The following is a 69,773-nucleotide window of genomic DNA, read 5'->3' on the forward strand; positions in this document are numbered from 1 at the left end:
TGTGAATTCACGAAAAGGCCATTGTAAGGTTATCCATTGTGATTTCGTCCATTTTAAGGTCATCCATTGTGATGTCATTAGAGGCCCATTGTGAGGTCGTCCATTGTGTGGTCATCCATTGTGAGGCCTTCCATTGTGAGGTCACAAGAGTCCAACTGTGAGGTCGTGCATTGTGATGTCGTCCATTGTGAGGTCATCCATTGTGATGTCATTAGAGGCCCATTGTGAGGTCACAAGAGTCCCATTGTGAGGTCATCCATTGTTATGTCGTCCATTGTGAGGTCATCCATTGTGAGGTCTTCCATTGTGAGGTCACAAGAGTCCCATTGTGTGGTCGTCCATTGTGAGGTCATCCATTTTGAAGTCGTCCATTGTGAGGTCGTCCATTGTGAGGTCTTCCACTGTGAGGTCACAAGAGTCCCATTGTGAGGTCATCCATTGTGAGGTCTTCCAATGTGAGGTCACAAGAGTCCCATTGCGAGGTCATGCATTGTGATGTCGTCCATTGTGAGGTCATCCATTGTGAGGTCTTCCATTGTGAGGTCACAAGAGTCCCACTGTGAGGTCGTGCATTGTGATGTTGTCCATTGTGAGGTCATCCATTGTGATGTCATTAGAGGCCCATTGTGACGTCACAAGAGTCCCATTGTGAGGTCATCCATTGTGATGTCGTCCATTGTGAGGTCATCCATTGTGAGGTCTTCCATTGTGAGGTCACAAGAGTCCCATTGCGAGGTCATGCATTGTGATGTCGTCCATTGTGAGGTCATCCATTGTGAGGTCTTCCATTGTGAGGTCACAAGAGTCCCATTGTGAGGTCGTCCATTGTGATGTTGTCCATTGTGAGTTCATCCATTGTAATGTAATTAGAGTCCCATTGTGAGGTCATCCATTGTGATGTCATCCATTGTGAGGTCATGAAAGGCCCATGTTGAGGTCATCCATTGTTAGGTCATCCATTGTGATGTCGTCCATTGTGAGGTCATCCATTGTGATGTCATTAGAGGCCCATTGTCAGGTCATCCATTGTGAGGTCATCCGTTGTGAGGTCTTCCATTCTGAGGTCACAAGAGTCCCATTGTGAGGTCATCCATTGTGATGTCGTCCATTGTGAGGTCATCCATTGTGATGTCATTAGAGGCCCATTGTGAGGTCACAAGAGTCCCATTGTGAGGTCATCCATTGTTATGTCGTCCATTGTGAGGTCATCCATTGTGAGGTCTTCCATTGTGAGGTCACAAGAGTCCCATTGTGTGGTCGTCCATTGTGAGGTCATCCATTTTGAAGTCGTCCATTGTGAGGTCGTCCATTGTGAGGTCTTCCACTGTGAGGTCACAAGAGTCCCATTGTGAGGTCATCCATTGTGAGGTCTTCCAATGTGAGGTCACAAGAGTCCCATTGCGAGGTCATGCATTGTGATGTCGTCCATTGTGAGGTCATCCATTGTGAGGTCTTCCATTGTGAGGTCACAAGAGTCCCACTGTGAGGTCGTGCATTGTGATGTTGTCCATTGTGAGGTCATCCATTGTGATGTCATTAGAGGCCCATTGTGACGTCACAAGAGTCCCATTGTGAGGTCATCCATTGTGATGTCGTCCATTGTGAGGTCATCCATTGTGAGGTCTTCCATTGTGAGGTCACAAGAGTCCCATTGCGAGGTCATGCATTGTGATGTCGTCCATTGTGAGGTCATCCATTGTGAGGTCTTCCATTGTGAGGTCACAAGAGTCCCATTGTGAGGTCGTCCATTGTGATGTTGTCCATTGTGAGTTCATCCATTGTAATGTAATTAGAGTCCCATTGTGAGGTCATCCATTGTGATGTCATCCATTGTGAGGTCATGAAAGGCCCATGTTGAGGTCATCCATTGTTAGGTCATCCATTGTGATGTCGTCCATTGTGAGGTCATCCATTGTGATGTCATTAGAGGCCCATTGTCAGGTCATCCATTGTGAGGTCATCCGTTGTGAGGTCTTCCATTCTGAGGTCACAAGAGTCCCATTGTGAGGTCATCCATTGTGATGTCGTCCATTGTGAGGTCATCCATTGTGATGTCATTAGAGGCCCATTGTGAGGTCGTGCATTGTGAGGTCATCCCTTGTGAGGTCTTCCATTGTGAGGTCACAAGAGTCCCACTGTGGGGTCATGCATTGTAATGTCGTCCATTGTGAGGTCATCCATTGTGATGTCATTAGAGTCCCATTGTGAGGTCACAAGAGTCCCATTGTGAGGTCATCCATTGTGATGTCTTCCATTGTGAGGTCATCCATTGTGAGGTCTTCCATTGTGAGGTCACAAGTGTCCCATTGTGAGGTCATGTATTGTGATGTCGTCCATTGTGAGGTTATCCATTTTGATGTCATTAGAGGCCCATTGTGATGTCGTCCATTGTGAGGTCATCCATTGTGAGGTCTTCCATTGTGAGGTCACAAGAGTCCCATTGCGAGGTCATCCATTGTGATGTCATCCATTGTGAGGTCATCCACTGTGATGTCATTAGAGGCGCATTGTGAACTCGTCCATTGTGAGGTCGTCTATTGTGCGGTTTTCCATTGTGAGGTCACAAGAGTCCCATTGTGAGGTCATCCATTGTGATGTCGTCCATTGTGAGCTCATCCATGGTGATGTCATTAGAGGCCCATTGTGAGGTCATCCATTGTGACGTCACCCATTGTGATGTCATTAGAGGCCCATTGTGATGTCGTCCATTGTTAGGTCATCCATTGTGAGGTCATCCATTGTGAGGGCACGAGAGCCCTATTGTGAGGTCATCCAATGTTAGGTTGTCCATTGTGAGGTCATGAGAGGCCCATTGTGAGGTCATCCATTGTGATGTCGTCCATTGTGAGGTCATCCATTGTGATGTCATTAGAGGCCCATTGTGAGGTCGTCCATTGTGAGGTCATCCATTGTGATGTCGTCCATTGTGAGGTCATCCATTGTGATGTCATTAGAGGCCCATTGTGAGATCGTCCATTGTGACGTCATCCATTGTGAGGTCTTCCATTTTGAGATCACAAGAGTCCCATCGTGAGGTCATCCATTGTGATGTCGTCCATTGTGAGTTCATCCATTGTGAAGTCATTAGAGGCCCTTTGTGAGGTCGTCATTGTGAGGCCATCCATTGTGAGGTCTTCCATTGTGAGTTCACAAGATTCCCATTGTGAGGTCATCCATTGTGATGTCGTCTATTGTGATGTCATCCATTTTGAGGTCTTCCATTGTAAGGTCGCAAGAGTCCCATTGTTGAGGTCATCCATTGTGATGTCATCCATTGTGAGGTCATCCATTTTGATGTTATTAGAGGCCCATTGTGATGTCGTCCATTGTGATGTCATCCATTGTGATGTCATTAGAGGCCCATTGTGAGGTCGTCAACTGTTATGTCATCCATTGTGTGGTCATGAAAGGCCTATTGTGAGGTCATCCATTGTGAGGTCATCCATTGTGAGGTCTTCCATTGTGAGGTCACGAGAGGCCCATTGTGAGGTGGTCTATTGTGAGGTCATCCATTGTGAGGTCGTCCATTGTGAGGTCACAAGAGTCCCATTGTGAGGTCGTCCATTGTCTGGTCGTCCATTGTGAGGTCGTCTATTGTGATGTTGTTCATTGTGTGGTCATTAGAGGCCTCACATTAGAGGCAGCAATCTGGATCTCTGTGTAGCTCTATCAGTTTTTGAGTCAAATCAGAAATTTTGCTTTACTATTAATAAGCTTTTCATGGTGAGGCTTTGTGGGTTTTTTTTTTTTTTTGGACTTTTTTTTAATGCACTTCTATTCTTTTAGGCCAGTTTGATGTGTAGTTATTTATGAGCAACCTGTGCTGCTGGTTCATTGCACTTACCAAAACTTTCATTTTACTAGTTTATACGAGAAGCTCAGAGCACAGCACCAAGTATAATTTATATTCCACGGATCAATGTGTGATGGGAAACGGCGGGCGTTACGTTGAAAACTACCTTTACAACCTTATTAGAGAACATTCCAGCATTTGCTCTGGATTTGTTGCTTGCAACAGCAAACGTATCGTACATGGATCTCCAGGATGTCAACACTTTTCCCAATTCTTCTATTCAGTTTCATTTTATGAATCCTTTAAGTAATACTGTCCTCCCTCAAGCAAATGGATCCTTTTATTATGAGGGCACCCTTCGGAATCATGTAATTTTGCTTAGACACAAAGCAGCGCTGAGAACGTTTGTCTCGGTTGTTTTGTGAGTCAAGGGACTCGCTTCCATTTCAGCAGGAAACCTCAAAGGTGGGAGATGTCATCACTCTGTCAGTGCATCCTGTGCTCGTCCATTCCCTGAGCTTAAATTCTAGAGCTTTTCCTCAAAGAAGATATTTTATTTGCCATCCTGAGCTAAAGAAATCTAGCCTTTGATCACCAGGAAGATAACATTATTATTATTATTATTATTATTATTATTATTATTATTATTATTATCATTATCATTATCATTATCATTATTATTATTCAGATCATTATTAAGCTTAATTTAAAAAATCCTCTTTTTGCCATAGTGATCTTGTACCTGAAATGTCTTTCCTTCTCATGCCATAGATACAGGAGTTGTTTATTGAAGATTATGGAGAAGTTTTTAATATCCCGTTGCCTGCTAAGGAAGAGAGAAGCAACTTTTTTGAGGACTTAATTTTAAGTCAAGCTGCTAAACCTCCTGCATCTAGAAAGAAAGCAGGTGAGCCTATTCTATGGATAAAAATTTGCTAACTGTATGTTAACAGCCTTACAGTATTTGTTTTGGTAGTGGGTTTCCTATCAGTAACTATGTGTGTGCTCCTATTTGAGTGCTGCCGATGGAATAAACTTGTCTGGTTCCCTGAAGCTCGGCAGGCCCTGGAAGTGCTGCCGGTGGCGCCGCCGCCTGAACCTCGGGAATCACCACAGGGAGAAACGCAAGGGGCAGAGGAGCAGGAGGAGGAGGCCCTTGGTGCACTTTAGCGTTTTCTTAAGGGATGTTACTCTCAGACTTGCTACTGACAGACGTTTCAAGGCCTTCACAAACCCTGTTGATGCAGATGAGGTAAACTGCTCTGGGTCTGTAATACTGTACTGTCTGGGTCTATTTTTAACTGCCCAGTGTTGGTGTGCTCTAGCGAAAGGCTTATCTTTAGCACTGCACTAAAAAGCTTTCTTTTTGGAGGAGCAAAAAGTGTTTTGTATTTTATTTTGCTGACTCCCTGAGGCTCTTCAATGTCCTTTTTTTGAGTAGTCACTGAAAGTCCTGGTTTCCTCCTAGAAAGTCAGACCAGCTACTACCAGAGTTTGCCTGGGGAAAGACTTTGATATGTAGGTATGCTACAACTCTGAAATAAACAGTCAGATTTCTTTGGAGCTGTTGGAATAAAGCCTAAAGCTCTTGCCACGTGTTTGTTGGCTGTCAGTGGTTCTTCTGGGAACAGGAGAACAGCAGATGTTTGAAAAAAAATTCAAGATTCCACCTGCCATTTTGTCTCTGGCTCCCCAGTACAGGATCAGCCATAAATGACATGTGGTTTCATCTTTCCCCCAAAACTTCCAAGACCCTCTTTTTCTCATTTAATTTACTGACTGTGCGCCCATCTTAACAGACTTATACTTCAGAGTTAGTTACAATTTTAATACAGCTGTGTATCAGCAAGAGCCCTGTTCCTCTGGGTATCCCTCGTCTTTCCCTTCCAGGCTCTTGACATGTGAATAGTCTAAACAAATAGAGGTGTCCTCACCTAAATTAGCCTTGAGGCTCCTCTCACGCTCCCAGTAAAGACCAAATTAGCTCTGCTCCAGGTATCTCCTCCTAAGGGAGATGCCTAGAGCAGCTGCTTCCAAAGGGCAATTCCGGCAGCGGATTTCCTGCTGCCCAGAGCAGAGCCTGGCTCGGGTGGCTCAATCCAATGTATTTACTGCGATGTTTTGAAGCTGAAGGAAGCAAATCTTGCTCTGCATGTCTGTTCCCTTCGCTGTCCCACACACACTCCCCAGCTTCCTGCTGCCTTTCTTCTCCCTTACAGTGTGCCTCTTCAAAGCCCTTTGAAAGAGCCCTTCCTTTTTCAAGCTGCTAAGTGGTTAATTCCACTATCTGCTCATAATGTCACAAATATTCAGTGTTTTTAAGAAGTCATTTATTTGAATTTATTAAAATAATGTGGGCAGATATTGTGTAAGTCTAATAAAACCTCTGAACCCATCTATTTAATTTGTAGGTACCTGATTATATCACAGTAATTAAACAGCCAATGGACCTTTCAACAATTCTCTCTAAAATTGACTTGCACCAATATATAACTGCAGGAGATTTTCTGAAAGATCTTGATCTAAACTGTAGCAATGCCTTAGAATACAAGCCAGATAGAGAAGCTGGAGGTGAGGATAGCTGTTCTGTGTACGTTGCACCTTGCGCCAGCAGGAGTTTGTGTATCAAGCTGTCAAATCATTATGAAATATAAAATGAAATGAATGGTAAGAAAAACTGCCAGAGAATGAGTATTTGTGCTAACAGACTAATGACAAATCCGTTTTCTTTCCCAATTAGTTCTCCTTAGGGAAATGTGATTTAACTGAGTGTTCAGGGGGTGCCGTGGTGTTTTGGTGCTTTTTTGTTTCTTGGTGCTTTGGTTTCTCGTGTTGAGGGAGGATGAAGCTATTTAGCAAACTCTTAAACTCTTTGCAGTGAGTAAGTGTTTTGACTATTACTGGCGTAGCTGACTGGGTACCTCTATTGGCTAACATGTTTTAGGCCTGGAGCATGTATAGTCCGTAAGGCACAGCAATTTGTGCTGAGGCCACTTCATGCTTCTTGCACTCAGAGACAAAGCCTGAAGCTTCTTTTGTTATAGCTTGTTACGAGAGCCCGTGCCCTGGCTGGAGAGTCAGCGTTTGCATGCAACCCCAGATTCAATTAGCCGTGTACTTCTCATCTTCCAGCTGCTTCTTACAGAGGATTAATATTCTCTCAGAAATCAGAATCCCTTAACTGTATATTACACAATTTGAGAGATGTTGATCCTCATGAAAATGCAGATGTAATGGGCAGCTCGAAATGTAAGAACATTCCTTTAATTTGACTGACTAATCTACCTTGTTTTTTTCCTGTAGTTACTTTACTTGACACTTATTTCTGCATTTTGGGGCTTGTCTAGTTCCAATTTATGCATTTGTTCAACCACAGACCCAGGCAGCAGCTCTTTTCCAGAGGTTTTGATGAACAGCATGGAAGAGTCTCGGTCTGTCCCTTCTTCAGGAAGGTGGTCTTCCTCACGAGAGCAGGAATGGTCACAGGTCTTTCAGCAGCTCTTACATGCCATTTACTCCCAGCCACTATGTTTTTTAATGACTCCTCTGTGTATATATGGTTAAGGGTGGTTATGGAAGTGAATTTGTGAATAACTTGAGAATTGCTGATTAAACTGGATATATTAAGGTTTAGGTCTTTATTTTAAAACAGAAAACAAAAGCAACCAAACAAAAAAGAAAAACACAGAAAGAAAGTCAAGGGTAAGCGGCATCCTGCCAGCTGTAAGAATGAAACTGTGTTTCACTCTCTTCTCTTGAGATCCTGTCACTTCTTAAACGTGATTTAATTTGGCTGTCTGCTGGTCTTCAACTGCAGGAGAAAATGCAAATCCAGAAAGCAGTTTGCAGGAAATAATTTGAGTTTGGAATATTTGAAAATAGTTTGAGTCCTACCCTAGCTGAAGAGTTGTTTAAGTCAGCTGAAGTTGGCTGCTTTTAAACATTATGAGTGTTTGCCTTGTAAAATAAAAAAAAAAGGCAAACTGTATGGAAAACTTACCACATGAAAGAACTGTGGCAGTAAAGAAGGATTTGGCTAACTTTCTACTTCATTTTCTTCCAGTTAATGCTGGGAATGAGGATGCCCCTTATTTCAGCTGCGGGAAGGATGCTGCTGTATCGTCGGAAGGCAGGATGGTGCTGGCTACAAAAAGCTGCTAAGTGAAAGCTGAAGTGGTCCCCTCAAAGCTCCCAAGTAGCAAAAAGCGGCAGGTTTATGGTTTCACCATCTTCCATTGCTCTCTTGGTGGGTCGGTAGTGCCAGTGTAACAGGAATCTCCACCAGCATAGAGGGTTTTTAAGCACAATAAGGAATATCTTCCATTTGAGAATGCCCAAGTAACACTGTGGGGACCCTTCCAGTAAGGGACCATACATGAAATCGCGTGGTCTTTTAAGCCGACTCTAAAGGTGATGTACAAGAGGAAGCGGCCGTGCCTCCGTGCCGTTCCCAGCTCCGCGGCTGAACGAGCTCCGGCGGGAATTCTGTCGCCCGGCTCGGTGCGGCGACGGCTCCGCCGCCGTTCCCTGCGCGCAGGCTGCATTCCCGGCCGGAGAGCGGATTAGACTCTCCTTCCCAGATGAGCGATGGATTTAACATTCAGCTGCTTCAGGAGTTAGCGAAATGTTCCACCTTCTACACTGGCTTTAAAACTGGACTAAGAGTAGTGATTCTTAGTGTCCTGTCCGTGTTTGCACTTGGAGAGTCTTTACAGCCCGAGCAAAGGGTTGAGGGATTTTCTGTGTTTCCTGTGGATGTCCCTGTTGTTTCAAGCAGGTTTGTTAGGGATGGACTGAATTTCTCTCCATTCAGTTACAAGGGGAGTCAAGCTCTGTTGGAGGAAAGGCACATTATTTCTGCATAGTGGCATACGTGTGAAGAGCTTGCTGCTTTTTTTGTGTTGCACTGTCTGTGTTAAATTATTAATTGCTGAATTATTAATTCACCTAAACTTTTCAGAGATAGGGTTAGTAAATAAACCCTAATTACTCCTGATGTTGCAGGTGCATAAAGCATTCAGATTCCCTTGTTGTTCGTTTTTGCTGGTAGCACGATTAAATGTGCAATCCTGAAGGCTGTTATCAGATAAAAGGAAGATAAAATTAACTTTGGAATGAGATTTCCAGGCTTAGAAGGGCCTGCAGGGAGGTAGCAAATCAGGCAAGAGCGTAGGAAGAAGGCTGAGCAAATTTAAAGTGTGCATGCAGTTAGCACTGAAAGTTGCTTTGGGATTGGAAGTTATGATGGGATTAGTTAAGCAAAGGGTAAACATATGTAAGCAATGAATTTCTCGCTTGTGCCTCTCCTTTTTTAAAGCTTAAAAAGGCCTGTATGAAGCTTTTGACACTGGCGTTGTTTTCTGAAACAATCACAGGCAGTGGCCAGTTCTTCCCTGAGCTAAATGCAGTTTTTTCCTGGGTTAAAGGCTCAAAAATAACTGCCCTTGATAAATTACAGCTTTCTTGCTGTCAGATTTCAAGAGCTCTACCTAAACTGTGGGTTTGCCCGGCAAGTAAAGGCAGAGTTTGTGCCAGCTGCATCAGAAGAAGCTGCAGTCGACTCTTTGCATCTGCTGTGCCCTGTTGAAAAGCTCTGAAATCAAGATGTAGAGAGAAGGCTGTTTTTGATTGTTCATTTTTGTTTGTTTGTGTCTTTTTCTTTTGTTTTTCTCATCTCATTGATGGCTCTGTAGTTCTGAACTTCAAATACAAGTTTTTTCGCTGCTCTCTTGAGGTTTTTTTGTACGTCACTGATCACTTCTGTATGGCCTCCGTGGGTCTCGTGGTGCTGAATGTGCCCAGCAGTGTATGTCGTGGAGCTTGGTTGCAACTATTTTATTAGGAATCCCTTTGTGTTACATATGACAAAAGGGAAAAGATGCTAAAACAAAGGGATTTTTGTTGGTGCTGGTGGTTTTTATCCCCTGTGGTGGAATTAACCAGAAATGATCATTTCCTCATTCCTTCAGAAATTCTCTTTCCTCTCTAATACAGAATTTAGAGCTCTTAGTAGTAAAGGAGCTGAGGTTCTCATTTTTATTACAGCTTTCATTGTTGATTTTGAAAAGCATGGAGAAAGCAGAAGCAGAAATTGGTGAATCAGCTGAATTGTAGTTCCCTTAATGGTTTGCAGTTGGGATTAGAAGAAGATCTTTCAAATATGGACTAAATGTAAACCAACATCTTAGCTCTCCTGGCGTCTGCATGCAGCCTCAGAGCAAGAATTCATGTGTGGAAACTCTCCTCTTAATGTCAGCAATACGTAATCTCTTAAAATACATAGAGCTTGGAATGGAATGGGGATGGTCTAGTCTACTGTAGTAAAAGAGCAAATACAATGGGAAAGGTTGCATCATTTAATCCATTGATTGATTTGTTTGATAGTTCGTACCTGGAAAGAAGAGCACAAGGGAGAGCTGGTGGAAAAGATAAAAATTGGAAGGCTGAGAAATGAAGGCTGGGCTATTTCTTGAATGTAACAGTAAGTTGCTGGGTAAGGAATTGGTGTGCAGTCATCCTCTGTCTATATCTTGACACTCTTTCTGGAAAACCTCCTCCAGGCTTGCCATTCCCCGGAAGCCTGATTTCAGTAGCAAAACCCATTTAAGGAATTATTTACCCATGAAGCCACATGGCAAACTGAAGTGAAAGCTTTATTAAAAAAAAAATGCAGGATGGCCAAACACTCCCACACAACCCCCTTCTAAGCAGAGCTGCTGCAGAGTAACGCCGTCGTCTCACGTGGCTCAAGTGTTTTGAATGTGCTCGTGTTGTCATCCCGGGTGCAAAGCCAAGTACGGGGCGCCTGTTGCAGCTTTGCAAACTTGTGCCCTCCAAACGTACACATCCAAACTTGTGCCATCCAAACCACCACAACGTATTACATAGGGTGTGCGACCTGAAATCTGAGTATGTCCTAGCGGCTAGGCAGGAAAAGTGAGTTTTAGACCATTTGAGAAAAACGGTCCATTTAATGCTGTTTAATTTAGGCATGGTGGAGGCTTGTAAAAGGGTTGGTTTTTGCAGGGGATGTGCGGGAGATCTCTGCGTTGAAACAAAACGAGTGTGAAAATAGAGCAGAAAGAGCTGAGCCCTTCTCTGCTTGCAAGACCCAGAAAGTAAAGAGCAGGAAGCACAGAAGAGCCTGTTTGAATAAGTCTTTGTATCTAAGAAGTGTTTTAAGCTTATTTTAACTCTCAAAAAGCTACCCCACCTCCAGTGTGAGGCATCTGGGGCATCCAGAGTCCCCTGCTGAAGGGTGGTAATGGTGTGTCAGGTGGAGCTTCCAGATAGTGGGGCAAAGGAAACCCTTCCCAAAGCTGGCAACTTCTCATTTCTTACTAGTTAAAGAATTAAATATCTTAAATCCTTCTCTGTTAACCTCAGCGCGATGGTTCCAGAAACTCTGTTGGAGCAGCCACGTCTGGGAGCTGCGAGTGAGAGGTGGCCGGGGCAAGTCAGTCCAAAGGGTTATCCCCAAAGCTCATTAAACTGCTGAGTGACTTGTTAAGGATTATCCGTGGGATTGTTGTTTCATTATTAATTGCAGGAAATGATGCACTTAGATGGATAGTCCTTGGGTGTTTATATTCTAGGAAGATAAACTCAGATATATCCCAGATATTTTTTTCCTGTTCCGCACCTTATCCCAGGGTACTGCTCGCATATATTGGCTGTGTCCTGCAAAAATAGCTTGTCTCGATGAGCAGTTGCTGTGCCCTGCTGAGGAGGGAGGCTTGGGCGCTGCATGTGCTGGGGCCCGGCTGCAGTGCGGTGGTGGCACGTTTCCTGTTGGCTCTGCTGCTCCCTCATAAAGGCACTATGGTTTAAGCCACTGATGTCTTAAAATGCCAGGCCGTTGCTGTACTGAGCTTCTGACCAACATGGGGTAGCGCTGAGCGATCCTGAGAGTCAAGTTTTCTTATCCAAAAGGTGATCCAGGACAGGAGAGGAATGCAGAAGTGCTGCGAGGCCTCTGCGAAGGAGCCGAGTGGCTTGTCCAGCTGTGGCTTTTCCCAGTTCCTGACCACCGCTTCCACGCAGGTGACACTGGTGTGTCACTGTCACGCAGAGCTGCCTCTGAGTTACCATTTCTCAGGGCAGGGTATGTCTTGAGTCAGTAAATGCCTTTTAATGCAAAGGCCTGGCAGGAAGAATGTGGCACCTGGGCATGGAGCCAAGAACGAGGAGCCAGTGCTTAGCTCCTGCTCACAGCTACTTTAACATTTGCCAAAGGAAGCAGCTTTTTCCCAGGACACTTAGTTTTCCCCTTTTTGCTTGTGGGGCATCTGCTAAGCTTTCCATGAATGCCCCAAGTCTGTCATCAGAAGCAGAGGCCATTCAGTATAAGAGTAAAGTGCCAGTGGGCTTGTCTAGGGAAAATTACTTGAGCAGAGCAGGAGTTTTGGGTTATTTTCACAAAGATGTGATTGGTTCCCATGTGCTAATTGAGAAGTTTGTGTGTGCGCAAAATCCATTTTATTGTGTATGTGTAGCATTTTGAATACGGAGCCTGCCACCCCTCCAAAACCCAACAGCCGAAGCTACCCTAGGCTGGATTGAAACATGTAGAGTAGTTTCTGCTGCAGATAGCTTGATGCAGCCCGGCTGTATGATTTACACGCGCGATGCTTTCTGGGTGACGATGGGGTTGTCAGCGTCTGTAATGTCACATTTGTCTTTGGAGGCACACGGGCCTTCACTTTGGTAATTCAAAGCTGAATATGAAAGCCGAATGTGAATGCAAAAAAGTGGAGATCATTGTTAAAAATACATCTAATATTTTAGAATATGTGCACTTATATTCCTGTATATATAAGTATATATATTTAGTAAGGTTTCCTAGGTTGATGGCACCTAAACCTACAGCTTGATTCTTCTCGTGTGCAGAGGATTTACAAAGAGACAGTAATGTAGCCCAGGGACAGCAAAGTGATCACTCATGCAAGTCTATTTGCATTTTAATGAGAATTTAGGAAAGCAAAAATGGATTTCTTTTCCCCCCTGTTACCATCATGTCTGATCACTGCAGGACTGGCGTCCCTGGCAAACGAGATCGTTTTCAGCTCGTGCTGCTGTTGAAGGGCTGCTAGAGAGTGAAGGGACCGGCGGTACCGTCCTGAGAGCAGAAGGAATGGCAGCAGCCTGGGGGCCTTTGGGCAGTGCGAATTAGGAGGAGGAAATCAGCAGGATGCCACACGTGGGTCCCAGCGCCAGAGATTTGCCAAAATACTCCGACGTCCGTCAGGGACCTCCACTTGGATGATGTGGAAGCAGCACGGTCTGTGCCCAGCCAGCCCAAGCTCCTTCTCTGGAGACTTGCTGCACAATTCCTCACTCCTCACTCTTTCATTTCTGCCATCTGCAACAAGATCTTCCTATTTTTGCCACAGTTCCCCCCTCCCTCCTTTGCTCTGCGTTGCTGCAGCCTTGGGCAGACTTCTTTCCTTTCCTTTCTTTTCCAACTCAATTCCTCAATTAAAGCAAGGTGTACGTTAAGCTGGCTGAAGTTTGCTGGCAAGACAGGGCACTAAAGCACCCCGTGGCGCGCAGGCCCCTTGCTATTAATGAGTGTTGCTTTTGCCAAGCTGCATGGGACCGTGGATGGGCCATGGGACATGCATGGAACTGAGCAGAGTTTCCCATCAGCTTGTTGTTTCACTTGCCTTTGTCCAAGGTACGCTTTAGGGTCAGGATGCTTTTCCTCTAGCAGTCTTCCCGCAGTGCTCCAGGCTGGCTGCGAATTACCGGGAAGGAGGAGGGAAGCAGCCAGTTGGGGCCCTTGCTGTCCTGAAGATGCTGATGGAGATGGAGGGGTAATCACCATAGAGAAATTGGGGAGCAGGGAAGCGTGTAGAGTTGGGCAAGTGAAGGATTGTGTGGAAATGAACAGAAGTGCATATTTTCTCCTGAGAATAATTAACATTTCTCCTGCTCTCCATTTTTTCCTCTTCCTAGACCTCTAATGAAAGTCTGCACTTGCTGTAGGGAGAAGGGGCACTCGAGACTCTTCCTACAGCTGTCAGCAGGGTAATAAGGGCATGTAATCCTTTATAATCCTTTCTACCAGTTTATAAGATCCATTTCTCTTCTCGGAATCCAATGTGTGTTGTGAGTCAAATGGGAATTTAACTGTGAGAGAAAAACATAAGTTGAATGTTCAGGAGCAAAGATGAGTGGTCGGGGCAGAGGATGGTGATGGGAGGGGAGCGAAGCCGCTGAGCGCTGTCGCAGGTCCTAGGGCTGCCTTTGAGGAGCTGTAGTTTCAGCCTGTTGTTTGGAACCCTGGGAATCAGGGAATGGCCCTGCGTTGTGTGCAGCTCGGAACCGTTGTTGTCGTGATGTCACAAGGCGCCGCCAGTCCGCAGCGCCGCGCACCTGTGTGTCCCGCGGGTTCCCAGCGCGACCGGGCGCTTGTCTTCATGCTCCCGCCCGCTGCGCTGAGGAGCGCGACGCCGAGGGCGCGATGGGAGCTTCCCTGCAGCGCTGCATCGTGTGCTGCTGCTTGCCGTTCACGCTGCGTCCCCTGCGCCGGGGCCGTGTCTCGCGGCGCAGGAGGGTGCGACCGGAGCTTTATGCCAGCTCTGCATCCAGAGGTGCTGCTCGCGCTGCATCCTGCGCGCCCGCGGCGGGGGAGCGGGGCTCGGGTACCCCTGTGCGGGCAGCGGCTCCCCGGGCTCGGCGGCGTCCCCGCAGCGGGCAGCCCCACAGCACCGTTAGGGGGGTGAGCTGCTGCGGGGCACCACGGGAGCTCTTCAGCCCAAATCTGTCACGCTGCCCCAGACTGGTTTCAACTCCAGGCCTAATACTGCAGTTGCCCCCAGCTCCTTAGCGTTCATTCTCAAAGCTTGTAAGAAAACTCCAAAACTGCTGGCACGCTCAGCATCTGCTAGGTAAAATACTCATAAGACTTGAAGACTTGCGGTTTCTTTTGCTCGTTATTTCCCTAATTAACAGGCAGCCTGGAGCCGCAGCGCCGCGCTGCAGGGCCGGCTTGCTTACCCGCCGCGATGCTCCATCTTGTCCTCCAGCGCCCGCGGGGGCTGCGTGTCCTGGCTCCGGCGCCATCCAAACCCCACGTGCCAGGGCATCGCGGGTATCACTATCCCTGAAGAAAGCTCATAATAATATAAAGTTTTTGGAATAGTACTGAACAAACAGCAATAGAATCATAAATACCAGCGGGTATTGATCTGCACCAGTGTTTTTTTTATTTTAACTGCTTACCGCCCATGAGCAAGTGGGATTCATAACCTTGAGGCTGCAGGTGGAAATGTCGTTGTAATTTAGTGAGTAAATCAGAGATGGAGGAATTGGGCAGTGTTTTAATGCCCTCAAAACTGTGTCGGGGCGCCCGCACGGTGCGGCGCAGAGCCCTCCTGCGCCCACTCACCTCCCTCCTCTTCTCTCTCAGAGGTCCCGGCAGAGAGGTCTCCTTGCAGACAGAGCATCTCGGGGACCAGCACGTCGGAGAAGACCAACTCCATGGATGCGGCGAACACGTCTCCTTTCAAAGTGCCGGTGAGTCCCGCTTTCCTGCAGGGGAGCAAATTTTCCCATCGAACTGGAGATGGAGGTTGAAATACCATAATGTATAAACAGGCTCTGAGGAGGAAGGAGTATTTCCATTTTTTCAGGTGGTTTTGGTAACTGCTGCTATATATTACCGGTAATATTTCTGGTAGATCTGTAGTTTGTTTTTTCCTCCTGGATGGATCTAAGGCTGCAAATAGTGACACATCAGCATTAACATGGGCAGCAACCTATATAAATACTTCTGAAGTTGCTGCCAGGGTTTGCATTCTATATTCAATTTTTGGCTAGGAGAATAGTTCCTCTAGGTTGGTGATGGCATGTTATTTTTGCTGAGCCTGTAATGTTCTTAATGAAGGGGGTAAAGGAAGGGGCACCCATGGCAGCTCCGTGCAGCTGCTCTGCAGAAGGGGAGAGCTGATTCCACCCCTCAAGTGCTGCTGAATCCTATTGGATTAAGGAGCTCTCCGTTTGCTCGGATCACGCCGAGGAACGCGCGCAGGTGTGCCTGCAAGCCCTGGAAGGAGCTGATGCAATATGGTTTAAAATGTGTGTTTTCTTCCAAGCCCCGCGCGGGGCTGTGGCGCAGGGTGGAGCGATGCCTGCTGGAAACAGCCATGAATTCGCTGCGCGCGGAGGTGCCTGGCGCTGCCCGTCAGCAGCTGGAGCTGCAGCGGCGCTGCCAGGGGAACACGTGGCTCCCTGTCCTCGTGGCCCTGCGGAGCGCGGGCTCGGAGGAGGAGGTGCAGGCGGTGGTACCAGCAGCCCAGCAGCAGTTGTTTAGAAGGCAGGTTAGCTGGACATGTAATATGTTTAGGTCCTGGCTAGATTTAAGATTGAGTTTTGCTTCAAAACAGCACCTGGACAAGTATATGAAGTCACTAATACTGAAATATTCAGAGATTTTCAAGTCTGGATAGTGATTTGGTAAGGCTGGTTGTATCCCAGTCCAAAAAGAGAGCTTGGATGCAATAGACACAAGGCATCTTCTAGTCTTAATCCAAGAACTAAAAACATGGTGTGTGAAGGGGAGCATAGGGTCAAATGGTGAGTACCCAAGACTACTGCTCGCTAATAGCGGAGGGGGGTTGTTTGTTTAATTTTTGAGTCTTTTGAGTAGTAATTGGAGTTCACTGAAGTTCACCTGTAACATGAGCACTGCCGCTTGTTGCAATTCAAAGCTGTCATGCAGGGGAACGGTCATCAACGATCCTGTCCTGCCCCTCTTTCTGTTCTGGGAATCCCAATACAGCAGATCCCTCACAGCGATCAGTGGGAATCGCAGTGGATGCAGTGACACTGCCCTGATTGATTTGTTCCCGGCACAAGAGGTTCCCTGCTTCACTGCTGTGACTTCTCGTTTTAGGGCCTCTTCAGTAAACGTCTGAAAGGCTCTGTGAAGAGGACAAAGAGCCAGTCAAAACTGGACAGGAACACGAGTTTCCGTCTCCCTACTCTGCACAACGCCGATGACAGGTAAGAGTCAGAGCATCTCCCAGGTGATATCACCCACAGAGTGCACCTACAGCATGAGTATTGCTGAGCACAAGCCCAGAGAGGTAAGTGAGGGAAGGATTTTATTGCCAGCTGTCAGATGGGTGTGTTTGGGACTGACTGATATGTTAGGATATGCGATGCAGCACCCACACAAGGCTGAAACCTTTAACTACTCTTAACAGTTGACAAAAAAGGTCAGGTTAAGCATCTGCAGTCAAATACCTTTTTCTTCTTCAGCATCCCTACAAGTAAACACTGGGCCTTAGATTTCATGATAGAAAACCACTGGATTGGGTGGTTTTAGTGCCCTTTGCCTGCACGCAGTTGCCCCGGGGCTGCTGGTGCAGGCAGGTCGGAGTGAGCAGCCCTGGCCAGCCCCGAGGACGCGCGGTGCCGCTCCGGCACACGAAGGGGCCTGGCTAAGGCCGTAGTTGTGTAGCTGCTGCAGGGTGGAGTCCAACAGTGAACAGCGCATCTATTTCTCAGAAAATGAGAGAACTCAATAAGGAGCTTAATTCTCTCCATCTAAGAGCTCCTTCTGCTAAATTCTTGCTTGTGTCTCTTGCTGGAACTTTGGGTTGGAAATGGATTATATAAGAGGCAGGTAAAAGCTGCTTTTTCCTAGCTATTTGTAAAGTCTCTTAATTGTCTTCATTAAACCTTAGAGTGCATTTTATTCCGCAGTAGCTCAGCAGGAGTATCAGACAGAGTGAAAAATAGGTTGCCCTGTACTTAAGAGCTCTCTGCCCTTCTGCTGTTTAGTGCATTTTTGCTTCTCCCTTAGCTGAGCAGAATTCATTAGCTGAGCCTGTCATGCTGTGCCATTTCAATTGATGATTCTGTCTTCTCCATCTGAAAGGCAGTGCCATAAAATCGTGGAGATGGCTGTGGGTGTTGGAGGTCTTGTTGACGTGAGGAGCTGGGGAGCGGACGGCTGCTGCTCACCCGTGGTGGCTGATGCTGTCCCTTTAGTCGTGGCAATGTCATGCAGTCCGTTTGGAGTGAATTTTGTTATAAATCCCTATTTTCAGGAAGCTGCAACTTGGCTGTATGAAACAGTGCAGTGAGCATAACCATATTAAATAAGGTTACCCTGTGGTAAAGTACTTTTTGCTTTTAGTGACTTCTGTCGCCAGCTTTCTTTCAAGTTCTGTGATGCAAAAATCTCTGCCATAAATAATGTAAAGGACATAAGTGTTTCCGTAACATGGCACTCCTGGTAAATGTGGACTGATGAAGCATCCTCTTCCAGTGGAAAGGATACTATTTTAGGAAGGTCAATAAGCACATTTACAATGAGTCGCTATGACTTTGCTTTGATGCATGATCTGCTCCACAACAAAGCCCTCTCCTCTCTTCAAAAATGAATCTTCCTCTACTGCCTGCCAGCGTGGGCATGAATTGTCAGCTAGACCTGAGTGGCACGTGGGTTTTCTCCAGTTGTGTGTGAAGCATAAAACTCCATCCACGGGGGCTGGCACGGCACGGCACTGCTCTGTTCCCTTTGTCCTCCAAGTCTCCTGTGCACAGATTTAAAAACAAGGATCCAGGAGGCAAATGAACAGGGTGGCAGGGCCCGACACTGGGATTTGGGAAGGAGCGACCCGGAAAGCCAGCGGTGCAGAGGACACTGGATAAGGACAAGTGTCCACGTGATCCTCCTCCTTTCGGCCGTGTGTCCACCAAGCAAGCGGAGGGCACGCAGCGCGGAAAAGGAACATCCTCGGAGAGCAGCAGAGCAGGAAGAAGCTGAGAGGAGCTTTCTTTGGAGAGAAACCTTTGTGCGAATGAGCAACACGGCTCAAAAGCATGAGCCCTGTGCCAGGCTTGACTGCTGGGTTGGTGAAACCTCGTGCTGCAGGATCGTGAAAGTCAAGAGCACTGATGAGTCCTGCTTGGAGAAGGGAAGTGTCTAGGCACTGCTCGACCTCATAGGTACCTTCTGTTGGAAAGCCTGAGGCTTCATGGAGTTCTGCTCCCGCTGGTTGGCCACGCAGGCAGCTGCATGTAGGGGTGCTGAAAGGTTGTAGTTAAGTCTACTGCTTTTCTAAGGATGCTTCATCAATCAAACCACAAAGGAAACTCGGTTCCATCATAATGATAAACTTGAAAATAGTTTCTTCTCTCCCCATCACCGCCTGCCACCAGCCCAAAGTGTCAGTGTGTATCTCAGAGCACCTGGAAAATGCAATTGGTGGATCCAATAGCAAGAAAAACAACTCTGAAGTCATGTGGGAATGAAGCTCCTAAGCTGAAGCAGAGATTAGGATGCTGGAAGGAGAAGGGCTGGAGGGAAGAGGCGTCCAACAAGATCTCATCTGTGTTTTGAACTATGCTGCTCTTTGGAGGTTTTTCCAAAAGCAAAGCCAGCTCCAATTGTTTGGGTGCAAAAGAAGGTAGCATAAAGTAGCTGAGTCTGTGTAATTATTTGGAATTCATAGGAGGGAATGCCCATTTCCTCCCCACCTCCTGCTCTTCCTGCCCCTGTTTGTTTCTCCTTGCAGGGCAGTAGGAACATCCCTATCCTGCCCCGTGAATCAGCCCTTTCCCGTTTTAAGCAGGTAGTGCTCGGTGGCACCATGGTGCTGTGCAGGCTTCCAGGGCCAGGGTGACTGATAACATCTACCTTTTCTTGCTCTGACAAACACGGAGCCCTGCCTTCAAAGAAACTATTGTGTAGCTTTATAAAGCAAAGCCCTGTGAGGTTGAGAAGGAAATCGAGGCTGTCCTTATGTTGTTTTTCGCTTGCTGCTGGGGCAAAATCCAGTTCACCTGTAGTTTGTTTTCAGAAATGAAAGCATTAGTTTAGGCCTAAAAGTATTGTGTCTTTATTGTAGTTTATCAGCTCGGTGTCGGCCCTGGGGAAGAAGGGCCCAAGGTAAAGATGCCATCACCTGTTTACTGGGCTATTGACAGCAGATCTTCCTACTGCACACAGATGTCACCGTAAAATCGAACTGGGAGAATACAGAAAAATTTTCAGTGCCTTGGGTAGTTGGTTCCAAAATGCCTGGAGGAGGGAGGGGTATTTCTAGGGACAAAGAGGAGCCTGCACTGGTAACGGTGTCGTGGAGGTGACCCTGCCCAAGCCAAGGGACGCAGGAGCTGGTCAGCTAAAAGAGAGAAGAGCCACAGGTGTCGAGCTGGGGGCCAAAAGTGAGTAGTGGAGACATGGGGAGGAAGAAAAGGGGAAGCATTAATTGCAAAACTTCAGTATAGCTAAATGACTTGAGCGCCATAAAGCGGGAAATAAGTGTGTTTGACTTTAGGTCAAAGACTCTATATCTTAAGAAAAAAAATTGTATCTAGCAGGGGCTATTTTTGCTCCAACAAGAGCAGCTACCGTTCTGCGTTGGTTTAGCGATGTAGAGATGTAAGTGTGCTTTTTGCTGTTAGCAAATATTTCCCTAGTTGAAGAAACACCAACAAGTTGTAGCTTTCTGCGAGATGCTGCCACATTTCTTAGAAATGGTCAGAAAAATAATGTTTCCTTTCCCCATTGTTGTTCTTCAGGTCACATGGATTGCCAAAGCTGAAAGAGTCCCGTTCCCATGTGTCTTTACTGAGCCCGGGCAGCGCGGTGGAGACCTTGGATCTTGGGGCAGAAGAAAAAGTCTTTGTCAAACCACTTCACAGCAGCATCCTTGGACAAGACTTCTGCTTTGAGGTGAGCACTTTCCATACACCCAGCAGATTATATGCTGTCAGTCAGTTTGAGTGCTTATGTACTCAAAAATGTACTTAGAGCACGCTGGCCTGTGATGAGGCAGCTGAGAGCAAACTGGGAACACATGTTCTCCTGAGGTCTGCCGAATTGGCATGAGATCCCCAAGTCCTGATGGCTTCAGCCAGTCAGCAAAGAGAAAACATTCTCAATTACTGCATCTTCTAATTGAACTTCTCTTACCTTGGGAAATCTCTAGGCATTTGTAGTCAGCACACGTATGTACGCCCTAAGCGTAGCTATTGCTTGTAAGCTGGATTTTCCTCCTGTCACCTAAATTCACTTGAAAATATACCGTAACTGGGAAGTGTCATTTCCACTGTGAACCATATTGCAGCAGCGCAGCCCCTTCCCAGGTTGATTGAGGAGAAGCTTCGGCAGCTGAGCACATTTCCATTGCACCGGGCAGCGGGGAGCAAAGCTCCTCTTTGCTTTTCAACCCGGGCTGCCTCCAGAACAGGCTGTTTGTGCTCCCACAGTCATTTCCCTGCAAGGGCAGCACCAAGCTGGATGCGCCCAAGGCCATTGCAGGCAGCTGTGGCAGGGGAGAGTCAATGTGGCTTCAGCTGAGTCCTTTGCATGTGTCTAAAGCTCTGCAGTACAACCTGGAAGCGGCCCTGGCAGAAAGCCAGCGGGTAGCAGGCTCTTCTCTGAGCCTTGGCCAGGAGCTGTTCCCACTCACTTGGCATTAGCTCCCTGAAGTCACCATTTCCAGGGAGTTTTTCCTTGTGTCAACACACTGCTAGTTCTGTCTTTGCGCTGTTTGTGACCAAATCATCCAGTACCTGGGATTTTCTGGGGAAAACTGCAAGCATTTCATAGCTATGGATCAATTAACAAGTGTAAAAAATAATTGACTGGCTGATTATAGCCAGATGTATTGTAAGATGTTTAAGAGTCTTTTAAGAGTAAGCTTTGGCCCTTCATATGTTTCCTTTTAGTTTGATATTAATTTGAACTGACTTTTTTTTTTTCTCTGTTTTCTGTGGGCCTCTCCATCTCTGCTTTCTGGGATCTTCTAATGCTTTCCTGCCTTTTTCATATTTACTCCCTGTTTCTCAAACATTCCTAGTTGTCATCTTTACTTTTTGCAGGATCGTCCATGTCTTCTGGACTTGCTTGATCTCAGCTGATCACTTATATATTGCAGGTAACCTGCTCCACTGGCAGTAAATGTTTCAGCTGTTCCTCAGCAGCAGAGAGAGACAAGTGGATGGAAAACATACGCAGAGCAGTGCAGCCAAATAAGGTAATGGAAATTCCAGAAATAAGGAAGCAAAGGACATGGAGCTCTATGGGTTAATGGGGCAGTACAGCGCTGGCAAAAGGAAAAGGCATTTCAGAGCTGGGTGAAAGAAAGTCAGGTTTTCCATGGGTAAACTTGAGGTAGGTCAGCTCTAGAGCTGGCATGCTGCCTCCCTGGGAGCTTTCTGAGAAGAAAAATGTTCTAGCCCCTACCTTGGACATGCAGAAGACAGCAAGTTGCTTCTGCTTTAGGAGAGAATATGTTGAATTTCCTAGAGATTCTGAATCAAAGCTGAGATCTTTCTTCCATGCAGGACAACTGCCGTCGAGCTGAGAATGTGCTTCGTCTTTGGATCATGGAGGCAAAGGACCTGACCCCTAAGAAAAAGTACTTCTGTGAGCTGTGCCTTGATGACACTCTCTTCGCCCGCACCACCAGCAAAACAAAAGCTGACAACATTTTCTGGGGAGAGCACTTTGAGTTCTACAGCCTCCCGCCTCTCCACAGCATCACAGTTCACATCTACAAGGATGCAGAGAAGAAGAAGAACAAGGACAAGAACAACTATGTGGGCTTGGTCAACATTCCTGTGGCCAGCATAACTGGTCACCAGTTTATGGAAAAATGGTACCCAGTGAGCCCATCTGCACCCAAGAAAGGGAAAGCAGGGAGACCTTCCATTCGGATCAAGTCCCATTACCAGACCATAACCATCTTGCCCATGGAGCAATACAAAGAATTTGCAGAGTTTGTTACCAGCAACTACACTACGCTGTGCTCCGTGCTCGAACCAGTGATCAGCATCAGGAAAAAGGAGGAGGTGGCTGGTGCTTTGGTGCACATCCTGCAGAGCACAGGGAGAGCAAAGGTAAGAGCAGGCGGCCCCTGTCCGAGTGACTCCCTCTTGCTGCTCGCAGTGGGTGTCTCTGGGGCTGCAGAAAGTAGGAAGCCTGGGCTGGCCTGACCGCACACAGCAGCAGAAGGTGCCTGTGGCATTTCTGGATATGGGATCAAAAGCTAGGAAAAGGGTCTAGAAAATACTTTCAAGGGCTTGGGCAAATGCATGTGGATGGGTGTCTTACCAACAAGCAAGTGCCCTGGTTGATGCCAAGATTGAAGATACTCTGTGCCAAGTGAAGTGGCTGAAGTAGGAGGGACCATGCAACCTTATGTTACTCATTGGGGACTCATTGAGTGTTTAGGAATCTTAAGAGAGAAATAAGCTAGAAAGTAACTTCCAGAAATGCCTGTGATGGGCTGAACTGCCATTGTTGTCTCAGGCTGAATCAGTTAATCACTTCCAGCCTTGATTTGGTCAGGGTTTGAACAGCTTTTACAGAAGCTGTGCTCAGTGTTATCAGGACTTAGTGTGCTCAGGGATGTTATCAGGACTTCTCTGTGCATGCTGGAAAAAAGTGTGTGAAAATGTCCTGTAGGGCTTAGACAATTTTGAGAGGTATTAAAAGGCATCGATTTACCTGGCTGCTCCTGCCAAGCTGGGTGTGTGAGAGGGGTGCCCAGCTGTAGCCGGCGGAGTGAGTTACGCGCCCCCAAACACAAGTGTGAGGGTTTGAGATGTGGAAGAGCAGCCGTCGGCAGCATCCAGGTGACAGCCCCACTCAGATGCTGTGAAACAGCCTCTCGTGTGCCCGTAGTCGTGTACCCTGCCCGCCCTGACGTGCCCTTCTGAAGGGGGGCTCTCTCGAAAAGAGCTTGTTCCTCACCACGCTGTTTCTCGAATCCAGGGAAGTTGCTAGCTGGGATAACTCCTCTAGGATGGTACTAAAATGCTTTTGGAAAGCAGCCCTTGGATTCCTGCAGTGCTAGCTGCAAGGAGTAGGCATGTTAATGTGATCAGTTTGTCTTTGCAGTGCCACAGTATTTTTGAAGTTCTCTTTTCTAGACACATTGAGCAGCCTGGGCCAAGAAACCTTTGCAGCTCACACTGTGGTGGTGCTGATAGAGATGCATGGTCCCAGCCTGCACTATGTGAAAATATTTCTGTCAAATTTCATCAGAAAGCAATAGCTAATTTGTTCTGAATATTTGCCCTAGTTTGTTCTGAATATTTTGTACTGATACATTAGTTTTGTATAATCAGTAGGGCTAGGATGCCTCGCTGCAGTGCTCTTTGGAGGACATTAATGTTTGGAGCAGCACTAGCAAGTCACACTTATCATTTAGTCCTAATTTAGGATCATGGGTATTTTTTTCTTTTGAAAAGTAAAAAACCTCGGACAAAAGTACAGCTCCTGTCCTGGAGATTCGTTAAGCACTGAGTGTTTCTTGTGATGTGCCGAGTGTCCTTGGCTCATAAGCACTTATCACTTGAGGAAAGAAATATTACTATAGGACTAAGCCCTATATTAAGTGGTTTTTCACAGTGATGAAACTCGATTGCTACTTCCATGCCATGTAGATCCACAGCAAGTATGCCAACATTTTTTTCCAAGTCCAGAGCTGTTTTCATTTTGTGAATTAAGTTGTTGTAAGCCATTCTTCTTAATTAAATTTTGCTGAGCTGCAAGAATTGATTCCTAACTTCCATCTTGGGTTTTTAAATGTATAGTTTGTCTGTGTTCAGCATGAAAAGCAGTCCTTGGCACCCCATGTCCAAAGCTAGACAGTTATTTCAGTGATCCTCTTGTTCCTGTGTTTATCCTTCCTCCTTGGTTTCTGCCTAGCTTGACTGAGTCCAGTTAGAATAACCTCTGCCCATGTTACTTTTTTCTTCAGGATTTCTTGACAGATTTGGTGATGTCTGAGATAGATCGTTGTGGGGAGCACGATGTCTTGATCTTCAGGGAGAACACACTTGCTACCAAAGCTGTTGAGGAATACCTAAAATTGGTAGGGCAAAAGTATCTTCACGATGCACTAGGTAAGAAAGTGCCAACCTGTCTTTTTTTTTTTTTTTTTTTTTTTTTTTTTGGTATTGCAAGGGCTAATCCAGTTGCAGAGAACAATAAGTCAAGGAACTGGACTGGACTCTGTGTGCTGGGATCTGGGAGGTGGCCCATCCAAAGACCACAGCTGTAGTGGTGAAGCCGGAATGAAAATTAATGACTTTTATCCCGTGGTCTAGAACATTGGTGCTGTGTGATAAGACTGTAAATCACCGATGTTAGAGATGGAAATACGCCGTCGGTTGTGCAGCCTGTCTGGTGCCCAGGGCAAGGCTGCTCGTGACAATATATCCCTCTCATTCTTCATCACATGCTGAGTGTCGCTAGGCAGTTCACTCCGATGCCGTGCTCTTTGAAAGAGTTAGTGACATTACGTTGGTGTGAGCTGTTTATTTTATCTGCGAGAGCGTCTCAATACACGATTAATAAAGAGCCTCGTGGACCACAAAGAATGTCTTTCAAAGACATTTAAGGGAAAAAAATATCCCAGGAAGCAACAGTTAAAACAGAGCTCACCCGCAGAAGTGATGCTGATGGTTTAGCAAGTAAGTGATCTAGATGGCCTCAGCAGGAAGATTTTGGACCTAAGCAAAACAGTTTAAGAAAATGTGGCAGCTGATCTGCTTGCAAGAACACTGCTGGCTTTAGCTTGGACGGGCTTGATGGTTGGTTAAGGCTTTTTAAGAAAACAGAGGTCGAAAAACAAAACCCCTTTGCACGAACAAGCCTTGGGGTGTTAGCTCGGAGCTGGCAAGGTCATGGCAGGAGGTGAACTCGGAAGACACTGAATCATTAAACAAATGAATGAAGGTTTTGTCTGGTGAACAGCAGCAGTTTAAAAAACATTTCTTAGCATAAGTCCAAAAAAAAAAGAGAAAAAACGGTGAATGGTGCATTTAAATATATTAAGCAAAAGAAACCTCATCCTTTTTCGAATGTGTGTCCAAGGATTACAGAAACGCAAAGGACTTTGAAAGATGCAGGCGACAGAGGCATTGTGAGATGTTCCTGTAAGAAACTGAGAAAACAAGCAGGATTGATCTCGCACTGGAGTATTAGTCTTATCTCTGAGCCAGATTTGAAATGTAAGGAGGGCGAGTTTAGAGATAATAAAAATAAACATCACTGTCAAGTGCATTTCCTGGGGAAGGCCTGAGGACAAGTAGCAAAGCCTCATTCCTCTGGGAGAGCCAGAGGAGCCAGGCCACCAAGGTCTGGTGTCTGGAGGCCGTGTCGCAAGGCAGCGAGGTTGCTCCAGAAAGGCACAAGCAGGATTGAAAGGTGCATCAGGGAGGCTGTTCCTCTAGTGACCGTGGTCTGTCATCCTCTTCCCTGTGCCCAGGAGAGTTCATCAAAGCTCTGTATGAATCAGATGAAAACTGCGAAGTGGATCCCAGCAAGTGCTCACCCAGTGAATTAGCAGACCATCAGAGCAACCTGAGAAAGTGCTGCGAGCTGGCCTTCTGCAAGATCATCAATTCCTACTGGTGAGGCGCTCTCTCCTCCTTCTCCCTCACAGCTCTTTTGAGTGGAAGGTGTGAATTCCTCTTCTGAGGATGTGAAGCCAGCAGTCGTGCTAGGAAATAGCCGTCTATCTTCTGAGACTGCCTTGTTTCCTTTTCTTGCTGCCTTATTACCTGGGGCGCAATATCGTGGGTGACTTTTCTGCCTAAAACAGGGGGTTCCAGCGGGAGCTTCTGCTGAAATCCTCTGCAGGGGACAGATAGTGAGTTGTGCCTGAACAAGGAGGGAGTTAAGGGAAAAGACAGCTTAGTGGGAGCTCGGAATAAAAAGTGGGTTTGGTATGTAGAGACAACTCTCTCTCAGCCCCTTTAGAATGGTAAAACCAAAAAGTGTGGGAAATCCCACTGGCCGAAAGATTTTTATTAATCTCTGCTAGTGAGTGTCCTTGGAAAAAAAATGTCCTTTCTGCTTCAGGGCAAAGTATATGCAAAGCAGTGGAAGAGCTTTACAAGCAAAATACAAATTTCAATTATAGTTCATATAGAGTTATATAGTTCATTTTGATCCAGTTTGTTTTAAATATCTGGAGCACTCTGTTCCAGCGTGGTCGTGGTGGTTTTTAGTCTGCACATCGGTGGGTCTGAAAACAGCTTCATTTCACATGTTTGAACAAGGGATGATTTAACCAGTACTTAAGAATCACCAGATTAAATGGTGGTCTAAGAATAGATGTTTAATGACATTTTCTGGCCTAGAGAGGTGGAGTGAAAATATAAGTCAAGGATGATTTCTCACAGTTAATTATTTCAAGTGATTGGTCACCATTTTGACTTTCTGCCTGTCATTGCCCACACGGTTTTGTGTCTCTGCTTGCTGTTTTTCAGCGTGTTCCCTTGGGAGCTGAAGGAGGTGTTTGCATCGTGGAAGCAGCAGTGCCTGAGCAGGGGCAAGGAGGACATCAGCGAGCGCCTGATCAGCGCCTCACTCTTCCTGCGCTTCCTGAGTCCTGCTATCATGTCCCCCAGCCTCTTCAACCTCATGCAGGAGTATCCTGATGACCAGACATCCCGCACCCTCACTCTTATTGCTAAAGTGGTTCAGAATCTGGCCAATTTTGCTAAGTAGGTGGTGGGGATGACCTTGAAATCTCTACTTCTAGGGGTGCAAATCAGGTCAAGTAAGGAGAGCCCTGCCTAGTGGTCATTTTTGCAGACTGCTGATTCTTGGGCAAATTGGAACAGACTTTAGAAAGGAAGAAATTTCCTCTGTTCTCTTTGGAACAGCCCAGAGCTGAGTTAGGCAGAGTCAATTTGAATGCAGACTGGAGGTGCACTGAATTCAGTAGAGGGACACAGGAGAAAAGCACGAAGAGGTTAATGGTTTAGCATGCCTGTGTGTGCCTGTTTTATGCTATTTAAAAAAAAAAAAGTGCCGTTCCTCCCAAGGATCATGTTTTTTTTCCCCTTCCACCTCCCAGGTTCCCAGCTGAAGTAGGCCCAGGAGCACTTCTCCGTTAGGGAAAGGGGTGCAGGGAAGGTGCTGGAGAGAAACCAAGTCTGTGGGAGGGAAGAGATGTTACCAACCCCCTTGTTGACAGTATGAGTGGCGAGTTACTAGTATTTAACCAAGTCGAGAAAGCAGGGAATCTCTTAAATTGCCCATTTTCTCCCCTTCCAGACACCTTTTCAGAAAGGCAAGTCAAAAGATAACCATGAAGTGTTTTCAGACAGTTATTTTACTCTTGTGCTTTTTTGTGGTGGTTGTTGACTGAGTTTTCCCTCCCCTTTCTTGCAGGTTTGGTAACAAGGAAGAGTACATGGGCTTCATGAATGACTTTCTGGAACATGAGTGGGGAGGAATGAAGCATTTTCTGCTCGAGATTTCTAATCCAGAGAGCATCTCCAACATGCCTGGATTTGAGGGCTACATCCACGTGGGCAGAGAGCTCTCCGTTTTGCATTCCCTCTTGTGTGAGGTTGTTTCCCAGCTTGATGAGGTAAAGCGGAGCGGAGGCCTGGGAGGGCGAACGCGGCGATTGTAGCGTAGCGACCGTAAACACTAGGAGACATCGGGGAGCAGGCGGAGCCGCGCTGGGGAGAGAGTGCCCAGCAGCTTGGGAGAGGAATGTGCGATTGCGCCATTGCCCAACGGTTCCCTCGCGCTCCCGCTGCGGCCCCGCCGGCTCCGGGAGGCCCCAGGGCGGCTGCTGGGGGCAGCTGGGCCCCACTGCTGGTGCAGACACCCAAATCAGGCAGAGAGGGCAGCACTTGAGTGCTTGGCTGGGAAATGGAAATGTTGGGGGGAGGTTCTTTTGGATGCAAGTTGAGGCACCTGGCTGGACCCTCCCCTGCCCAGCTTGGGCTGAAGTCACGTCCTGGTCAGGCAGAACTGCTCTCCTGGAAGACCAGGGCCAAACCCGCTGAGATTCGTCCATTTCTGTGACGTTTGCATTAGCTTTTAGCTTAGAGGGGCCCTTGCCAGAGCTGCACTCCCTGCTTGCCATGGGAGACACTCGGCTGCAGCTCTGAGCACTGGGACCATTGAACTGCACAAGAGCAGGGTCTGGGTTGTTCTTCCCCAGCTACATTCCCTGCAAGACCCCAAATCATTAAAACCTTGTTTGTTAAAAAGTAAAGCTGACAAGACTCAGAGAAGCTGAGCTCCATGTCAGCATTTTTTTTTCCTGAAAGTACTTAAAACTGTTCCATATTTGCACTTCTGGAGCTGCATTATTTTGTTTGTATTTCGTGTCTTTTGCAACTGGAGAGCTGAGGTGACTTGCAATGTGCTGCTAATGATTTTTGTTGCTAGAAGGGTCTGTCAAGATCATGATTTGTTGGATATTTGTTTTCTCACAGCACATTATCTAAAAGAAGGCGCTGAGCTTTGTGCATCAGAGTAAATCTAAATTTCCTTGACTCAGAAGGATAATGTATATTAATCTCAGTTTGTGGTCTTGTTTATCTGTTTCCGTCATACACATGCGCAGAGTTTGCACTCCTGGTGTCACAGACAATAAAATCTTTGTTATAAAGACAGCTCAGCAAGCGCGGAAAAACAGGCAAAGGGAGCATGTAAAAGACCAGTTCCTCTATTTCCATAAGTTGGGGTAAATCCATCAGTGCCACAAACTGTGCCACCTTCCTCCAGCTGCTCAGGCCATCAGGTCAAGGGAAACCCAGTTTCTGCAGGGCAAATGGGTACTGCTCTCCAAACGAAAACATCCTAAATGTCTCGGGCAGCTGGGAGGGGAAGGAGCCAGACGTAAAGCTTTAAAGCAGATGTGCTTTGTCCTTTCTGTAGGTTAGATGTATGGATCTATCCTAGCAGGCCCCTGGGAGCTGGCATAGTATATTGCTATAAAGAGAACTGAGGGATAAAGTTACACTGCAGTGCTGTTCTACTGTGGGTAGCGAGTGGGAATTGAGGAGACAAGTAACCTCACAGGTCTTAATAGAGCAGGAGATGCTCTGTAAGAAAGCTTCTGTAAAGAGACCTCTCTCTGGAGTGACCGGATCCTTGCTCAAGGGGAAAATAAGGACATCTTTGAAAAGAGGAATGTCTTTGAGGGAGTTTTATTGCAGCATTAAGTCTGTACCACTTTTGTCTCCTGCTTTGGGCATGAGAGCAAGCAGCACCGTGTAGCTGCTGTGACCAGTCTTGACCCAGAGAGGGCAAAAATAAAGAATCCAAAGGGGGAGCTTCCCCTTCAGGCTGCTGCCGTGCTCAGCCTGGCCAGCACCAGGCTAGGGCAGGAGTAAACCTGAAGCCAAGCGTTTAATCCCACCTTCCATGGCAGTGTTGGAATGAGGGTCACTGGTGTTTTCATGCAGTTGCTTTTAAGAAGGGAGGAGCGCCTTAGTTTTTGATAACCGTTTGCTGCAGGAGACGGCATTAGCGTAGCATGCCAAGCCCAAAGCCTTCTGAAATGAAAACCTTCCTTTCCCCACCTCCCTCAACCCTCTCAAGTCTCTCATGACCCTCGAATGCCGCATCCCTTGTCTGTTGGCATGCATTTGTTTTACCACATGACTCCCTTTGCCTGGAAAGTTCCCTCCCACTAGCTGAATCTGTAGCCTTTAAACCCCCCTTAATGAGTAGATACTGTAGTTTTCACTTTGACCTCACCCAGCCTGGCTTTAGTTTGCTTAGCATGATAGTTTTGCATTGGAACGGCCACAGTTTGGTTTTGTTGAGCATGATTTTTTGTTTGTTTTGTATTGTTTTGGGGGATCAGTCCTAATTTCTTTTCTATTTCCTTTTCTTTCCTCAATGTCTGCTGCACCCCGTTGGTCTCCTCCATCCCTATTGTCGCCGTGATTACGCTGCTCCGTAACACTGCCTCCCGGTCCGGGCACACCCGCACACAACCACCCACCCTCCTTCCTTCCACCTCCACCCCTCCGCCTCTGGGCATCGTGATCCAAAACCTGGCGGGTGTCGCGGTGCTTGTTGTCCAACTAGGGTGAAAATTCCTTCCTACAGGCGACCGTGGCAAAGCTGGGACCTCTGCCTCGCATTCTTGCGGACATCACCAAGTCCCTGACCAACCCTATGCCCATTCAACAGCAGCTGAGACGTTTCACTGAGTGCAGTTCTAGTCCCAGCATCAGTGGCAGTCTCTCCTCAGGGCTTCAGGAGATATTTGAGGACCCCACTGACAGGTTGGTCACGGCCGGAGCTGGAGGGGAGATGGGGGATGAGGAGGGTTCACTTCAGAGCGCCCAGGCAGTGGTGAATGCCTTGTTGCTTGAACCTTCCCACATCGTAGGAGTGATTCATGTGAAGCAAAAACCTGGGAGGTGGCAGAAACACCAGAGATCTTGCACAGGGTGGCCTGTGCCAAGCTTCTGCACTGTCAGGTGTAGCTCCCTTTGGAAATGCCGTCCCTCCAAGCTGCCTCGACTTACAGGAGCTTTCAGATAGCTCCTGTGGAATTTTTAGACATATGCAATAATATAGAGCTGGGGAAGGGTTAAATGGGGTCTGAAATGTTCCGAAGTCTTGCTGGGAAAAGAAGGGTGTGAGAGATGGGGGAATTGGTGGGAATGGTTTGCATTTCACCTGTGAAAAATAACTGTGAAGCACTTCTTGAATCAAGCCTAATGTTCAGAGGTAAGTAGTAATTAAGGAAGAGTGTGTTGCAACTTGAAACACTAAGAGCTCATAAAAGGAAGTCTGGTTCCTTGAGTCTTTCAGAGCGAGGAAGTTGGCGGGGGGGTTAAATGAGGTAGAGAAGCTTCTCTGGGACAGATCTCGTAGGGATGCGGCTCAGTTAAAAAATAACCAAATTCCTTTTTACTCCACAGTGTTCAATCCACAGCTCAATCTTGATCAGCAGCTGCATTTGGATTTTTTCTTGGACTTCACCTAAGGCAAATGTCTGTCATCTAGATGGTGGAGTATTTCAAGGCTAGCCAGAAACGTCCGTCATCTCCTGAGAAGCACTTTTTAAAGTGTGTTTATTTCCCAAAGTAGATGTGACTTTTTGACTTTTTTCCCAAATAAAGATTTTTTTTTCCAAATAAGAGGTTTTGTATTCTGAGAGGGTGGGATGAAAAGAGGAGAATATTTGGTGGACAAGAAGTGGCAACAGAAACAATTTAGGAAAGGTGAATGAACCAAACCTGAAGTGGAATGTGCTGAGATTCATTGTACTATTGCACAAGTGCTTATCCAGAGGTGGTAGGTGGAAAAAACAAACCTCAGCCAAGTAAATTTGCAGGCTATATGTAGTGAGTGATGGGCCCTGCCTTCAGCCTGGAACAATTGGTTTCATGTTCCTCAGGTCCTGAGAAATGAGTTATTTGGGTCCCTTTCACAAGTTTGGTCACCCTAGGACATCTGTTTACAGCTGAGCACCATTAGCAGCTTGTGGCTGGGAACTCCTTGGGTCTGGAGTAAGTGGGATTGTTACCAGGCAGGACTGAGGAGCCATGTCATAGCTATTTGAGGGCTTAAACTGGGCTACAGGAAGACATTCCACAGTGTGGGAATAACCTAATGCTCAGTGGGAGCCTCCGTACTCCTTTGTGGTTGCCCACAGTTGTCTGCTTGTCATTTCCTTTGCTCCCATCAATTTAGTTTTAATGAAAGTGAACGGTGGCTTTCTCTCAGCAGCAGCAGAACATAATAATCCGATGGGTTCCTTTCTCCTTTGCATCTGATTCTTTCCTGCTCTGCTCCCCTCCCCACACGGTACGAGCAGGAGATAGCGAAGCTGAAGGAGCGCCTCAAGGTGTCCAGCCACCGGCTGGAGAAGTACAAGCTGCGCCTCCTCGTGCAGGAGGAGCAGATGCAGAAGCTGCTCGTGGAGTACAAGTCCAGGCTGGAAGACAGGGAGGAGAGGCTACACCGGCAGCAAGAGGAGAAAGACAGCCAGATGAAGAGCATCAGCAGCAGGTGAGACTTGGCTGCAAAGTCTGCAGAACATGGAGAGCAGGAAACTCCCCCTTGTCACATTTATCCTTGACAATAAGGAGAGCAGTTGTGTGGGCTTGATATTCCTGGACTGACACCACTCCTGCCTTAGAGATGAGAAAACTGAGATATGAGTGTTGAGACTTGCTTTAGATTGTCAGGAGAGCAGACAAAAAGATTTAGGAATTTCTAACCCCAGCCTCTGCTATACCTCTAACTGGTCCATTTGCTTTGTTTGAAAACTGTACTCATGGGGTGGTTTTACAGGACAGTTAGATTATTGGCAATGCCCACTTTGAATATAATAAATTCAGACAGTTGGGGCTGTGAGAAGGATCGATAACCTTTCTTGAATGCAACAGACTTCTTGCAGAAAAGAGGACAACCGGAGAAGTCAAAGCAACAGCCCCAGAGCAGCCAAAACACCCAGGAATAGTTTTAAACTGCACTAATTCTCTCTTTTTGCACATCAGACTCATGGCAGTTGAAGAGGAGCTGAAAAAGGATCATGCTGAGATGCAAGCCATCATTGATGTGAAGCAGAAAATCATTGATGTGAAGCAGAAAATCACTGATGCGCAGGTAAGGAGCTCAGGATTTCCCAGAGCTGAGTGCCCTGTGCCTAGAACCCATCATTCTTCCCTATCTTCCTGTCCCAATGTTATGATCTAGCTCCCAAGGCAGTACTGGCCATGGTGTTGCACACATGACTTACTGCCTCCTAGGAGAGAATTGGGAGTTTTGTACAATAAAGACCCTACTGTCTGAAAGCAAGCTTTGAAAAGTCAAAATCACAGGACTTTTCTACTTGAGGAGAACCCAAGTGGTGAAGGAGCAGTGGGGCATTGTGTGGACACTGCTCCAAGCGTGGGCCTGGCAGCTCTGGAGCAGCTGTGCTTCTTAGCAGCATAGGTCGGTGGCCATGTGCATGCAGCCCAGCTGTGCACGCTCAACCATGGCTCGGAATGGCAAGGGAATGGCACGCTTGCCATGGAGCTTGCCCCGTCTCGCTTGTGTAGCATTTCACCTCATCTGACTCTCCGCGTCAGCCCGCTTGGCCACCAGGCCAGGACAACACCCGGTCAACACAAGTCACTTGTGGAAAGTGGGACCCAACGGGTGTGATGCATGTGAATGTGTCATGTGGGGTTGTGATGTGTCTGCTGTGCCCTTGCTGATGCCAGAGAGCAGAACTTAGGCAACACAACCTGAGGCTGATTTTATATCTGCCTGTTAATGTGGGCGAATTTTGTGTTTAGGGAGCACCTTTCCTGTTGCTGGGCTTTTTAATCGCTCCAGCTGCATGATTTTTTAATAGATGATCTTTTAAGAGGATTACACGTTTCAGCAAAGAACACCTTAAAGAAGTAACAAACCTGTTTTTTAAGCTGTATTTTTATGCTAGTAGCACTGGACTGTGTGGTCTGTGAGATCCATCTCTGCATTTCATTGCCTGGGTTTGTTCTAAAGAAGATTTATTTTTGTTCTGTGAATAATTTTTGAAGGTTCTTGTATATGTACAGACACAGATACCTTTGAGATCTTTTATGGATATTCCTACAAAGAATACAAAATAACTTTAAACAGTTTAAACCTCTTGAACCTGTGCTGATTCAAAATGCTGTTCTGTGCCATGAAGTTGGATTTTGTGTAGCTGGGGGTGGTGCGGGAGCACCAGGCAGCGCCGGTCAACGTTTCGGGTGACGGGCGCCGAGGCCGGGCAGCCCCTGGGCAGAGCGAGTCCCCAGTCGCGTGTCCGGGCGCCAGGACCTGTATGGGGAGAGCCGCGGGGTGCAGGGCTGCGGCCCCAAGCTCTGCCTCCCTGCTACAGGAGCCGCCCGTTCCTGAAGCCTTCCACATTCCTGGGAATAGCTGGGATGTGGAGGCAGAGGCAACGCGGAGAACTGGTCTCGGCTCTGACGCTCTGTACAAGACAAAGCCTTTTTCTTTCTTTCTTTTTTTTTTTTTTTCTGAAGCTGAAAGACTTCTTGGACTGAAATCCTATCTTAGGCAGTGGATTTTTGGTTGCTTCATTACTAGCAACTTCAGTGGTGAAAAAGGAACTATATTGCATTAATTGGGCAGGACAGCGCGCAGTGCCTTTTCCTAGTGGAAACAGAGGGCATCCCAAAAGCTGCCCCATGGCAGTGGCTGAGGCAAGCCCAGCACAACCAGCTCCAGGCCTCGTGTGGCAGCTGCATCTGCAGGGGCTGGAGCCTGCCCAGACAGGAGGGCACGGGGCAACTACAACGGAGGGGCTGCTGTGCTGTCGCCCTGGCTCGCGGCGCCTGCCAGTCTGCGCCTCCTGGCCACGGCGGCAGCATGGCGCACGTGCGGAGGCCAGGCCGTGCTGCGGGCAGCGGAGCCAGGGATGCGTCCCAGGCGCTCCCCGAGCCCGCCAGGAATGGGCCCCGCACGCTTGCGCGGCGCCCAGCACCTCCCCTGCTGCGTGCGCCTGACTACCAGAGCCTGGAGCAGGGCCGGCAGCGCAGGAGGAAGCTGGGGGCTCCCCAGGACAGGTGAGCGCTGCTCGTGCTGCGCACCCAGCACAGGGCGCTGCCCTCGCGCAGCCTCCTGGCCCCCAGAGCCCCAGACGCCCCGGGCTAAGCCGCCACTTCAGCCTCTGTGGAGGGGCAGCTGCAGCCAGGAGCTGCCTGGGCCACCCCTTGGCCACCAGCTACCCTTGAGCAGTGTCCCGGGCCCTGCCAAGGGAGCTGCCCGTGCCCGCGTGTGCCTGCCCCACGCTGACCCTCTCCGCGGAGGGCAAAAAGCCCCTGGCAGCTCTCGCACAGCCCTGCTCCAGGGCCAGCCGCACGCTGCGTCGGGGAGCACTTGCCCGCCCAGCTGGGGCAAGCTCAGCAGGCAGCCGGGAGGCCAATGCCAGCCCAGGCTGCTGCTGCCGCCCAGGGCCTGGCTGCCTCTGGGGCCCTGCCAGGTGCCCGGGGCAGCTCTCAGCAAGGACGCTGCTGCCCAGTGCGCAACCTCGGGGCTCTCTCTGCTCTCTTGCAGCGTGGACACCTTCTCCCGCATCTTCCATCGGGAGAGAGAGCCACGAAATGTCCTGGAGGCAGAGAAATGCACCCCCAAGCCACCAGTAAGGCTCCCTGAGCTGCGCAACAGCCCCCATCCCCACCACATCCGGAGGATCCCGGCCATTGGGCAGGGTGGCGTGCAGTGCGTTTTCCTAGTGGAAACAGAGGGCACCAAGGAAGATCAGGTAGGAAGTGCTGCCTCGTGGGGCTGAGAGCAAGCAGGGGCCATGGGGAACAAGAGCCCTGGGCAGGCCACAAAGAGCAAGGAGAAGCAGTGAGTGCTCCGTGGCCTCCCATCCAGGCCAGGGGCCTCTGCCTGCTGCACCCCCAAAGCTGCCTGCCCCACGGAAGACACACGAGCTCCTTCCGACCCTTCTCTTCCTCGGCAGGCTCGCTGGTGGCAGTGGACGCGCACCTGCAGCCCCAGGGAGCGCTTCAGGAGGCCGGCGGGTAAGTTGTGTCCACCACAAAGAGCCCGCGCAAAACCGCCCTCCCCTTGGGGCTGCTGGGGGAGCCGGGTCCCTCGGCCCGAGCCCCTGCGGCGGGGGCTTCCCCGCTGCCCTGGAGAGGCGCCAGCCCTCCCTCCGTGCCAGCGGGACCACAAGGCCCAGAGCTCTGGCCGGCCTCTCCAAGGGCTCCAGGCGCTCGGCACCTCCTCTCAGGCAGCCGCAGCGCTGCTGTCTCTGGCTTGTCAGGGCTGCAGCAGGGCAGCCCTTCCTCACGCACTGCTGGTCCCTCGGCCAGCCTTCCTGTGGCCCCTGCACGCGTCCCCCTTGCAGCTGCCTTGCTCTGAGCCTCAGCAGCTCTCAGCCTCCTCTGGGGGCCTGGGCTCCACAGTGCCACCTCCTTGCCCTACAGGGCCCCTCACAGCTTGACCAGCAAGAGCGAAGCAGCCTGAGATGAGCCTGTTCAACAGGCCCCGCAGCGTTTCTCACCGCTTGCCTTCCTCTCTTTTCCCAGGACCACAGGAAGCCTCTGTGGAGGCCGTCAGGTTTCCCAGGCTCTCCTGAGCTGCATGGCACGTGCAGTCCCTGACCGGGGGAAGGCAGGAGGCACGAGGACCTGCCCAGGAACACCAGCTTGGAGGGAGGCAGCTGGAGCAGCCCCCGACTTACCAACTGCTCGTGCACGGCCCAGTCAAGCGGCTGGGGGCCTGCAGAGCCCTGCAAGGGCCAGCACCTCCTTTTGCCTTGCAAGCCAAGGCTCTCTTCACGCTGGAGGCTGCAAGGAAGGGCCAGTTCATCAGGACTCACAGCACTAACCTACTCTTTGTGCTGTTGTTATTGTTGATACTAGTGTTGCTGTTGCTTGGATTGCTGTTATTTTTGATGTTATTATCTTTATTGTTCTTTTAATTGTTGATGTTGTGGTTATTGTACACATTGTTGTTTTCATTGTTGATGTTGCTGTTCAAGTACATATTCCTGTGCCATTCTTTGGGTGTTGTGTGTTTTTTCCCAGGGAGCTCAGGCACAAAAGCATCCCCGCTGCAGCTATGTCTGTGCAGAGCCGTCTTCTCAGGCTCCAGGGGAGCACCAGGAAAAAGCTCCCTCTCAGATTTCCCTTGGAACATGGCTCAGGGGATGCCCAAAGGGAAAGGTGCCACAACCCCAGTGCGGGGCAGCCCTGACGCTCTCAGAGTGCCTGAGAAAACAAGTCCCCGCAGTGCCCAGGCCACAGGCAAAGGGCAGCTCTTGGGTGTCAGGGACACGGGGCTGTGAGATGCAGAGCTGAGTGCCCCAGCCCCTGGGTGAGCACAGGGCCCATCAGGGCTGGGACACGCTCAGGGATGGCAGGAAGGGGGCACGTCCAGTCTCCCCACAGGAGCTGCTGCAGAAATTGCCTCCTGCCAGGAACGGCCCCATGCTGGGGACCACCATAGAGGCTGCTCTGTCCCTCTGCAGCCTCACAGACAGGGACCACGTCACCAAGGCAGGTCCTCCTGCTCCATGGGGGCTCTGGGCTTTCCTGCGCAGGGCCCATTTGCTCTGCTGGAACTGTGTGACACTCAAGTCCTGGGGCTGCCAACAGCCTTTCCCAGCCTTTCCCTATCCCTATTGCTAGCCCCTCGGGAATGAGCTGGCCCCGTTCTTGCTGAACTCGTTCAGCCCTCTCTTCAGCTTCCCACAACGAAGCTGCTGTGGTTCTTCGGCCTCTGTGCATGTCTCTTGATTATGGAGACAGGCCAAGAGGGCAGCCTGACATCCTCGAAGAGCCACATTGTCCTGAGAAGGGGAAGGATGTTCTCTCCTTCCAGCAGCCTGGAACACAGGAATAAGGAGGTGGGGAAAGGAGACAGAGGAGAGGATGAGGGCAGCTTTGGCCCAAAGCGCGCTCTCTTGAGATACCCCAGGGCAAGGAAATGACTCTACGCTCTGCAAAGCCCCAGCCCCAGCTGTGCTTCAGCTTTGAGCGCATTTTGTGCACACTGAGGCCTTGTGCTAGTTTGCCCATGAGCCAGGCCACAAAATGTGCTATGGGAAAGAGGATGGGCTCTGCCCCCATCGCCTGCAGCCCCTGCCCTGGCCTGCTGGCTCCAGGCTCCCTGCTCTTGCAGGCCTGGGCTCCAACCTGGGGTTCTATTTCCTTCCCGGTTAAGAGCTTCCCATCCACAAAGCCATTGTGTGGCACCAGCCCACACAGCATAGGAGCATACCTTGCTCCATTCTGTGTAGCTAAAACTACTGCTCTTAACTCTCCTACTTGTGCACTGCCTTCACCTTCTTCTATTACTTCTTCACCAGTGGTAATATTTAATGCAACAGCCTTTTATAGCTATTTACCATTTACCCTTTTTGGTGAAGCATCTCTAAACCACATGTTTCTGTTGGTGTTCCATCGATGAGGGGTGGTATGTTCAAAATTGGTGAAGGTTTAAGAGCCTGTCGCAATGCTAATGGGTCTGTTTTTACAGGCATCTGCAATTTGGAAACTTTAGTTTGCCCTTCAGTTAGCTGCATATTTTCTGCAACTCCTGTTAGGTAGGCATAGCATTTTGTGGTAGTGGGGTTTTGTGCCATTCCTTCTGGGGCAGCAGTCCCCTTTAGGATTGCTTCTAGTAAATGAAACGATCCTCTAGTTTGCACGGGTTGTCCTTGATGTATTTTCTCAACCTGTTTAACTGCTCAGACTAAGGATAAAAGTCCTTTTTCTCCGATTCAGAATGTTGTAGTTCCCTTTCTTTAAATGCAGTCAAGCTAAACAATAAATATCTTTTTGTTCCATCAGGGCCAGCCTGTAAATAAGCTACTGTAAGTTACAGTGAATAACTTACTGTTACTAACTTACAGTAACTTACTGTAAGTAGCATGTTCAGTGAAACGCCATTCAGCTGTAAGAGGGTCGTGGGGTTGTTCTGGTCCCAGTGACTGAAATGTTTCTAATTCTCCAGTCGGAGTTTTGGCTGACTCCTTGTGTTCTAATTTCCACTTCCAAGGTTTGTCTTTCCTTAAGAGTGAATATAATGGACGAGCAGTGATAGAAAATCCAGGTAGGTGCTTTCTCCAATATCCCAAAGTTCCCATCAATCCTTGTAATTCTTTCCTTGAGCGAGGCATTTGCAGCTCTTCAATTTTTCTTAAGGTATCTGCACGAATCCCTGCACTGCCAGCTATCCACCAAGTCCCTAGGAATTTTATCTCTTTGCTTGGTCCCTGGCATTCCTCAGGTGGTACCTCAATGTCAGCTTCAAGTAGGATTTGCCATACTGCTGTGGCTACTTTCCCAACCTTTTTGGGAAAATCACCCCCTATTAGGATGTCATCTATGTACTGGCATATGCATTGGCATATGTATATGCATTATAAAATATAAATGGTCACATACTGCTCTACCAGGACCAATAACTGAAGGAAATGTTATGGCAGACAAATTGATGATGGCAGCAGTACTGCCGCTTAGTTTTGAACAAGCCCAATTATCTCACCACTTCTTTCATCAAAATGCCTCTTCCTTACGTAAACAATTTGCTCTGTGCGGAGAACAAGCCACAGATATTGTTCGTGCATGCCCTGATTGTCAATGTATTACACCAGTATCATCGTACACAGGAGTGAGTCCTTGAGGTTTACGAGCTAACGAATTGTGGCAGAGTGATGCCACACATATATCAACATTTGGCCGACTGTGTTATGTGCATGTTAGTGTGGATACCTTCCCAGGGTTTCTGGTAGCCACTGCACATACTGCAGAAAAGGCACGCCATGTGAAATGCCTCTGGTTAAGATGTTTTGCCACTATGGGCATTCCAAAAGCAATTAAAACTGATACTGGTCCTGCTTATGTTTCACAAACAATTTCTGTCTTCCTACAAGACTGGGGTATACAACACGTTACAGGTATATTGCATTCCCCCACTGGACAAGCCATTACTGAACGTGTCCATGGGACTCTCAAGGCTATGTTAAAAAAAACAAAGAAGAGGAAACCTTATGCACAGTGTTATCCCACAGGAACAGTTAGACAAAGCATTATATGTCCTTAATTTTTTGAATCCTTCTGATCTTCAGTTACTTACACCAGCAGCTGACTGACAATTCAAGATGGTCCCTGCAGTTGTGCCTCCACCAAAGGGATGGTATAAAGAATTTGGAGAACCACCAGAGAGAGGTTCCATAGAACTAATAACATGGGGAAGGGGATATGTGTGTGTTCTCCTTCCCACAGGTGCTTGCTGGTTACCAGCAAAAGATGTAAAGTCTCATTGACAACAGAGCAGTCACAGCCACAGGAGAATTCCAGCCAAGTCCAGGAGTCAAAAACCATTGAGCCATCGGAGTGAATCATGAATCATTTGTAAACATTTGGTGCAGCAGGGAATAGATGTAGTGATGTTTGGAATTCTATGCTTTTATGTATATTGATCTTAACCTATATAATTAAGAGTTTATATTCCTATGTACTTTGATCTTCACCTATATTCTAAATAAGTTTATAACTTATATTCGTTCAATTTATTCCTCAATGACCTGGATGAAGGGACGGAGCCCTCCCTCAGGAAGTTTGCTGATGATACCAAACTGGGAAGAGTAGCTGATACCCCAGAGGGCTGCGCTTCCATCCAGAGGGACCTGAACAGACTGGACAACTGGGCAGTGAAAAACCTCATGCAATTCAACAAGGCCAAGTGCAAGGTCCTGCACCTGGGGAGGAATAACCCCAGACACCAGTACAGGCTGGGGACTGACCTTCTGGAGAGCAGCCCTGCAGAGAGGGACCTGGGCATCATGGTGGAGAACAAGTTGACCATGAGGCAGCAGGGTGCACTCGTGGCCAAGAATGCCAATGGGATCCTGGGGTGCATTAAGAAGAGCATCTCCAGCAGGTCCAGAGAGGTGATCCTGCCTCTCTACTCAGCCCTGCTGAGGCCACATCTGAAGTATTGTGTCCAGTTCTGGGTTCCACAGCACAAGAGGGACATGGAGCTGCTGGAGAGAGTCCAGCGCAGGGCTACAAGGATGATGATCAGGAGCCTGGAACATCTGTCCTATGCGGAGAGATTGAGAGCGCTGGACCTGTTCAGCCTGGAGAAGAGAAGGCTGAGAGGGGATCTGATCAGTGTCTATAAGCACCTCAAGGGAGGGAGTGAGGAAGATGGTCCTGGCCTCTTTTCCCTGGTGGCCACCGACAGAACTAGAGGTAATGGTCACAAACTGAAGCACCAAAAGTTCCACAGGAACTTAAGGAAAAAATTCTTAACAGTAAGGGTGGCAGAGCACTGCAACAGGCTGCCCAGAGAGATTGTGGAGTCTCCTTCTCTGGAGATCTTCAAAACCTGCATGGACGCAGTCCTGTGCCACGTGCTCTAGATGACCCTGCATGTGCAGGGACTAGATGACCTCTAGAGGTCCCTTCCAACCTTCAACATTCTGTGATTCTATGATTCTATGTAAGGGTAAAGCTGAGGAGTGGGAGAGGCTTTGCTGACTGCTGCGAGGGGTAGCAAGGGGTCAGGTTATTGGCTGCAGCCTGCTGCAGAGAGCGCGTGCCCAACTCCTCTAAGAGGGGGACCCCAATCTCTTCACAACCTGCGTTTTCTACTCCTTGGTTTGCCAAAGAAAAGACACGACACACAGTGAAGAGACAGGATCGTTTCTTTAATGAGGCCTGTGTGCAGAGCAGCCTGGCATCAGGACGTGGCCGAGCGCCAGCAGCAAAGACTGACACCTTGCAGAGGGCAGCGCCGCCTCTCCCACGCTCTCCTCAGGCGGTTGCACAGGCCTTCCTGGGTGCCCGTGGATGCAGCCCCCTTCCCTGCAGCTCTCAGGATCAGCATGGTTTGGGTGGCCAGGGAACAGATGGATGGGCTGCTGTCCTCCTGCAGGCCTTTCAGGGCTGAGGGGGGAAGCACGAGCTCACATGAAGCCCTCATATCCCCGCTGGCCCCAGGCCTCTCCTCCTAACACCACCAGTCCCACCCAGCTCTTGCCACAGCCAGGATGGAGCCAGGGGCTCTAATGGATTAGCTGGCTAATCCAGCTGCCCAGGAATGTGCCCAAGGTGCCTGAAATCTCTCTCTACTCTCCCCACACCACCCCTGCTCTGCTCCTCTCGGGCAGCAGAGCCCTCTTCACCTATGCAGGGATGGGAGCTCCTTGGCCAGGGTCTCTCTTTGTCCCCCCAGCCCCGTGTGACCCCCCGCTTGCCCTCACTCACTCTCACAGATGACCTCCACTGTCTCCTTGCTCTGCTCCAGGGTGTGCTGCCCAGCATGCCCTAGGCACACACACAGTGCCCCATAAATCCTGCTCCTCAAAGCTGTTCCCCCCAGTCCTGCCCACCTGGCCAGGCACCCACCTCCCCTCGGGCAGGGCTCACCCCAGTCCCCTTTCCCCAGTGTAACCCGCAGGGCTCCTGCTGCGAGGGACTCCCACCAGCCCCACCGCTGCAGGCAGAGATGGCTGAGGGTGGCACGGAGCCTCCAGGCGCCCAGGCGCTGCCTCAGGCACGCGGGGCTGCAGCAGTCACAGGGCTGCTTTTGCTGCCAGCGCAGCAGCCGGGGCTGAGGCCGAGCTGTCCCAGAACAGACATGGAGCCCAGGGCTCGGGGCTCACCCAGAAACCGCACGGCCGCCTCACGCAGGGACTCCTGGCTGCTCTCCAGGTAGGACAGGCTCTGGCGCAGGTATTCGTCCGCCCTCCTCCTGCCCCTGCTCCCGGCCAGCTGGGGAGAGCACAAGGCTCAGCACACAACATCCTCTCGCCGTCCTTCCCCAGGAGCAGCCGGCCTCCCCCTGCCACCACACTCAGGACCCCCTGCAGAGGCTGGGCAGCGCCGAGCCAGCATTGGAGGCAGCAGAGGGACAGCTGCTGCCCAGGCGCGCTGAGGGGCCCTCCTGCTGCAAGGCCCTGCTGGGCCAGGGGCAGCTTCAGCATCCCAGGGCTCAGCAAAGGCAAAGGAGCCTGCAGAAGAGCCCGCGAGTGCTGCTCCTGCACCCGGAGCCGCCAGCCACACACACTGGGCACAGAGGAGGAAAGAGCTGCTCCGGGCTGGGGCTGCGGCCTGGGGACTGTCCTTACCAGGCACTTGCTGATCAGCCAAGTCTGCTGGCTCTGAGCCAAGCGCCTCAGCTCCTTCCACTTGAGGAGCTTGGCGGCACCAAGGAGGGCTTCCTGAGCAGCCTGCACATGGAAGAAACGGGGAGATGCCACCGCAGCCCATGGGACAAGAGCCTGTGTCCCCCCACCACCCTCCTCTTGACAAGGCTCAGGGCATTTGCTGGCCCTTCATGGCAAGGGGCAGCAGCAGGGCACTGAATCTGCTTTGGGGTCCTTGGCCCCCCTCGCTGAGCAGAAACATGGAGCAAGCACCACCTGAGCCACTCTGTCCTGAACAGGCAGCACAGCAGAGACCCCCAAGAGCTGCTGAGCTGCAGCCAAGGCCAGCAGGAGGCTGAAGGGCTGCAGCCCCAGGCAGGACTCAGCCAGGACTACCTCCCATGGCTATTCCCAACGTGGCTACTCGGCTCCCCAGCATGTCCCATTGCTCAGCCATACCTCGACCACACTGGGGCTCTCATCCTGAAGATGGAAGAGCAGTGGCAGCGTGCTCCTGTGCACTTGCTGCTTCATCTGCTCCTTTGCGGTGCCCGCTGCTGTCTCCACGAGCTTGCTGAAGAGCTGCATGGAGAGCTTTCGTGTGTGCTCGCGCTCCTGGTGGCAAGGAAGAGAGAACTGCTCAGCCCTGGCACCGCACGTGGCAGCTTCCTTCACAGGCTGCATTGGTGCAACGCAGCCCTGCAGCCCAGGACAGCATGGGCAGCACAGGACAGTATCCCAAGGGCCCTGGGCAGAAAGGGTCCTGGCAGCCTCCCACACAGCAGCCAGCCCCACGGTTCTGCCCCCTGCCTTACATCCTCAAAGAGTGGCAGGAGTTTCTCAGCCAGCTCTGGAGCCATGTCTGTGAGTGTTGGTCTCTCCAGGACACGGACCACATGGCTGAGCACAAGAAGGGCCTGGCTGCTCATGTCCCTGTCCTCATCCTGCAAGTGTCTCATGACCAGAGGCATCAGGACATGCATTTTTCTGACCTGTATGTGGGAAATACAAGTTCAGTTAAAAAAAAAAAAAGAAAAGAAAAGAAAAGAAAAGAAAAGAAAAGAAAAGAAAAGAAAAGAAAAAAAGAAAAAAAAAGACTACCCTGGCACCTTATTAGACAGCAGCTTCCCTCAGTCTTACACCCTATCAAACAAAGCTTGCTAGGTGCTGGGCTGAGATCTGCAGTCCCCTCAGCTCCCGAGGCCCAGCAAAGTCCAAGCTAGTCTGTTCCCTAGCACCCAGCGCCCAGCTCACACAGCTTCCCCCCTGTGATGCCCTGCTCACCATCTCCTGTCTGCTGCACAGCACGAGGAGGCTTCTGAGTCCCAGCTTATGCATTACCCTGCTGTGACTCTTCAGGGACACCACAGAGATTCCCAGGAAGACATCTTCATCCGCCTGAAGGTCACTGCAGGCCAGCAGCTGCAATGCACAGCACAAAGAAGGTGGCAATGGCCGCAGCACTGCCTGTGTCGGACACCACTGGATCCCAGATGTAGCTCAGGGCAAGGGCAGCGGGCTCAGAGGAAGGCTGGCCCAAAGGCAGCAGTGACTGCAGGGAGCCCCTGGGACCTCCCTCCCTGCCTGGGGCCTCAGGGCACAGCGCAGGGCACAGCTTTGGCCTGCTCCTCCCCTCCCTGCACCAGCCTCCTGTCCTCATGCTTTGGAGGAGCCCTTCAACAGAGACGCGACACAAAAGAGACATCAAATACACGTGGGGACAAGAAGGAGCCCACTGCAGAGGGCTGAAGGCTGAGGGGACTCATGGCAGAACACCCACTGCTCCACTTGTGCTCGTTGCCCTCCATCCCGCAGCTGGGGCTAGCAGACAGCACTGGAGCTAGAAGCACCCCAGAAGGGCAGTGCCCACATGAGGCTCACCTCCAACAGGAAAGCCATGGCAGGGATCTCTGTGCAGGGCTCCTCGCCCAAGAGCAGCACTGCCAGCTGTTGGAACAGCAGAAGGCGCAGCGCTCTTGGGCTCTTCCTCATCTCTCTGGCGGAGGGAAGAAGGCTCTGTGAGGCCTGAGCAACCCAGGCAAAGCTCTCCTGAGACTGCACCCTCACTTCCTCCCATCACATCCCTTGGGCCACCATGCACAGAACAAAGCCACCTTTGCGTGCAGAACTGGGCACCCCTGTGGCTCTGAGAGTCACCCTGTGCGCAGGGGCGAAAAGCTGCAGCAGAGCGGGGAGACAGGGGCTCTCACCTGGCCAGCAAACCCACTCCCTGGTGATGGGTCTCAGCGTGCAGGAGCATGTCCCAGCCACCCTTCCTTGCCATTGCCAGCACCACGTTCTCGTAGCCGGCACGGCACAGCAGTGCTTTCATGGTCTGCACTGCAAGCCTGTGTGCAGAGAAAACACTCGCTCACACTCGCACCCCTGGCCCTGCCTGCAGCCCTGCCTGCAAGGGACGGCCGGGATGTGATGGAGCACCTCACGGGACTGCTGCACGTGGACTCCTCCCTTCTGCATCTCCCCCACAGGGCGTCCGACTGCTCCTGCTCCAGCGCTGCCAGGAAAGAGCTCTGGAAGAGGAGCGCTAGCAGCAGCTGGGGGAAGAACGCCTCTAGCACGTGCAGGCAGTGGGGCTGGTGGAGGATCTCCTGGAGCACACGCGTTGCCTGCAGAAAAAGCCCAGAGACAGCCCTTGCTGCTGACATGTCCCTCCCGTGCTGCTGGAGCTCGGTGGTGAGGCTCCTAGCAGTGCCCTGCACCTTGGCAGAAGCAGGAGGGGCTGCCTGGCCTGCCTGGCCAGAGCAGAGCCATGGCAGCTCCTGGGGCTCGGCGCCTGGGTGCCACAAAGCCACCACAAGCCTTCCTGGGCAGTGAGGACATGCCCCTGGAGGGCCACATGTAGCCTGGAAGCTACCCTGGTTCCCCTGACTTGGCCCTGATGACGTTTCTGCTGCCTGGAACCCTAACGTGGCCCTGGCCCCTAGTCCTGTCCCCAGAGCAGGTTGAGTACGTGCTGCACGAGGCAGGGCCATGCAGAGGCAGAGGGAGACAGCCAGCTGCTCAGGCCAGCTCCGTGTGTCTGGGTGTGCAGAGGGCCCCAAGCAGGCCCAGCAGCTCAGCAAGCTGGCGCTGGCCAGGGCCCTGCCAGCTGTAGCCCCCCCTCCCGTGCTGCGCCCGTGCGTCCCGGGGAGCCCCGGCTTGGGGCTGCATGGAGAAGGGCAGCGGGAGCCCTGCCTCTCGCCCGCAGGGACAAGGGCAGCCCGAGGGGAGAGCGGGGCTTCCTCCACAAACTTACGGCCAGGGAAGAGACAGGTGAGGCCATTTCCTCAGGCAGCCGCCAGTCCTCCAGCGCAACGAGCAGCTCCGGCAGCACCCGCTCCGCGGCGCCAGGCCTGGACACCAGCACCTTCCACATGGCCCCGGCGGCGCTGCAGGCCCAGAGCACTTTGTCAGCGGCTGCCGCGGCTGCAGCCCCGTGACCTGCGAGGCCGCAGCCCTGTCCCTGCCCACTGCCCCTGGCCAGCACAGACCTGTCACATGAGGGGCAGCAGCTCAGCAGGCTGGCAACCACCTTGTCTGGGCATGTGCTGCTCAGCAGGAGAAGAGCTCTGTCCAGGCTGAGCCGTGCAGATGCATCTCGCACGGCCAGGATGTTTTCCCACATGTTCTTCACGAGCCTTGGCGCCTGCAGACCACATGGCAAAGTGTGAGGCTGCTGCCACACTGCAGCCCTTTGCCCAGCTCCCGCGGAGAAGGTCTGCCCTTGCCACCACTCTGGGCTGGCCACAGAGGCAGTTGGGTGCCTGGTACACGAGCACTCAGGGGAAAAACAAGCCCCCAAAGGGCCTGAACCCTGGCCGTGCCACCCGCAGGCTACTCACATGCTCCAAAAGGCACGCGTCGTCCATGACGAGCTCGTCCAGCATGTGAGCAGCTGCCTGCGTGTCGTAGCTGCTGCAGGCTCTCATGCCCCTGATGGCTACTAGGATGGCCTCTGCCTTCTCATCTGGCTGGAGGTGTTTCCCAAAAATCTAGGGCACAAAAGAAGGCAGCCCCGAGAGAGATGTCACAGCCAGGCTCCCAACTGTGTTGCCTGGCTGAGCAGCGCGTGGCCCTGAAGAGCGACATCGGGCAGCGAGTCCCTCCGAGCCAGGAGCTGGGGCTCTGCTGGTTTGGGTGATGGTGCTGGGATGGGCCTGGGTGCTTGGGGTTAAGGTCCCCACCCACTGCTCCTGCAGGGAAGCAGGACTTGCAGGATGCAGGAAGGAAGCCCCTGGCTAGTCCTGGCCTAAGGAAAGTGCAAGCCCTCTCCTCAGCCCCACCTGGCAGCCACCTCTCTCTGCGTCCACGTTGCAGGCTGACCCCACAGCTGGAAGTCCCAGCCAGGGAGGTGCTCCTTACCCTGCTCATTTCCCTGGTGTCCCTGGACCGGGAAAGCCTCAAGGTGCCTGCAGTTTCCCACTCCTCTCGGAGCTCTTGCTGCCAGGCACTCTCCTGTGACGGCTCCCTGCCTGCACAGGAAGGGAAACACAGGGCATTCGGCATGAAGGTTGCACAGCTGGACACGGCCCACGGAAGGCATCAGTGACAAATAGCCCCTGGCAGGCAAAAAGGCCCTAGAAGGAAAGAGTGGGCAGCAGGACGCCCAGGGAGGTGCTGGGCCTATTGCAAGGGGTGGGCAAGGGGAATTGCTTGCAACCACACAGAAATTCTTACTCTCTCCCTGCAGGAGGAACTCATAGAGGTGCCACAGGGCCTCCGCAGCCTCGTCACTGCTCCCCTCATCCTTGCAGGCACCGCACAGGGTGAGATGTCCCACCAGCTGCCCCAGGACTGGCACGCTCTTCTCCAAGAAGCTGCCACAGCTGGCACCGCCTACTTGGAAGCATTCGCGCACCTGGGGGAGGGAGGCAGTGCTGACACGAGGCCAGAGGGGCAGCGCTCAGGATCAAAGCCCTGGGCCCACGCTCCTTGCAGGCTTGGATCCGGCTGAGCCAGAGCCTTGGTGGCTTCCCTTGGAGGCAGCCTGGAGCTACAGGATACGGCTGCACACTGACAAGGGACAGGCAGTGCCTGCAGCTTGCCTGCACCATAGGCTCCTTACCGACACCAAAGAAGAGCTGGTCAGGAGATCCCCCAGCTTCACAAGGCGTCCCACAGCCCTCTCGTGCACAGCTGCTTGCCGGCACTCAGCGTAGGGCAGTAGGAGCTGCAAGGAGAAAAGCTGCTGCTCTGTCCTGTGTCCCAGAAAATGCCTGGCAGCTTTGTGCCTTGGAGCACCGGCAGAGCCCGGAGAGGGGATCTTGCATCCAGAGTCCTTTGTGACTGTGGGGCAAATCTCCCAGACGGGCCTGATGTGACAGCAGGAGCCCATGGGGGTTGTAATGAGTGCAGGAGCAGGTTGAGGAGGAGGGGATGTTGGCTGTAGCCAAGGGACACTGGGCTCGCACAGGAGAACTGTGGGGATCCCCAGTCCCATGCGGGAGCTTGTCCCTTCTCAACACTGGGCTCTCTCCAGTGGCTGCTGGACAACTCCCCCCTGTCCCACCACAGGGCCCTGGAGCTGACAACTCTGCTCCTGGCAAATAGCAGACCTGCAGGATGGTCTTCATGTCCATGATGCTGGAGGAAGGACTGCCAAGCATCAAGGTCTTCAGCATGCTGTCCATGGCATCCAGCAGCTGCAAGGGGGACAGAGGGTTGAGGCACTTCTTCCCCATTGCCCCACAGCTGTCAGAGAGGGCTTTGAATTCCTCCTGTGCCAGGGGCACATGTAGAGTAGTGCTGAGGGCAGGAGAGCCCTAAAGCCAGGGGAGCTGCTGCTGCACAGGGCGCAGCCTGGTGACATTGCCCATGGCCCTGTCCAGGGCAAGGGGGAGAGGGCATGGGCGAGGGAGAGGCAAGCTGGGAGCCTGCCCTGAGCCTCACTTAAGCAGCCAGTACCCACCTGGGAGTAAAGAGCAGGATCCAGATGCTCCCTTGGAGGCAGGGAGAAGACGCTGGAGAAGCAGGCTTCCAGCAGGCTCTCCAGCTCGCTCTCCAGAAGCAGCCCAGCTTTGCTGCAAGCACAGAGAGGGGCCTTTCAGTCCCTGGGGCTGAAGCAGCCAGCAACACCCTTCTGTCCTGGGAAGGTGGATGCACCCAGGGCTTGGGAGGCCCATGAGCGATAGCCACGCCAGGTGGGGAGGGAGCCCCATAGAGAGTCACCTCTTCTCACCGGCATGCTGTGCAGGGACAGAGGACACAGCTGGCAGGTGGGGCCCAATGACCTCCCCACCTCCCACCTCACCCCTGGGGAAAGGCCCGCACCCACAGGAGAGCTCCAGGGCCCTCTCTGCTCTCCCGGCTCCAACCCTCTTGGTGTCACCAGATACCAATGGGAGGCTCCCTCAGGACGAGGGAAGGCTCCCTGCCAGGACTGGGGCCCTCTGGGATATCTGCTGGGGAGGCTGTGGCCAAGCCAGGCTCTGGGGCAGCTACCTCATGGCACTGATGCTGAGCATGACTTGCTGCCGCACTGCTGTGCCCAGGTGGTTCCTGGGCTCCTCTTGCAGCAGCACCTGGACAGCACAAGCAGAAAGGGTTGTGGGGAGCTGCCAGGGCCCCACAAGTGGCTGTGCCCACCAGCCAGCAGCCCACACCTCCCCGCACTCTTCTGCCTGCAGAACTGGGCCGGTGCCCTCCCGAGCAGGCCTCTGGGAGTCCCATGTGCCCTCACCTCCAGCGCCTCTGCCAGCTGGGATTTGCACTGCCAGAGCTCCTGGCGCAGCAGCAGAGCAGGCAGGCTAGGCGAGCAGGACGCTGTGCAGAGGGTGCAGATGCAGGCCAGAAACTGCAGCTTCTCGGCCTCTTCCTGCTGCCAGGAGCAGAGGGACAAAGAGAGAGCGTAAGAGGGGCAGGCGCACGGCCAACAGCACCAGCGCATGGCAGGGGCTGCAGCGACACGGGGGCGCCTGCGAGGGAGCAGCCCCCAGCGCCAGCGGCCACGTGGGGCCATCTGAGCGTGGAGCGCCCCGAGGGAGCCTGCAGGAGACACCGGTGCAGCCCCGAGCGGGATGGCGACACTCACCTTCCCTCCACGCCTGAGAAAGGCGCGCATGTGCTCCACGGCTTCCTCTGCCTCCTCTCCGGGCAGATCCGCACCAGGAGCTGATGGGGAAAGAGAGCGGGCAGAGCTGCAGGGCTGGCGCGGAGAGGGCAGGAGGCAGCGGAGCGCTCGGCCCCAGTGCACGCTGCTGCCAGCCGCACAGCGAGAGCTCGTGGCCCCCGGCGCGGCCCAGCGCTGCCCCCGCACTCACCCGACGGCTCCTCCTCGGGCGTACGGCTCGAGTGGGGCTCCAGGTCGCACACGCTCGCTGCAACCGCCCCATCCTCCTCCTCCTCAGCAGCCACTGAGCGGTGGCTGGGGAGTCGCTCCGCCATCCTGGCCGCGTGGCCAAACTCTGCGGAGCTGCCCGGGGGCAACGGGGAAATTCCTGGGTGCTCAGGGGGCTTTTTGGCCAGCACCTTCGCTCCCGTCCTCTCCCGTTGCTGTCGTCCCGAACACTGCGGGTCGAGCCCGCCGGGCCAGGATGTCACAGCAGCGCAGTCACAAAGGGCCCCGCTGTCACTGAGGGCCACCTGTGACCCCGCAGCGGGTGTCCCTTCAGGGGCGCACACCTGTGGGGTGGCTGCAGCAGGCTGGAGACCTTCTTGCCCGGGCACATGCTGCTCGGCAGCAGAAAGGTCCGTGCCCGGCCACGCAGACGTGTCCGGGGCAGCGCGGACGTTTCTCCACGCGCTGCACCAGCCATGGCACCTGCAGCCAGGATGGGCTGCTGAGTGTGGGGCTGCCACCAGGCTGCAGCCATTTGCACAGCTCCCACCGCCAACGGCAGCCCTTGCCACCCCTCTGGGCTGGCCTTGGAGGCTGCTGGGTGCCTGATATTCTGGACACCAGCTTGAATGTCAAAGTTTCTGAAGAGACAGGTCAAAAAAAAAAAATGGGTAGGAGTGGATTTTCAACCGTGGCAAAATAATCCGAGAAACTGAAGACCTGACTCATCCATGCATGAGTTAAGAATGGTATAGAATCATAGAATCGTAGAATGCTGAAGGTTGGAAGGGACCTCTAGAGGTCATCTAGTCCAACCCCTGCACACGCAGGGTCATCTAGAGCACGTGGCACAGGACTGCATCCAGGCGGGTTTTGAAGATCTCCAGAGAAGGAGACTCCACAACCTCTCTGGGCAGCCTGTTCCAGTGCTCTGTCACCCTCACTGTCAACAATTTTTTCCTTAAGTTCCTGTGGAATTTTCGGTGTTTCAGTTTGTGGCCATTACCTCTAGTTCTGTCAGTGGCCACCAGGGAAAAGAGGCCAGCACCATCCTCCTCACTGGCTCCCTTGAGGTACTCACAGACACTGATTAGACCCCCTCTCAGCCTTCTCTCCAGGCTGAACAGGCCCAGCTCTCTCAGTCTCTCCTGCTAGGCAGATTTTCCAGGCCCCTGATCATCATTGTAGCCCTGCGCTGGACTCTTTCCAGCAGCTGCACATCCTCTTGTAAAGTGGGGCCCAGAACCGGACACAATACTGTGGATGTGGCCTCACCAGGGCTGAGTAGAGAGGCAGGATCACCTCCCTCGACCTGCTGGAGATGCTCTTCTTAATGCACCCCAGGATCCCATTGGCCTTCTTGGCCATCAGGGCACACTGCTGCCTCATGGTCAACTTTTCGTCTACCATGACGCCCAGGTCCATCTCTGCAGAGCTGCTTTCCAGAAGGTCGGTCCCCAGCTTGTACTGGTGTCTGGGGTTATTCCTCCACAGGTGCGGGACCTTACATTTGGCCTTGTTGAATTTCACGAGGTTTCTTATGGCCCAGTTGTCCAGTCTGTCCAGGTCCCTCTTTGTGGCAGCGCAGCCCTCGGGGGTATCAGCTACTCCTCCCAGTTTGGTATCATCAGCAAACTTGCTGAGGGAGCACTCTGTGCCTTCATCCAGGTCATTGAGGAATAAATTGATCAGAACTGGGCTGAGGACTGACCCCTGGGGACCCCGCTAGCTACAGGCCTCCAGCTAGACTCTGCACTGCTGATCAGCAGCCTCTGAGCTCTGCCATCCAGCCAGTTCCTAATCCAGCTCACTGTGCACTCATCTATCCCACACTGCCAGAGCTTGTCCAGGAGGATGTTGTGAGGGATGGTGTCAAAAGCCTTGGCAAAGTCGAGATGGACGACATCCACCGCTCTACCCTCATTTTCTTGCCTTTTTTGAAGACTGGTGTGACATTGGCCTTCTTCCAGTCCTCTAGCACCTCCCCCGTTCCCCAGGATCTTTCAAAGATGACAGGATCGGAGTGGATTTTCAACCCTGGCAAAATAATCCAAGAAACTGAAGACCCACCACCTGACTCTTCCATGCATGAGCTGAGAATGGTATAGAACAGGGATCCTCAAACTACGGCCCCACCAAGGTCCTCAATCCAGCCCGCCGGTATTTACAGAACCCCCCCCCCACCCTTTAAATAAGGAATTATGTATTCAGACACCAAAAAACAGATAGTTGAAGACATCTCATACCTTTTCCATAAAATAGAAAGCCCAGTGCCAGTAATTACGACAAGGAAGCACATCACTGTTCTGGGAGGGAAAAAAAATATATATATTTACAAGATAATTTCCCCTTTAAAATCTATCCAGTCAGCCTTTTTTCCAGTCAATTAAAGCAAATACTTCATGAGAGAGAATGGACAAAACTTTACACCAGGTGCCCACCATAACTTCTCCCATGATATGTTGGCTTTCTGTGGCTATTTAAAGAGATTCCTCAAAAACAATGCTTTCCCCACATCATTTTCCAGAAAGGGACTGCATTTCGATGCATCACATTATTTCATCCTTCTGGGTCATTTCTTTTTCGGGGGAGAGGGAGAGAAGAGACCTATCTGTAAGGACAGCCACGTCAGTCTCCTCTGAAATATACATCTAGAGTCTCTAAAATATACAAGTGTAGTCTACAGTCGCCCAGGGAGCTGCTGGAGAAAGATACCACTTGGATGAGGGCAATTCAGTCCAACTCTCCACATATCCAGAAAAGGGAGGGAGGAATCACTTCTTAAATGCAACTATCACTGCTGAGTCCAGAAGCTACATTAGACACCAAACACATCAGCAGTTCATCCAGTTCAACATGAAAATAACAGAAATACCTTGTGCACTGGCCAAACTTGGCATTGTTCTCTCCAACTGCTTCAACACTCTTCCCTAGCTTACCTCAAGAAAATGTCATTTTGGGAGTGCACAAAGACAAGACAGACAGGAGCACACTTCCACAACCCTTTGGTGAAAATTAAAATGGGAGAGAGGTTCTTCCCTCTTCTCTCCCTCTTCCTTTCATTATTGTTTTCATGGGGCTATCATTATTTTTCATCATCTTCTATGGCCTGTCTTACGGCTATGAGACCTCACGCCAGTGGCTTTTTACATCTGCCGTCACCTTTCTGAAGAATGCCTTACCTTTCCAACCCCTAAAAATCCTGTTCTTCTCAGCCCTGAGTGCAATTCTGCCAAAATATTGTCAAAGCATTGAGTGGCCAACTCAGGAAAATTATTCTGAAATCACACTCGACAAAGCCAAGAAGACTGAAGTTGAAATGAGAGAGATGCACTGTAAGCTTATGAAAATCTTTCCCTTCACTTACATCGCAGACCAGCTTCACAGCATATGCCAAGAAAAGAAAGATTAGTTCCAGTATCTCAGCTTAGGGTTGGAGTCACTACTGTTGCTTTTTGTTTTTTCAAATATCACAAGGTTGAAGATGGGAGCAGCTATTGGGAAATCCTGCCTCTGCCAAAGAGGGTATGAGCGGATCTACGCTAATCTATACTGAGAGAGGACTAAAAAAGGTGAGTGTTCTAAAAATGCTGATAAAGCCTTTGCTCCTCAAAGCATTAGGCATAAAAGACAAGAGGATCATTTATTGTGCTTTCACCTGGCACAGTGAAAATAGGAGTTCTTAGCATTTACATTTGTATGTGTGTGAAACTACCTCAAGGGAGGCAGTGAGGAGGATGGTGGCGGCCTGTTTGCAGTAGTGGCCACTGACAGAACTAGAGGAAACGGCCAGAAACTAAAGCATCAAACATTACACAGGAACTTAAGGAAAATTTTCTTAACAGTGAGGGTGACGGAGCACGGGAACAGGCTGCCCGGAGAGGCTGTGGAGTCTCCGTCTCTGGAGATCTCCAGGGGCCGCCTGGACGCAGCCCTGTGCCACGTGCTCTGGGTGACCCTGCGTGTGCAGGGCTTGGACTAGATGATCCCTGGAGGTCCCTTCCAACCTTAAGGATTCTATGATTCTATGATCTCATTGCAAACCAATGACCATTTGCTTTCTTTTATTGCACGTGCATCTTTCCAATAACGAGCAGCTTAGAATAAGAAGCTGTAACCTGTGTACATTTAGTCATAATGTAGCAGAGATGACTTACACCCTAATGCTTGCTTCAAATGGGAGATGTGTTTTCTTAACATTCAACTTCCTTAAGTACGTCCTGCTGTAATGGCAATGTATGACTATTGCTTTTTTTCTCCTCTCAACCCTGGGCTTTTCACTCATAACTGCTTTTTTATCTTGGTTCCTATTTTTTACGGAGGAGAAAGTAGAAGCCAAGTATTTCTCAGTGAACAAATAACAGGCAACTGCAGAGAAAGATTGGATGCCACTTGTGGGATAGCTGATGGATAGCCATGTGTCAGACAAACAGAAATCATCATCTAAGAAAGTGTTTTCATTCCAGAAACTTACATGCGTTGTGAGAGTCCAGCGGGATGTTCTCAGGCAGAACAGCAGCAACGGATGAACAGGGAGAAAGCCATGGGAATTCCTGAAGAGCCAGATGCCCCAAGCTTGTGGTATGTCTGTTTTCAGTGTTCTTTAGAACAAAGTGGGGAACTCTCTCCCCTCGCTGCTGTGAGGGAAGCAGAGGTTGATGGGCAGTTGTGGGCACTATTTCCACTTGCCTGGTTGCTGTCGGTGGGTCCGACAGCCTCACTCCACGCACAGCTCCTGAACAGTGTTGGCAGTCAGTGGTGCTGTGATGTGATTGTTTAGCTCCTGAAGACTTGAAAAGCTTTTCCAGAAGGTCTCATGCTATTTTAAACTTGTGTTGTCTCCATTTTGTTTTCGGCATCTGCTGGATGGTGTCACTAAGCTAACAAGGAACTTCAACATCTTTTACCTGGAAAAAATATATGCTCTCTTCAGCCAGTGCATTTACCAGCACTGGAACAATTATGACAAAACTAAACTCTTTATGGTCAATTTTATATATATTTTCTAATGCTTATATACAGTGTTCTATCACTGTTACACAGTCTGCATGCACTCTGGATATCATGCTTATTTCATATTAATTGCTTTAGTGCTTAGTTGTCATAAGACTTAGTCATTTTCGTATGGAAGACATTTATCCATATTGCAAAACCATTGTTAAATTTGGCATCATGATTTGCAGTTTCAGCAGGAGAAAAAAAAGATTGGACTTGAAGACAATGGTTCCACCCGCACAACTCCTTCAAAGCAATTAACCTTGGAGGCTGTGGAAAGCTTTTCTTGCTCTTTTCTCTCTCTCTCTCTCTCTCTCTCTCTTTCTCTCTTTAGGGATGGGGGGGATCATGAAAGGAGGGTGCTCTTCTCAGTGTCTTACTTACTCTTTCTCCCCCTACAAGTAGGCAAACACGGGAATACTGAAGTCCTTCCTTTCTTCAACAGCTTTAAAATAATTATAAAGCATAAGAACAGTTGGAGATTTTTCTTTAGTTTCCCAATCATCTCTTCTGAACTTCGAAGTTCAAGTGTCTCCAATTTGATATAAAGGGAGGTTTCTGCCTGGGCAGGTTTTAGAGGAATTATTCAGGTTCTCTGTCCTTTCCCTGTAAAAGAGGATTTAGGAGTTGTCAGCAGTCAGCAAATGTCTTCAGGAGGCACCCACCACCCAAGCCAGGAAATCCCAGTGTTGATTTGGTTTAGGTATGCTGGAAATCGAGTTCTCAGATCCAAAGAGCCATGAGGCCACTCGTCCCCGAGGCGCTTGTGTGTGAGAACAGATACAATTCTTGGTCCCTCTGCAGTTCACCTTGAAAAGAGGGAGCCTCTTTGCTTAGGCACTGGTATCTCAATCTCTTCTTTCACATCAGATTAAGAGTTAGAATGGACGCTCTGTTCTCACTGTGCAGGAATAAGGATATTCTGGATTCAGGGAGGTCATGCCTGAAAAACGTTCCCTTCTCATCTCCTGTAATGCCACATACTAGCTTGAGAAAGGAAAATATTTATGTTATCCAGGACTTGTGGGCTTCTGCAACTTAATATTGGAATGCTCAAATTAAACATGCCTGGATTTATTTGCTTTCTCCCTTTTCCTTTAGCTTTAAGTACAGTTCTCTCTTCTTCTGAGTGCTCTGGGCAAGTAGCAAAGGTAAATTAACTATTGTGCAGTCACAAAGTAACTTTCTCAGCTTTTAGTTGTGGTTTCTCAGGGAGGATCTCCTCCTAACTGTTGAAACAACTGTTGCTCCAGGCTCTCTATCCTCTACTCTTCTGGACACATAGGGATGTCTGAAACTGCAGAGAATATAGAAGCATTGTGATGCTTTTAGCACATGTTCTTGCTAAATATCACCAACATTTGGATGTATTTACAGATTCTTTAACTTTGTGTGAAGAAATAAACTATCAGGTTCTTAAACTTCTATTTGTGCTTATGATAATTTGTTTTTTTCTTATCAGGAAATGAAAAAAATAATTAGAAACCTCTACAGTGCTTCATAATGCGCTCTTCAGAACACTTCATTTCTACTTGATTAAAAATAATATTTTGATTGCATTCTCTTCTGTTAGCTGTGTATAGTTCAATGAAGAGTACTTCTAAACATATATATGATATATATATGGATATATTTTATAACCATATATATATTTTATATACATCCATATAGAAAAAAGATTGATATGCTTATTTTATATGTATAGATATATATAAAGCATATACATACTTTATATTGTTTGAATATGTTCTAACAAAAAGTAAAACATCATTTGAGCTTGTCCGTTTTAATTGCAGAATAATTTGAGCATTAAAAATCTTTCTTCTTACTGGTATATTAAGCACCTCATGTGACAGTTTACCCCCTTCTTGGTTTATCAGTTACATAACTAAGGCAAACAAGAAAAATGTATAGTGAACAATACAGGAAGCTCTCACCTTGCCTTGGCGGCTTGATCTCCAACTTAGCTGGTTGTTGCCATAGATTGACGAGACTGGTCTGTCTGGATCTTAGACAAAAAAAAAAAAAAAACACAAAAGGAGCCTATTACCAAGACTATATCTCAGTTGCTTTCTTGGACGTGTTACAGATGCAAGTTTTGTCCAGGCTTCACTTAAACGTGGAAAATAAAACGTCTAGATTTCTAAAGTAGATGCCTGTAAGTTAAGGGAACACAATTCTTGTTTTGGTGTGAAAGCCCCATCCCGGACATGCTTGCACCAGTGGGCACCAGGAAATTTTTCTTGCACCTCCAGGGAGAGGAGAGGGAAAAAATTACTGAAGTAAAAACGCATTGCTTACCCCTTGAAGATGATGTTGAAATCCTGACATCTTAAATGCACCTTTCACCAGGTAGTTGCTGTTGGCTCATTCTGTGGTAACAGGGAAACTTCTCACACCGAAAAAGAAGGGATGGGGTGGGAAAGGCAGACCCAGAAACAATCTTCTGATAAAACTCTGGCTCTTTGATTCTACTTTTTTTGTGCTGCCACTCTCAGCATGAGACTGTAACTATGGTGTTTTAAAAGCGTATGTGTATAAGTGAGTAAATATCAGTGGTCTTCCCTCATGTAATGCTACTGGGGAGTGACACTTCCTACAAGTTACCTTTTTTTTTTTTTTTTCCTACCTCTGGGAAATGTAGCAGAGTTGGGTGCCTGACTTCAAAATCCCATAATCCTGCTAAAAACAGCGAGTAGAAACACAGCACTGCAGGAAGAACGCAGGGTAGGAGCTAAAACTAAACCCTAAGCTAAATTCTAAAACTGACCCTGTGAGTGCGTATTAACTGAAGAGGTCCTCTCAGCTCTCAGTAGGTGTAATCAGAAATGTCTTTTGGATTTGTAGGGTTTTTTTCCCTCCTAAATCTTTAATTCTGGGCCAGTTTGTTAAAGGCCAGGGGTGGTGGGTCTGGGCCCTCCCGAACTGCCCTCCCTGCTGACAGACATGGGGGAACTGCTGCAATCTCGGACTCGTGGGGACGGGACAGCGATGCTACCCCTAACAATTACACACACACACACACACACACAACATATACATATATATATATATATATACCAGACTCACCTTCCTTTCACCTGCGGCTGGCCCGTGCTGAGGTTCCCCGGCCCCTCCGGCCTCTCCCTGTTCCGAGGCGATGCCATCACCTGCGCCCAGGGCTCCTGGCATGGAGATGTGGAGATGGACACCTCTTCAATCCAGAAGTCCAAAAAACAAACAAACAAACAAAATTTAACAGAGATATTCTTAAAAACAACTGAGAATAAGATACACATTCTGCATTTTTTGAAAATGGAACAACATTAAAACCAATAAAGAACGTGTATCATGCTGCTATTGTGCATGGCATGAGACATAGCACCTAGTGATGCTGCACGTCCAACTGTGCAATCTCTGTATGCCAGTTTCAGCTGTCATGTCATCTTTATCTTTAAGGTATGTCCAAGCATTTGTGTACCATGCAGAATATCTGCATCTTCTCTCTGTAGCTTCTATATGCATTGTTTGAATATGTTTTGCTAAACAGTAAAACATCATTTGAGTTTGCCTGTTTAAACTGTAGAATAATTTGAGCATTAAAAGTCTTTCTTGGCAGTCTTATAGACTCCTACTGGTATATTACTGGTACAGTCAACTGGCGAACAATTTACCCCATTCTTGGTTTTTCACTTATATGACCAAGGCAAATAAGAAAAAAAGGATAGTGAAGGAAACAGGCAGCTCTCACCCTGCCTTGGCTTGATCTCTAGCTTAGCTGGCTGCTGCCATAGATTGACAAGATTGGTCTATAGGGATCTTCGAGAATAGGATGGCTTTAAATAAATAAATAAATAAACCCTGTGCAAAAGGTGTGAAGCTGAGAAATTACAGGAATGATGCCTGAAAGTAGCTTCTGAGTAGCCTGAGAGAGCACATACTGAAAATGTCCATTTTTGCTCCCCTCCTTCTTTGCTTTTTCCCTGCCCTTGGGTTTCTCCTTTAGCTGGGCTCTGCAGGTTACGTTTTTGGGATTTTGACTCTCGCACCAGGGCAAGCGAGTGTTGGCTCAGCTTCCCAGGCTGATCTGAGGTCAAGACTGCCCATTAAGAAAAGGGAAGAGTCCTGCATTACAGCAAATCTAGGCCTAATCTAGGAAATCTGGGGAAGCGGAGCGTTAACTCCAGCCTGCCGGCACCGCTGCAGGCCACGCTGGGCACTAAGTGCTGAGCTCAGCTCGCCCACGCACACAGAATTCCCCGAGGCCGGACGCCTCGGCTAGGCAGGGAAATTAAGCCCCCTCACCAAATACACTAACGGGAGCTCTTTCCAAAGCATGCACCCATTTTACACCTTACCTTAACAGGAAAACAGAGATGACTTTCGCCAAGAGATTCTCCAAAATTCACACATCCCAGTCTTTGGCCCACTCTCAGGGGAGCCCCTGCCTCCCATGCCCACTGCAGCCCTGGAAGAACCACCTCCCCGTGGGCTGGGGCCTGACCCCCACCGAGCCGGGCCCGGCTCTCACCTGCTCTCTCCTGCTCTTTGCTTCACCGGCCCTGCTGAGCTGGCGGCGCTCCACCTGCACCACTGCTTTTGGCATCAGCAGGAGCAGCTCAGACCGGGACATGCGAAAATGAAAACGCCGCTAGCGAAGGACCCAGCTGCGTCCTGGCACTGAGCAGGCCACAACAGCGCATTCCTCCCGTTCCCAAAGCCGTCTGCCCTCATCCCTTCTGTAGGAAATCTCCCACAGGGATCCTCCCAGCAGGATTTACTGGTGGCTACAGGAGCTCTGTAAAGGAAAACAAAGTGACTCAAGGCACTAAGATTACTAACACCCTCAACATGGCTATTTAAACGTTGCAGCTTGAGCCAGCTTTGCAAGAGGAACGATTGCTATTTTTTCTACTTTTTCTTTCAAAGTTAACATCTGGACCCACTAAAGGAAACACTTAAAGAACACTGAAGGATAGCCAAACTTAAAAGGTCTTCATTACCTTTTTCTTCATTAGAATTTCTGAGAGACGGGATTTAGTAATTCAAGGACAAGGACAGGGAACTTCTTCCACTAACTCCACAGGTTGAAAATACTATCTACTTGCTCCCCAGAGCAATGCTGCCCCCCAGCCCTCATTTCAGCAGGTCACACATTTGGGTCTCCTCCTTAATGTCACTGCCTGGACACTCATTCCAACAATTCCACTCATTTCAGCAAGAACATAACGCTACCTTACTACTGCAAGAAAGAACCATGAGAAAGCTTTTATTTTTATTTGGGCCACAGGAAGAACAGCAGTAACTGGCTTCTCTTTGACAACAGTGATAGCAAAGGGAAAAAAAAATCCCAACTTCAGATATTTGCCTAGTACACACCAATAACTTTTAAGAAGAGTTATATATTTCTCCAAAGTTATTTTGCTACATTCATTTAAGTGGAGCCTGCTTTAGATGTTGCAAATATGAAACAAAGCCAAAAAAACCCCACTATCTCTAAAAGAATATGTTTGCTTCAAAATATTATTTATAGAGCCTATATTATTTATCTTCCCCCAACTTATCCAACTAGAAAGTTATTCTTTCCCAATAACTTCCCCCCATAAAATAATTATCTCTCAACATCTCCCAAGAAAATTTCCCCCAAAACATTTTCCTATTCCCAGCTCAAAAATTCCCTCAAAAAATATTCCTTCTAAAAAGAGGAATGTTTACTCCCAAATGTTTCCTTCTGATTTTTTTCCCTCCAAATCTTTTTAGCTTCTGAAAAAGTCACCCATCCACCCTTATTTTTTTTCCTCTGCCAAAATCATTTCCCTTCCAAAGAATTTTTCCCCTCCAAAAGTCTTACACCACCAAAGCCGTTACAGGTTTTCCCAGTTTGTACCAGGAAAACACAGCCCTGTTGACCACGGAGCTGCTGCTCGGATCTGTGTCAGCCCCGCTCTCTGCTGGAGCAAACTTACTTTGGTGGCCACTTTTGTGGCCCCACGGCCGAGCTCACTCCGCTCCACTGGGGCTGCCCACAGGTCGGCCCTGAGCCCGCACTGAGCCCAGGGCAACGGCAACGGCAGAAACGCTCCCACCCGCTGCACACAGGACATCCTCTTTGGACACGCTTCCGTCCTCGGCATTTGGGAATCACAAATGAACATGAACACGTCCACGAAAGACACTTTACCAGCTAATACATTGCTCCGTTTCCAATGTCTGCTCAATCAACACCTCTACAAAGGCAGCAGCTCCCAGATCCCGACACTGCGCACGCGCCCCGCTCCTGCAGCGCCTCCGCCCCGACACGCGGGGGCAGCAGCGAGCGCGGCAGAGCGCACTGCGCATGCGCGCACCCCCCCCCACGTGGTGGCGCCGCTCCTGGGGCGCGGGGGGCGGCGGGGGGAGGGGGCGGCCTCTGCCCAGCGGTGGTACCGACAGAGCGAGAGGAAATGGCCGCAAACTGAAACAGCGAAAGTTCCGCAGGAACTTAAGGAAAAACGTATTAGCAGTGAGGGTGACGGAGCACGGGAACAGGCTGCCCGGAGAGGCTGTGGAGTCTCCGTCTCTGGAGATCTCCAGGGGCCGCCTGGACGCAGCCCTGTGCCACGTGCTCTGGGTGACCCTGCGTGTGCAGGGGATGGACTAGATGATCCCTGGAGGTCCCGTCCAACCTTAAGGATTCTGTGATTCTGTGAAGGAAAGAGTTAACAGCTGGAAGTGCCCCCTGGACGTGCTCTCCCTGGAGAGGGTGACGGCGCTCACAGGCTTTGCAGGAGAGTGTTGCTGGCCAAAAGCCCTGCTCCCCGCTCGGGAATCGGGACCGGGAGCTCCTCAGGTGAAGTCCTTCTGTCCAGGTTGCTCTTGGTTCTTGCTGTTCTCCTCAGCGTGGTGCTGAGCCAGGATGTGGCTGTCTAAACTGTGGGGTGTTTGTCTCCCTCTTGCCGCAGACCATGGCAGCCCCAGGGCTTTCAGCAGGTGCCCTCCTTGACAGGAGCATGAGGATGAGGAGAGAGGCTGGAGAGCGGAAGGTGCTCTGGGCCTGGGGGCTCCTCAATATCTGCACTGCCGGCATGATCTGCGTGGACATGTATGTTGGCTGCGAATGTGACTGCGTTACAGAAAACATCCTGCCTTGTGCAGGCCTCGGTACTTCCCAGAACCCCATTACTGCCCGTTGGTAACTTTTCCTGTTTTATTGTATTTCCTTACCAGGACTGGAAAACTTCTCAGCACGTACTACAATATCCCCTTCTGGCCACTCTGCTTCATTGGTGAGTTGTCGCTGCCTGTGTATGAGTTTTGGGGGAAGAGAATATTTCGCACTTCTGTTTTCTTCCTGGGGAAGTTGTTTTAAAGACAGCTTTAAAAAAAAAAAGGCAGAACTACATTCTACTTTTTTTTACCCCTGTTGGAGCTATGGGAATTTCCTCACTGCAGTAACAGGGAAGAGTCTCTTGGCGGCCCTGTTGTGGGGCTGCGTGACATTTCCAGGTAATGAAAGATCCTTTCAATGGAGTAGACTCCAAAGGAGCTGTATCAAATCATCTTGGAGGATGGAAAGGAGGAGGAGTGAGGCAAATGTGAAGATGATGGACAGAAGGTTTGATGGAAGAGCCTTGCTAAGGAGCGTGAAACTTCCTTGTACAGAGTTGTGTTCTCCCTGGAAAATACCTTGCACTTTGGCAAATAGGCATGATAGTGCCATAAATGAGTTCTAGCCACATCAATGAATTTTAATATAGAAAAGTCTCAACTGGTTCTTGAATAAAAAGAACCCATGAAGAAGCCTGACCTCTGTCCTCAGACTGGCACTTACAATAACAGTTGTTTATGTATTTTAAAACTGTTTTTTAATATTAAAAATAAGTTATTACTCATGGTCATACGATCTAGCATTATAAAACCTTTTTTTCTTTATTCAAGAACTTGCAATTGCATCTCTGTTCAGCCTGAATGCCGTGTTTGATCTCTGGCTGTATTTCAAGTACACGAGGGTACCAACTACCCTGGTTATGACTCACAGGCAGCAGGTCCTTCTGGGGATGCAGAATGCAGGTAGGTAGTCTAAATGCCTGTTTATCTGTGTTCAGAACAGGCTGCCCAGAGAGGTTGTGGAGTCTCCTTCTCTGGAGATCTTCAAAACCCGTTTGGATGCAGCCCTGTGCCACATGCTCTAGGTGACCCTGCGTGTGCAGGGGGTTGGACTAGATGATCCCTGGAGATCCCTTCCAACCTTAAGCATTCTATGATTCTAAAGCATTCTCAACTCATGCATGGAAGAGTCAGCTGGTGGGTCTTCAGTTTCTTGGATTATTTTGCCAGGGTTGAAAATCCAGTCCTATCTTTTTTTTTTTTTTTGACCTGTCTGTTCAGAAACTTTGACATTCAAGCTGGTGTCCAGAATATCAGGCCCCAGCAGCCTCTGAGGCCAGCCCAGAGGGGGCGTTGGTGGTGGGAGCTGTGCAAATGGCTGCAGCCTGGTGGCAGCCCCACACTCAGCAGCCCATCCTGGCTGCAGGTGCCATGGCTGGTGCAGCGCGTGTGGAGAAACGTCCGCACTGCCACGGACACGTCTGTGTGGCCGGGCACGGACCTTTCTGCTGCCGAGCAGCATGTGCCCGGGCAAGAAGGTCTCCAGCCTGCTGCAGCCACCCCACAGATGTGCGCCCCTGAAGGGACACCCGCTGCGGGGTCACAGGTGGCCTCAGGTGACAGCGGGGCCCTTTGTGACAGCGCTGCTGTGACATCCTGGCCCGGCGGGCTTGGCCCGCAGTGTTCGGGACGACAGCAACGGGAGAGGACGGGAGCGAAGGTGCTGGCCAAAAAGCCCCCTGAGCGCACCCAGGAATTTCCCCGTTGCCCCCGGGCAGCTCCGCAGAGTTTGGCCACGCGGCCAGGATGGCGGAGCGACTCCCCAGCCACCGCTCAGTGGCTGCTGAGGAGGAGGAGGATGGGGCGGTTGCAGCGAGCGTGTGCGACCTGGAGCCCCACTCGAGCCGTGTGCCCGAGGAGGAGCCATCGGGTGAGTGCGGGGGCAGCGCTGGCCGCGCCGTGGGCCACGAGCTCTCGCTGTGCGGCTGGCAGCAGCGTGCGCTGGGGCCGAGCGCTCCGCTGCCTCCTGCCCTCTCTGCGCCAGCCCTGCAGCTCTGCCCGCTCTCTTTCCCCGTCAGCTCCTGGTGCGGATCTGCCTGGAGAGGAGGCAGAGGAAGCCCTGGAGCACGTGCGCGCCTTTCTCAGGCGTGGAGGGAAGGTGAGTGTCGCCATCCCGCTCGGGGCTACACCGGTGTCTCCTGCCGGCTCCCTCGGGGCGCTCCATGCTCAGACGGCCCCACGTGGCTGCTGGCGCTGGGGGCTGCTCCCTCGCAGGCGCCCACGTGTCGCTGCAGCCCCTGCCATGCGCTGGTGCTGCTGGCCATGTGCCTGCCCCTCTTACGCTCTCTCTTTGTCCCTCTGCTCCTGGCAGCAGGAAGAGGCCGAGAAGCTGCAGTTTCTGGCCTGCATCTGCACCCTCTGCACAGCGTCCTGCTCGCCTAGCCTGCCTGCTCTGCTGCTGCGCCAGGAGCTCTGGCAGTGCAAATCCCAGCTGGCAGAGGCGCTGGAGGTGAGGGCACATGGGACTCCCAGAGGCCTGCTCGAGAGGGCACCAGCCCAGCTCTGCAGGCAGAAGAGTGCGGGGAGGTGTGGGGTGCTGGCTGGTGGACACAGCTGCTTGTGGGGCCCAGGCAGCTCCCTACAACCCTTTCTGCTTGTGCTGTCCAGGTGCTGCTGCAAGAGGAGCCCAGGAACCACCTGGGCACGGCAGTGCGGCAGCAAGTCATGCTCAGCATCAGTGCCATGAGGTAGCTGCCCCAGAGCCTGGCTTGGCCACAGCCTCCCCAGCAGATATCCCAGAAGGCCCCAGTCCTGGCAGGGAGCCTTCCCTCGTCCTGAGGGAGCCTCCCATTGGTATCTGGTGACAACAAGAGGGTTGGAGCCGGGAGAGCAGAGAGGGCCCTGGAGCTCTCCCGTGGGTGCGGGCCTTTCCCCAGGGGTGAGGTGGGAGGTGGGGAGGTCATTGGGCCCCACCTGCCAGCTGTGTCCTCTGTCCCTGCACAGCATGCCGGTGAGAAGAGGTGACTCTCTATGGGGCTCCCTCCCCACCTGGTGTGGCTATCGCTCATGGGCCTCCCAAGCCCTGGGTGCATCCACCTTCCCAGGACAGAAGGGTGTTGCTGGCTGCTGCCAGCCCCACAGACTGAAAGGCCCCTCTCTGTGCTTGCAGCAAAGCTGGGCTGCTTCTGGAGAGCGAGCTGGAGAGCCTGCTGGAAGCCTGCTTCTCCAGCGTCTTCTCCCTGCCTCCAAAGGAGCATCTGGATCCTGCTCTTTACTCCCAGGTGGGTGCTGGCTGCTTAAGTGAGGCTCAGGGCAGGCTCCCAGCTTGCCTCTCCCTCGCCCGTGCCCTCTTCCCCTTGCCCTGGACAGGGCCATGGGCAGTGTCACCAGGCTGCGCCCTGTGCAGCAGCAGCTCCCCTGGCCTGGGGGCTCTCCTGCCAGCACTACTCTACATGTGCCCCTGGCACAGGAGGAATTCAAAGCCCTCTCTGACAGCTGTGGGGCAATAGGGAAGAAGTGCCTCAACCCTCTGTCCCCCTTGCAGCTGCTGGATGCCATGGACAGCATGCTGAAGACCTTGATGCTTGGCAGCCCTTCCTCCAGCATCATGGACATGAAGACCATCCTGCAGGTCTGCTATTTTCCAGGAGCAGAATTGCCAGCTCCAGGGCCCTGTGGTGGGACAGGGGGGAGTTGTCCAGCAGCGGCTGGAGAGAGCCCAGTGCGGAGAGGGGACAAGGTCCCACATGGGATTGGGGATCCCCACAGTTCTCCTGTGCGAGCCCAGTGTCCCTTGGCTACAGCCAACATCCCCTCCTCCTCAACCTGCTCCTGCACTCATTACAATCCCCACGTGCTCCTGCTGTCACATCAGGCCCGTCTGGGAGATTTGCCCCACAGTCACAAAGGACTCTGGATGCAAGATCTGGGCTCTGCCGGTGCTCCAAGGCACAAACCTGGCCAGGCATTTTGTGGGACACAGGACAGAGCAGCAGCTTTTCTCCTTGCAGCTCCTACTGCCCTACGCTGAGTGCCGGCAAGCAGCTGTGCACGAGAGGGCTGTGGGACGCCTTGCGAAGCTGGGGGATCTCCTGACCAGCTCTTCTTTGGTGTCGGTAAGGAGCCTATGGTGCAGGCAAGCTGCAGCCACTGCCTGTCCCTTGTCAGCATGCAGCCATGTCCTGTAGCTCCAGGCTGCCTCCAAGGGAAGCCACCAAGGCTCTGGCTCAGCCGGATCCAAGCCTGCAAGGAGCGTGGGCCCAGGGCTTTGATCCTGAGCGCTGCCCCTCCGGCCTCGTGTCAGCACTGCCTCCCTCCCCCAGGTGCGTGAATGCTTCCAAGTAGGCGGTGCCAGCTGTGGCAGCTTCTTGGAGAAGAGCGTGCCAGTCCTGGGGCAGCTGGTGGGACATCTCACCCTGTGCGGTGCCTGCAAGGATGAGGGGAGCAGTGACGAGGCCGCGGAGGCCCTGTGGCACCTCTATGAGTTCCTCCTGCAGGGAGAGAGTAAGAATTTCTGTGTGGTTGCAAGCAATTCCCCTTGCCCACCCCTTGCAATAGGCCCAGCGCCTCCCTGGGCGTCCTGCTGCCCACTCTTTCCTTCTAGGGCCTTTTTGCCTGCCAGGGGCTATTTGTCCCTGATGCCTTCCGTGGGCCGTGTCCAGCTGTGCAACCTTCATGCCGAATGCCCTGTGTTTCCCTTCCTGTGCAGGCAGGGAGCCGTCACAGGAGAGTGCCTGGCAGCAAGAGCTCCGAGAGGAGTGGGAAACTGCAGGCACCTTGAGGCTTTCCCGGTCCAGGGACACCAGGGAAATGAGCAGGGTAAGGAGCACCTCCCTGGCTGGGACTTCCAGCTGTGGGGTCAGCCTGCAACGTGGACGCAGAAAGAGGTGGCTGCCAGGTGGGGCTGAAGAGAGGGCTGGCACTTTCCTTAGGCCAGGACTAGCCAGGGGCTTCCTTCCTGCATCCTGCAAGCCCTGCTTCCCTGCAGGAGCAGTGGGTGGGGACCTTAACCCCAAGCACCCAGGCCCATCCCAGCACCATCACCCAAGCCAGCAGAGCCCCAGCTCCTGGCTTGGAGGGACTCGCTGCCCGATGTCGCTCTTCAGGGCCACGCGCTGCTCAGCCAGGCAACACAGTTGGGAGCCTGGCTGTGACATCTCTCTCTGGGCTGCCTTCTTTTGTGCCCTAGATTTTTGGGAAACACCTCCAGCCAGATGAGAAGGCAGAGGCCATCCTCGTAGCCATCAGGGGCATGAGAGCCTGCAGCAGCTATGACACGCAGGCGGCTGCTCACATGCTGGACGAGCTCGTCACAGATGACGCGTGCCTTTTGGAGCATGTGAGTAGCCTGCGGGTGGCACGGCTGGGGTTCAGGCCCTTTGGGGGCTTGTTTTTCCCCTGAGTGCTCGTGTACCAGGCACCCAACTGCCTCTGTGGCCAGCCCAGAGTGGTGGCAAGGGCAGACCTTCTCCATGGGAGCTGTGCAAAGGGCTGCAGTGTGGCAGCAGCCTCACACTTTGCCATGTGGTCTGCAGGCACCAAGGCTCGTGAAGAACATGTGGGAAAACATCCTGACCGTGCGAGATGCATCTGCACGGCTCAGCCTGGACAGAGCTCTTCTCCTGCTGAGCAGCATATGCCCAGACAAGGTGGTTGCGAGCCTGCTGAGCTGCTCCCCCTCATGTGACAGGTCTGTGCTGGCCGGGGCAGGGGCAGGGACAGGGCTGCGGCCTCGCAGGTCACGGGGCTGCAGCCGCGGCAGCCGCTGACAAAGCGCTCTGGGCCTGCAGCGCCGCCAGGGCCATGTGGAAGGTGCTGGTGTCCAGGCCTGGCGCCGCGGAGCGGGTGCTGCCGGAGCTGCTCATTGCGCTGCAGGACTGGCAGCTGCCCGAGGAAACAGCCTCGCCTGTCTCTTCCCTGGCTGTAAGTTTGTGGAGGAAGCCCCGCTCTCCCCTCGGGCTGCCCTTGCCCCTGCGAGCGAGAGGCAGGGCTCCCGCTGCCCTTCTCCATGCAGCCCCAAGCCGGGGCTCCCCGGGACGCACAGGCCCAGCGCGGGACGGGGCCTACAGCTGGCAGGGCCCTGGCCAGCGCCAGCTTGCTGGGCTGCTGGGCCTGCTTGGGGCCCTCTGCACACCCAGACACACGGAGCTGGCCTGAGCAGCTGGCTGTCTCCCTCTGCCTCTGCATGGCCCTGCCTCGTGCAGCACGTGCTCAACCTGCTCTGGGGACAGGACTAGGGGCCAGGGCCACGTTAGGGTTCCAGGCAGCAGAAACATCATCAGGGCCAAGTCAGGGGAACCAGGGTAGCTTCCAGGCTACATGTGGCCCTCCAGGGGGATGTCCTCACTGCCCAGGAAGGCTTGTGGTGGCTTTGTGGCACCCAGGCGCCGAGCCCCAGGAGCTGCCATGGCTCTGCTCTGGCCAGGCAGGCCAGGCAGCCCCTCCTGCTTCTGCCAAGGTGCAGGGCACTGCTAGGAGCCTCACCACCGAGCTCCAGCAGCACGGGAGGGACATCTCAGCAGCAAGGGCTGTCTCTGGGCTTTTTCTGCAGGCAACGCGTGTGCTCCAGGAGATCCTCCACCAGCCCCACTGCCTGCATGTGCTAGGGGCGTTCTTCCCCCAGCTGCTGCTAGCGCTGCTCTTCCAGAGCTCTTTCCTGGCAGCGCTGGAGCAGGAGCAGTCGGACGCGCTGTGGGGGAGATGCAGAAGGGAGGAGTCCACGTGCAGCAGTCCCGTGAGGTGCTCCATCACATCCCGGCCGTCCCTTGCAGGCAGGGCTGCAGGCAGGGCCAGGGGTGCGAGTGTGAGCGAGTGTTTTCTCTGCACACAGGCTTGCAGTGCAGACCATGAAAGCACTGCTGTGCCGTGCCGGCTACGAGAACGTGGTGCTGGCCATGGCAAGGAAGGGCAGCTGGGACATGCTCCTGCACGCTGAGACCCATCACCAGGGAGTGGGTTTGCTGGCCAGGTGAGAGCCCCTGTCTCCCCGCTCTGCTGCAGCATTTCACCCCTGCGCACAGGGTGACTCTCAGAACCCACAGGGGTGCCCAGTTCTCCACGCAAAGGTGGCTTTGTTCTGTGCGTGGTGGCCCAAGGGATGTGATGGGAGGAATGAGGGTGCAGTCTCAGGAGAGCTTTGCCTGGGCTGCTCAGGCCTCACAGTGCCTTCTTCCCTCTGCCAGAGAGATGAGGAAGAGCCCAAGAGCGCTGCGCCTTCTGCTGTTCCAACAGCTGGCAGTGCTGCTCTTGGGCGAGGAGCGCTGCACAGAGATCCCTGCCATGGCTTTCC

At 51.1% G+C, this 69,773-nt stretch overlaps 1 protein-coding gene and 1 pseudogene across 1 annotated transcript; one reads left to right on the forward strand and one right to left on the reverse strand.

Moving 5' to 3' along the window:
* Positions 1–14,258: 14,258 nt before the first annotated feature.
* Positions 14,259–36,624, forward strand: LOC148595547 (ras GTPase-activating protein nGAP-like). The gene is made up of 18 exons (XM_088520387.1): positions 14,259–14,351; positions 14,750–14,888; positions 15,207–15,313; positions 16,692–16,801; positions 20,336–20,489; positions 21,697–21,795; positions 22,106–22,660; positions 24,529–24,673; positions 26,041–26,185; positions 27,047–27,283; positions 27,957–28,158; positions 30,627–30,826; positions 32,361–32,564; positions 33,056–33,164; positions 34,414–34,508; positions 35,592–35,799; positions 36,004–36,064; positions 36,575–36,624. The coding sequence occupies exons 1-18, from the start codon at positions 14,259–14,261 to the stop codon at positions 36,622–36,624; spliced, it is 2,913 nt and encodes a 970-aa protein (XP_088376513.1).
* Positions 36,625–41,881: 5,257 nt separating this feature from the next.
* Positions 41,882–45,481, reverse strand: LOC148595548 (maestro heat-like repeat-containing protein family member 7; annotated as a pseudogene).
* Positions 45,482–69,773: the final 24,292 nt, after the last annotated feature.

The sequence above is a fragment of the Tinamus guttatus genome, unplaced genomic scaffold, assembly GCF_059628265.1.
Source record: "Tinamus guttatus ecotype Peru unplaced genomic scaffold, ASM5962826v1 Tinamus_guttatus_pri_ptg000087l, whole genome shotgun sequence".
Classification (NCBI taxonomy): domain Eukaryota; kingdom Metazoa; phylum Chordata; class Aves; order Tinamiformes; family Tinamidae; genus Tinamus; species Tinamus guttatus.

Coding starts and splice junctions, on each gene's coding strand:
- LOC148595547 (XM_088520387.1), top strand. CDS start 14,259: ATGGGAGCTTCCCTGCAGCGCTGCATCGTGTGCTGCTGCTTGCCGTTC. Junction 33,165..34,413: donor AGAAAATCACTGATGCGCAG/GTAAGGAGCTCA, acceptor TCCCTGCTACAG/GAGCCGCCCGTTCCTGAAGC. Junction 36,065..36,574: donor GCGCTTCAGGAGGCCGGCGG/GTAAGTTGTGTC, acceptor CTCTTTTCCCAG/GACCACAGGAAGCCTCTGTG.